At 35.5% G+C, this 71,493-nt stretch overlaps 6 protein-coding genes across 6 annotated transcripts; 1 reads left to right on the forward strand and 5 right to left on the reverse strand.

Annotated features, from left to right (window-relative positions):
* Window positions 1-9,187: 9,187 nt before the first annotated feature.
* On the reverse strand, window positions 9,188-12,150 carry LOC133857599 (cytokinin dehydrogenase 3-like). The gene is made up of 4 exons (XM_062292866.1): window positions 11,447-12,150; window positions 11,027-11,154; window positions 10,083-10,358; window positions 9,188-9,965 (listed from the first exon to the last, which is right to left on the reverse strand). The coding sequence occupies exons 1-4, from the start codon at window positions 12,072-12,074 to the stop codon at window positions 9,399-9,401; spliced, it is 1,599 nt and encodes a 532-aa protein (XP_062148850.1). The 5' UTR covers window positions 12,075-12,150; the 3' UTR covers window positions 9,188-9,398.
* A 14,263-nt stretch (window positions 12,151-26,413) lies between these two features.
* On the reverse strand, window positions 26,414-32,727 carry LOC133857465 (cytokinin dehydrogenase 3-like). The gene is made up of 7 exons (XM_062292740.1): window positions 32,551-32,727; window positions 32,419-32,452; window positions 29,022-29,609; window positions 28,031-28,158; window positions 27,359-27,625; window positions 26,848-27,116; window positions 26,414-26,705 (listed from the first exon to the last, which is right to left on the reverse strand). The coding sequence occupies exons 1-7, from the start codon at window positions 32,725-32,727 to the stop codon at window positions 26,414-26,416; spliced, it is 1,755 nt and encodes a 584-aa protein (XP_062148724.1).
* A 6,217-nt stretch (window positions 32,728-38,944) lies between these two features.
* On the reverse strand, window positions 38,945-42,856 carry LOC133858104 (cytokinin dehydrogenase 3-like). The gene is made up of 5 exons (XM_062293550.1): window positions 42,316-42,856; window positions 40,562-40,689; window positions 39,890-40,156; window positions 39,379-39,647; window positions 38,945-39,236 (listed from the first exon to the last, which is right to left on the reverse strand). Exons 1-5 carry the CDS (start codon window positions 42,854-42,856, stop codon window positions 38,945-38,947), a joined length of 1,497 nt encoding a protein of 498 aa, XP_062149534.1.
* A 6,669-nt stretch (window positions 42,857-49,525) lies between these two features.
* LOC133857984 (translation machinery-associated protein 22) lies at window positions 49,526-53,949 on the reverse strand. Its single transcript, XM_062293386.1, has 7 exons — window positions 53,626-53,949; window positions 53,434-53,514; window positions 51,772-51,821; window positions 51,555-51,636; window positions 51,409-51,476; window positions 51,235-51,318; window positions 49,526-49,833 (listed from the first exon to the last, which is right to left on the reverse strand). The coding sequence occupies exons 1-7, from the start codon at window positions 53,771-53,773 to the stop codon at window positions 49,777-49,779; spliced, it is 570 nt and encodes a 189-aa protein (XP_062149370.1). The 5' UTR covers window positions 53,774-53,949; the 3' UTR covers window positions 49,526-49,776.
* Window positions 53,950-55,866: 1,917 nt separating this feature from the next.
* On the forward strand, window positions 55,867-57,216 carry LOC133857466 (LOB domain-containing protein 22-like). Its single transcript, XM_062292741.1, has 3 exons — window positions 55,867-56,328; window positions 56,578-56,765; window positions 57,177-57,216. Exons 1-3 carry the CDS (start codon window positions 55,867-55,869, stop codon window positions 57,214-57,216), a joined length of 690 nt encoding a protein of 229 aa, XP_062148725.1.
* A 3,317-nt stretch (window positions 57,217-60,533) lies between these two features.
* Window positions 60,534-67,200, reverse strand: LOC133857315 (WD-40 repeat-containing protein MSI4-like). The gene is made up of 15 exons (XM_062292532.1): window positions 66,899-67,200; window positions 66,683-66,746; window positions 66,295-66,381; window positions 66,115-66,177; window positions 65,745-65,810; window positions 65,543-65,617; window positions 64,813-64,888; window positions 64,092-64,299; window positions 63,397-63,478; window positions 63,133-63,206; window positions 62,865-62,976; window positions 62,662-62,736; window positions 62,379-62,455; window positions 61,426-61,525; window positions 60,534-60,862 (listed from the first exon to the last, which is right to left on the reverse strand). Exons 1-15 carry the CDS (start codon window positions 67,105-67,107, stop codon window positions 60,752-60,754), a joined length of 1,479 nt encoding a protein of 492 aa, XP_062148516.1. The 5' UTR covers window positions 67,108-67,200; the 3' UTR covers window positions 60,534-60,751.
* Between the last annotated feature and the right edge of the window lie 4,293 nt (window positions 67,201-71,493).

A 71,493-nucleotide genomic window follows, 5' to 3' on the forward strand; every position in this document is an offset into this window, starting at 1 on the left:
CCTAAGCTAAAGGAGTCCATTGAAGACCTCTTCAAATAAGGGGTTTGGTTGGGAAGCGTTCATGTATAGGTACGTGTTAGAGTTAGAGGTACGATTACTGCATCGGATTATGTGAGTACTATTGCCTTGTAATTAGTTTTGTCTTCTAAATAGTGGATTTATTGGGTTTGGCTGCCCCGGAGTGATTTTTCTCTTGATAAAAGTTTTCACTTTGTCAACAAAATATTTGTCTTCTTTAAATTTCGCAGTAATATTTTGTTGCACTGTTGATCACACACACACGATAATTAGGAGTCTTTGTTTTTCAATTGGTATCAGAGCGGGTTCACTGTTATTGGATTAATTTCTTGAGTGCGATCTGTGACTTTTTATTTTATCATGTCTCAAACTCTTAATTCTGTTCCTGCCTTTGATGGCACGAATTACAGCTATTGAAAAGCTCGTATGCGTTTCTTTTTAAAATCCATTAATGTTTGGCAGATTGTAGAAATTGGTTTTGGACTAAACCAGAGACTACAACTACTGAACTCATAGTTGTTCAAACCAGTGCACGGCTTTCCAATGATAAAGCCTTTCATACACTTTGTCAAGCACTTTCATCGGTGGAATTCTCACGAATTTCACATTGTGATTCTGCTCAAGAAGCATGGACAATTTTGGAAACAACATATGAAGGCATGAAAATTGTAAAATCTGCCAAACTTCAAATATTGATTACAAAATTTGAAGAAATTAAGATGTTGGAAGACGAAACTTTTAATAAGTTTTATACCAAAATCAGCGACTTGATAAATTCCATGGTGAGTCTCGGGAAGAAGGTTTCGGATGCAAAACTCATTAAAAATATTCTAAGATCTTTGCCTAAGCGTTTCAGAATTAAAGTCACAACCATTAAAGAAAGCTATGATCTAGATTATATGAAGATTGAACAGTTGGTGGGATTCCTTCAAACTTATGAGTATTCTCTACCCCCAGTCAGAAAGGCGAAGGCAATTGCCCTCAAAGCATCTAAGAAGGAAAGCAGAGTCTCCTCTGATGAAGACTCCAACAATGAAGAAGAAGATGCAGTTGCTATGCACGCCAAGAACTTTAGTAGACTAATGAAGAATGACAAATTCAGGAATAAGTTTACTAAAAGACTAAGGAAAGTCCCCAAGGAAGCCGAGCCAGAGGAAGTTGAGAAGAAGGATCCTAGGGGTCCCCGATGCTTTAAGTGCTCCGGCTTTGGGCACGTGCGGGCAGATTGCGGGAATCTCAAGCAGGCCAAGGGGAAGGCCTACAACGCTATTCTCAGCGAATCTGAAGAAGGGGAGACCCCAGACAAGGATCAGAAGTTTCTGGCTTTCATAGCACCTCATGAAGAATTTGAGGGGTCACAGTCATACTACTTAGAAAGCAGCGATGAAGACAGGGAAGAACTAAAAGAGGCTTACAAAGTCCTCTATGTAAAGTTCTTGAAGCTGACGGAGACATGCCAACAGCATGTGCAAGAGCTGAACAGGTTGAGGAATGAGAGAAGCACAATGCTCATCAAGATCACAAATCTAGAAGAAAAGTTGTTAGAGGCACAATTGTAGATAGAGAGGATGACTGATGAGAAGCTGACCCACATGCTATCAGTCTAGAAGAGACCAACAGACAAAACAAGACTCGGGTATGTAACGTCTACTTTTGATATCCCTTCTACTTTCAAGACTGTGTTTGTCAAGCCCATAGTCCTCGAGCCTTCACCTACCTGTGTGGATAAGGGAAATACTGTTGTTGGTGGAGATGTTCCAGCTATTGTAGAGAACACTCAGAAGCCTCCTACCATGAGAGGGCCTCCCATATGCCTCCAATGTGGCTTGAGTGGTCACATTTGACCCAAGTGTTCACTTCTCAAAGCTCAGAGTTCGAAGGTCAAGAAGGAACCGCTAAGACAAGCTACATCCAGCATTAGACCTCGACGGGGCATCAGACTCCATAGCATCAGCAGCAACAACATCGATTTCTTCCTGCCAATCAGAGTGGCAAACTAAAGAAGAACAAATCAAGGCGCTACAAGAAGAAGCCGCAGAAGCCCGACAGAGACCAATCTTATGAGGGGTTGCCTATTTTGATGCAGAGCTTGTTGAGATGGATGGACAATCAGATGAAGGCCTATCAACAACCACCACGAATAAGGTAGGTGATGAGTCACAAATATTGTATATTTGGACTCCTTAATTTGAACTTGTTAGGCCTTTAACTTTGTTATTTTCTGATTTTTTTTGCTAGTTTTGGTGTTTTAGCATGTTGTAGGTTATTAAGTGAGAAATTGAGGTTTTGAGCCAAAATTGCACAAAAGCTAAAAATTTAGATTTCAAGCAGAGTGGGCTCGAGCGCAGCCCTGGTGAGCTCGAACGCACGTGCCCACGACAGCCCTTAGCCCGCCTTCAAGCCGAGTGGGCTCGAGCGCACACGTGTCACTTGCACGCAAAAACCCTAATTTTTGTCTATAAATACCATTCGTTTCTCTTATTTTCGGGAGAGGCCGCTTGGAAAGCGCCCTATGCGCCGTTTTCTCAGTTTTTTAGGGTTCTTAGGTGATTTTCACCTAGAACTTCTGTATTTTGTAACTTTATTTGATTTTTAATTGATTCTTTTGGTTTATTTATGCTTTCTTTAGTCATGTATAGCTAGAATCTCATCTAGGGTTGAGGATGAAGTCTCATCATTGAAGAGTAATAATGTTTTCATGGTAGTTTATGCTATTTGATTTTATGAGGTTTTGATTTTTAATTGTTCTACTTCTATTCGATTATTGAGATGATTTTAGGTATCTCTTGTGATTTTCTGAAACAAGTGATGATTGGAGGTTGTCTGATTTAATTGATTGCTTAGGTTTTATTTATCAAAACGTTGGATATTCATTGTGTTTCGTTCAATAGGTACATTTGATGATTTGGTGAAAAATTGGGTATCTATTGTGATTTGTTCTTTGAATGGGTACAATGGATGATTTGGTGAACATCGAGTATCTTTTGTGATTTATGCAAAGAACGGATTCATTAAATGGTTTAAACGATTTTTGAAGCAAAGTAGAGCATACATAAGATTTGTATGGTGAGAACTTCGAATTGGTGTAGATGAGCATGAGAATATGTTGTTATGATTTGGTGGGTGTGGATTCTTGAAACTTAAAACCCTATCTTTTGATTTATTGAGTTTATGTTTTTCTTTTGTTAAAAATCATTAAATTTGGAACTAGGTTAAAATATGATTAGTTTGAATAGAAATTAATTTTCACAACACAATTTCCTGTAGGATCAACCTCACACTTGCACAACATTATATGGCAAATGATTCGTACACTTACGAGTTAAATAAATTTGCACAATAGTAGGTATGGGTTAGAAAGAATGAGGCTATTCACCCCTTGAGGGGGAGTTGACTCACCTAGTTGGTGAGGACACACATGTCTAAGATTTTGGTTTCTAATCCTCACCATCGAGCTTAGAACAAAGTCCCTTAGTCGATCAGGATTAGCTTATTCTCCTCTCTGCATCGTCTTCTCACAAAAGATTGTGCAACACAATCTATGGCCTATGGCTTGACAGAGTGAGCTAGACCTCAAGAGAGCGAGATTCATGTATGCCTTGATTCGACGGATACCATTCTACCTCTACAAGTACATTGTGCATACCATGCTCGAGATGCGAGACGAGCATCAGACAGGTCTTTCGTTTGCGTGCTTAGTCCTGAAGATTTGCATACATTTTGTACTTGACATTACAGACATGGAGCCAAAGGAGAGAACCAAGGATACCCTTGGAAAGCATACGGTGATAAAGTCAAATGCACAATTGCGCTTTGAAGATCAACGGGAAGTAGAGTCTCCTCCATTTCAAGTTGATCTTGTTACAGCTTCCTCCTCCCAAACTGTTCCACCTTCTCTAGCCTCTGATGTTGTGTTATCCTGCATTCTAGACACTGTGCTTTCCATTCAGCGGGAGGTCAACACTATCAGTGTCTTAGTTGAGTAGAACTAGATTAAAATCAGACGATGCCTCAAACTCTTTGAGCTAGAGGATGATGATGATGATGATGATGGGCAAATTTGAATGCCATGGCCACTCATGTTTTATTTTCAGTTGTTTTGTTTAAAACTTCTGTTTATTTGGGCTACTGTTTGAGACACTTTACTTTTATTCATGTTTTTGTTGAATATTAGTACTATTTTTTCTGTGGTTTTTAATACTATGTTTACCCTTTGTCATTTTGAGACAAAAAGTTGGAGTATTTTTAATTTTGGACCGGTTTTTATATTTTTCACCGGTCAGGTAATTTTGTCCCAAAATGGTCAAAGAGAGAGTTTGTTAGTTTATTGGCTACATTCTGTTGACAAAATCACTACCATATTATGAGACTGCTGAAACAGGAACACCGTTATTCAGAGAATTTTTTAGAGATATTCAGAATATTTTCTCCAATATGGAAATGGCCAAATATGACAAGTTCAGTGTCACAAATATCAAGAAAGACAATTTCCAGAAGTTAAGAAAGATTCTGATGCACTTACAGCTCCGCAAAGACAGTTTCCATTGTGACTGTCCGGACGGCCAAAGAAAGCGTCCAGACTCCAACCACTGTTCGAAGAAGTGTCCGAACACCTCAGCAGACATCAATCACAGAGAACACATGTTCGCACAAATGTCCGGACAGCCTAGCGGACATCAACTCCCGAGAGCACCTGTTCTCACAGGTGTCCGAACAGCAAAATGAAGACTGCGAACAGTGAAGATAGCATGCAACCATTCGAATGTTAGGGAAAGGCCGTCCAAATGCGATGACTGAAGATTAATGAAGAAACACGTGAGACCGCGTGAAAAGAAGTTGGTTGCTACTTGCCGTCTGGACGCCCACTGTCTTGGTCCGGACGCCTCCCAGAGAACTTCAAATCAGAGTTATATTAGGTGTTCTAAAGCCTATATATAGAGGTCTCTAGGCATGTATTCTTAAGTGAATTCGGTATTGAATTTCATTGTGCTAAGAGAGGGTGTTTAGGTTACGATTGTGAGATTAGCTAGCTTTCTTATAGTTTTATTTGTGTGATTTGATCAACCCATTGAAGTCTAGTTTAGGGAGGAGCCCTAAGATAAAGAAGTTCATTGAAGACTCCTTCAGATAGAAGGTCTGATTGGAAAGTGTTCACGTATAGGTACGTGTCAGAGTTAGAAGTATGACTACTGCATCAAGTTATGTGAATACTATTGCCTTGTAATTAGCTTTGTCTTCTAAATAGTGTATTTCTTGGGTTTGGCTGCTCCGGAATGGTTTTTCTCTTGATAAGAGTTTCCATTTCGCCAACAAAATATTTGTTTTCTTTAAATTTCCCATTAATATTTTGTTGCACTGTTGATCACACACACATGATAATTAGGAGTCTTTATTTTTCAGAAATGTTTAAATTTTACTTGGGAGTGTTAAGATTAAACGTCTTGTTTATATGGAACGCAGGTGATCTTTGGATAATATTCACTTATGCTTGAAGATTATAGATGATCACCTTGTTAACATGTGGAAATTATTGTGATAGATTCATTTGAGAATATTAGAAATAAAAAGTATGTTTCTATACAGATATTTTGAATTGGGGTACTGTTACAGTCAACAACATGAATTAATTAATTAATGCTCGTTCATACTATTGAAATTTACATCATAAACGTTTTCTGTGTTTATATATGTATGATGTATGGATCATCCCGATCATGAAGATTCGTAGGAAACGATTGATGAAGGTGTTGGTGGTGTTTGTGGCATATACGTAGACTAGTAGTGGGGGAGGAGAGCAATTAATTATACACCACCTACTAATTAAATACATTAACTATTATTTGGCCGTTAACGAAGTTGCAGGGAAGGAGCTACGTAGGTAGGACGCAAGTCTTTGGCTTTTGCATACGAAATGACTTCGTCGTGTTCTGACGCATATATGTTTATTCAAAGATACGCGCGGTAGGACAAGATCTCGGTCTTGGATTCATTTTTCTTCTCTGTCTTCCCCGGCCAACGACCCGAATTAATGCTTCAGGATCGAAATTTACATGTTGAACGTTTTTTTGTATGTTTGTGTGTGCATCATCATGATCAAGAAGATTCGAAGCCACACACAGGAGATTAATTTTTCTCACTCAACGTCAAGAATTGCTTGTACGTGGTATGGGATTAAAATTTACACATTCTTCTAATTAATGTTTTTTTTTTTTTGTGTGTTTATGTATATCCGTCATCATGATCATGAAGATTCGAAGCCACCCACAGAAGTCTTTGTTCTTGGGTGTCTATCAAAGACCAACCCCTAAGATCTAGAAGATCGATCATGTTGCTTTTGAATAGAAATTAATGGTTGTTAATTTGCGTATCTAGCTAGGATATGTACTAGGAAATTCATCAAAAGGATCTTTATAGATTTCTTTTTTGATTTTGATCGGGAATTGTCACAAATCATCTGTGTGAAAATAAGAATTGGGGTAGACATCAAACCAGATTTTCTTCCTTGTACACGATCTTGTTTAATTGCCTGTACCTAGCTAAGGGGTACAAGTATTCGCTGGAAGTCAATTTGGATTCCCTTGATAATTATTACCCAGTCCGTGTTGTCTCACTCAAAATCTAATTTCTTTTTTTTCCATGGAGTAGTTAAGATATTTCCAAGAAAGAAAAAATAAAAAAATAAAAAAGAATCGGATAACGACATGCATTAAAATCACATACTCTAAAAACATAAAAAATAAAATAAAAAACATAATCGGTTTAAGGCAAAAAGGGAAAAAGGCAGTGGTATTTAACTGTTTGGTTCGAAATTTTTTAAATATTCTAATAGGGTTTTATTCAAAAACCCGGAAACCCACGTCCAACCCGGCCGAATAAAACTTGGATTTAAATATTCAAATGCCATGATTATTTCAATTATTACCAACATTAATTTTCATAACACTAATCATTATACACAATTTTTCATACAATCCAATCATTTCTTATCATTAAAAAATATTTTTTTTTCCAATTTCAAAAATATTGAAGGGATAATTACATCATTGATCCCTGGGGTATGCCATAATTACGAATTACTCCATATGGTTTAAAAAGTTTATGAAAAGTCATTGTAGTAAATTATAATTACAAATCGATCCTTGAAGTCAAATTTTGTTAAAAAATTTGACAAATTTTTTTAAATGCCACATTAGCGCCACATCAAACCAATAAGATGACGACACGTGTCCATCTGAATAAAAAAATAAATAAATTTATTAAAAAATAAATAAATAAACTTATTTTTTTAAAAAAAAATTCAAAAAATTCACAAAAAAAGAAAAGAAAAAAAAAAGGAAGGGGGGGCACGCGGCCATCCCCATTGGCCCAACCACCCCTTCCTTTTTTGTTTTTTTTTTTTTAAAAAATAAGTTTATTTATTTATTTATTTAATAAATTTAACACCAACCATTCTACACAACTTTTCATACAATCCAATCATTTCTAATCAATTCCTACCATTAAAAAACATTTTTTTTCAATCTCAAAAATTCAACATCCAAACACAAATTAAAAAAGAATCTGAATTCTTTCAACATTCAAACAAATTTTCATTGCCTCGAAATCAGTAAACAGTTTTAGAATATTATTCTTATTCAAAAAATTCAACCCCCAAACATTAAATGGTTGTGTTGTGGAATTTTTGTTTGAATAGTACATAATAATAAGTTATTGATGCGATATAAAGTATAAAAAAAGTTTGAAATTGTTTTATAGAAAAGTAAAAAAGTTTTGTTTTGTAGTTAATTTTTTTTATTTGAATAATAATAAAAATTGATTGATGTGATATAAAAAGTGAAAAAAATTTAAAATATTTTGAAGTTATCGGCTTTTTTTAAGAGAAGTGAAAAACAAAAAGAAAAAAAAAAGAGGTGGAAAGAAAATGATTGCCACATGGTGCCAGTAGTTTAAAAGTTAGAGGTTTGTTGTCTTATTGTCAAAGATCATGATAATTACGTTGTCATCCTGATGTTGGGATCCTGCCAAGGAATTTCAGTGATGATGAAGAAAAAGAAGGTATATTCTATTAAGCACTAGGAAAAGTTAAAGGATGATTTGGGTAGGAAAGGGAAGTGAAATTACTTATGATGTTTCCTGCTTGCCCGCGAGCTGCAATAAGAGTTGGGAACACGCTTTATGCAATATTTACAAATGTTTGAAAAGAAGGTTTGTCTGTAATTTAGCCCGCCTTCAGGCCGTAAAGCATGTGTTTCTTTTTTGCTAATTAATCATTATCAATTCAACCTTTCTGGAATCTTGCCCATTTTATATTTATTTATTATTATTTCTTTTATTTTCATGCTGGCAAGGATGCATGTGTTTCTAATTCCTTTAATTAATAGTACTAGTGTTTATTTTTGAAAAGAAAAAAAATAAAAGCGGTAATAAATTAATGGCAAGTGAACTACTGTCACCTAATTAGCTTATAAACTTTCATGTAATAGAAACAGCTAGTATATAAGAGTTGCATTCTCAACAAACAGGACCTATCTCTAAGATTTGAGGTTAAAAGCCCATCATGTAAATGTCACGTGGCTTTTGAAATTATCATTGAATTTGAGATATTCATTACTATATTTTGATTTAATCGTAATTTTAAAAGTCACGTGACATTTGAGATCGAATGTAATCTTTCTCGTAGAATTGCTCATTAAAAATAGGGCCTTTATCATATTTTTCTCGATAATCATCATCGCTATAACTTCTTATATATCCACAGCCAGCTAGCTAGCTATATATATGTAGGACTCTGTTTTAGATGAAATATGGGAATCTCAACCGGCCAGTCCAAGATGATCACACTTAACCAGCAATCAAGCTAATTGATAATTGTAAACTTTTATATATATTCCATATATATAAAGCCAACATTGTTTAAACATTACGTTATTACTACAGGATTCCCATCATTAAAAACAGATCCGTGTATCTCAAGTTAGGTAATGGCAACAACAGTTTGACCAAAACAATAGCATCAAGAAAATTTTCAATGGTCAGTGGGTACTCCAACTGGCCGGATTTCTGGACCATTAAGTTCTAACTACTGCATGAACAATCGATCATAATATTGTCCGAGAAAGAAATAATTCAGAAAAAAAAAAAGGCAAGAGAATTGAAGAACATGTCCAATACAAATAGCCCATTAATATATATAAATATGGACCCTTACAAAAAGATATATTATATCTCCTAAATTAAACTTCTGAAAACTACTTATCAACAATGATACAAAAACCCTCAACAAAATATAAATACAAAATACTACAAAAGAAAAAGGATAAGTACCCCTATTGTCCCTTCTAATTAATGCTAAACTCCAATCACTAGTAATATTTGATATGTTAATTGTTATTGAAAACTCTCTGTCCCGGCGATAGTATCATTTTCGGATCAAACTGGGATTTTCTCTCTTGAAAAGTTCTCCATTTCTTGCCAAAATGGTTTTTCCATTCTTCCTTTGTCTTGTAATACTTGGGAAGATATTGCTTAACCTCAATACCAGCATTATTACAAAACAACAGTATCTCTTTGTTTTGTGCATCAAGGGCTTCCCAGTCATCAAACCCACTTGAATGCAAAAACCCTATGGTGTAGAAAACATCTTCATCAGGTATAACCGCAGACATCCTATCGTCCCACTTGTTGCGGTTCATGGGGTAAACAAGGACAGGTCCTGTCGTAATGTTCCCGTTAAATACAATATCCTTGAAAACACCGGAATTGAAATCTGAGATTTGAGATTTTGGTACAAAGAGGTTCAAAAATGGATGAGGAATATCCCACAGTCCTTGTGACTGAAGCTTTAGCTCTCCACTTCGAACTCTATTAAGAAAATCTACATATGAGATATCTTTTTCAAATGAATATCCCGGGATAAAGCTCAAGCCTTCAAACAAAATTTGGAGTTCCTATTAAGAAAAAAAAAAATAATTATACATTATATTGGAAAAGACTTTAAATATATATAATTTGCTATAATTAAGGTAGAACGATGATGATCATTATGATGCATGTACTATACGTACCTTGTCCACATAATTAATACTGCGATCATCATAAAATTTGGCTACTTCTAGACAGTAGATGATTCCATATTTGGTTACAAGGGAAATAATTCTGGAGTGATCGGATAATGGAAAAAAGGATGATCTCCAATTATCCGGAGGACCCTGGTCCATGAGAAGCAAACCTTCCAAGTAATCGAGTGCATTTTTTTGCTTCCTTCCGTTGATTGAAACCAACCGCTCTTGGTCTCTAGCAAATGCAGAGAAGTCATTATAAAGCATTCGAACCCACTTGACCTAGAAAAAAATAAGTTCACAGACATCAATAAACAATGGCGTACATACATGCATATGGTTAAAATATTAATTTAAATAAATAATTTTATTTTTATTTTTATTTATTTAAGCTTTTGAAATAAATATTACTAATAATTTAACATGGGATAATAGTCAAGATCGATCTTAAGTTCAAATGTTAATTCTACCGTTTAAAAGAGATTATGACACTCCCCCTTAAAAGAATTTGCGAGATCAAAATTCCTCAACAATAACGACAATAATGGCAATTTACCCTCCCCCACCCACCCCCCCCCCAAAAAAAAAAAATGTACGGTGGTCCCTAGTTGGTTAGCATATGGAGTTAATTGGAGTACATGAAATTATTTTAATTTTTGAAGAGTAAATTAAAAGAGGGATTATGAGATGGTTCCAAATACTAATTATGTGATGTACAACCAGATATATATTAGATTTGCTTAATTAATCAATTTTATCGTTCTTGATAATGCAAATTCTTGTTGTGGAGTAGTTGGATGGATTTTTGTCAGTCTTTAGCATCATCATGACAGACGTTGTGATCATGATAACACATTACTGAGTTAAGAAAGCTTCAAAAATCGACATTAGACTGGACAGTGGGAACGACAAAAACAAATCTGAGTCAATTAATGGTGATCTGTACATACCCTCTTTGGTGCTGGCTCTAGTGCAATTCTCGCTCTGCCAATAATCCCAAATTGGCCCAAACCTCCAAGAACCGCATAAAAAAGCTTCGTATTTTTATCTGGGGAGCAAGTTACAAAATCTCCTTTCCCTGGATCAAGCAAGTGAAAACCACATCAGTTAACCCTAAACGAACTAAATATATATATATATAGCTGCATGGTGCATGCAGCAAAGTGAAAGTTCATAAAAACTAAATTATCAGAGAATAATTGAACCACAATAACAACTAGAAATTAAACAAAAAGACAATACATGCTCTGTCTAGGACCCCGTGTGAACTTATGTCCAAAACGTTTCAAACGTAGGCCCCAATGAAAAGACTCATAATATCATGCCAATACATATATCTTTAAAAACCAGTATAATAATATCGTATATACCGGTGATAACATCCATTTCGTACACATTGCTGATCTGAGGACCGTAACGGAAGGTTTGCCCACCAATCCCGGCATTAGAGAGCGTCCCCCCGACCGTCACATACAGATAGTCGGTCCAAGAGACGGGTGCAAGTCCATGTTCAAGCGTGGAATGCAAGACATCTACCCAAAGCTGCTCGCCCCCAACATCAGCATAAAAACCCATTGAAGGGCTCCAGGAGACAGTGATTCCGTAACCATTTCTGTGGTTTCTCAAGGATGTCATATCCACGACAATCCCATTGCGAGCCATTGCCTGTCCTCGAACAGAATGGCCCTGGCCTCTGGCAGCTATATTAAAAGGAGAAGAACTACTGTGCGCAAACTTTATTAAGCTTGCAATATCATTCAAGGAAGATGGATAAAGAACGGCAGCTGGGATCTCTCGAACAATATTGCCATAGTCACTAGAGGCTAATCTAATGGCATCAGGGTCATCACGGAGCCTATTTGCGATCTGGAGGGTTTGAAGTTTGGCTGGCAGCAAATTCGTCCATGGGTTTGGATTTCCAACGGTGGGCATCAAACGGCTTATATATATTAAAAAAAGGACTATGAAATTTGGTGTACTTGGAAAATTAGCAGCCATTTCTGAGAGAGAAAGAGAGGAAATGAGAGGAATTGGTGGTGTTTATGGCTGTGGTTCGCAGAGAGGGAAAGCACCTATGCCAGATTATATATTGAATAAGAAACATGCATGTTTATAATTGTGAATACATGTCATGCATATGTTTGCCCCATGCATGTCTATTCATACGTAACAACCCCTTGAAAACGAAATGCTAATAATTTATTGTCAAAAAAAAAAAAGTTACCTCTAAATGATAGCTTTTTTTTTTTTTTTTTTTGGTCTTGTAAGTGAGAGCTTGAGTTTTGATCATATATGCTTCTTCCGCATGCAAAGCAGAGAGAGAGAGAGAGGTGGCCGTGCAGAAAAATATGGATAAAGACTAGGGGTGCTCGTGGAGAAGGTTGGGGGGGTGGGACTATTCTAAGATACTGGAAATCTTTCTGGGGATCCAAGTTTGCCAGCCAACAAGATCACGTGGTCCAAAACAATAACTACGTACTATACCCACCGCCAAAACCATCCCAATTTGATTGCCCTCACGTACGTACTGCGAAAGTCATAAAGTACGAAGACACGGCACAATTGGAGACGCTGCGGTCTTGGTCGTCTTAATTAGAGATTTAATCTATTCTTGGGAGTTTAGTTGGGCCCTTTTCCTTTTTTATTTTATTTTTATACTTAGGCGTTTTAATCTATTATATAATTTGAAATGTCTTATAGGGTTTGTAATATTCACAATCGTATCGACGTTATATTTTTGCTAATTACATCGACACGGTTATTGTAGTTATTAAATATGATTATTATCCGTTATTTGCATATTAGATAGTAGGCTTATTTTAGTCTTTTAGCTAGGCCTTCTTTGAGTCTTCATTATGGCCTATTTTAAACGATTTTAAAAATAATTTAGTCTGATTTTTTGTGTTTTGAACTTGTTTTAATTTTTTTAAACCATAATCTTTTAAAAGTATATTAATTTCACATTACTTTTGTTTTTTTGCCCAAGTGTTGCACGAGAAAGCAACAAACAACCAAGCTAATGTAGACATAACTTATATTTTAATTCAAAACGACGTCATTTGGTATTAAACACCAAAACAATGTCGATATAAGAAATATATAAAATACATAGTATATCTAAAGGATGTGTACGCGAACCGCATCTTTTAAAACCGATATTCGCATCCGCATATGCAAATAATGATTTTTACTAACCGCATTCTGCATATGTGAATAGCGGATAGTTGCGGATAGCGGATGCGAACATATATTATCCACCCGCATGTACACACCTAAAAATCTTACTACTCTTCTAATTTGATTAATGTATCTTATTAATCTATCATTAATGTTGTAATGTCTTCTTCTTCTTCATCTTTTTCCTAAAAGATAAAAATACCATAAATTTTTATTATTATTATTTTATATTAAAAACAAAAAAGAGCATTAAAAGAAATTCAGAAAAAATAACCCATGCCGCGTCATGAGTCTGGTTAGTTGTTTTTTTCCTAAATTTTTTTAATGTGATTTTTCCCCTTTTTTTGTTTTTATTTTTTAGAGATTTTTTTTTTTTTTTTTTTTTGGGGGGGGGGGGGGGAGGCGGCAAAATGGGGACCTTGCAACCAGAATGGTAGATTATTAGTATACATTAACCAAATTGAAAGATTGAGGAGATATTGCAACAAATATAGTAGATTGAGAGTGGGGGATAAATGTAGTTCTCCCTCGAGATTTTAATGGATTTCTTGGTTTAGCAATCTCCTCGAGATTTTAAGGACACTGCAACTAAAAGTTAAGTTTAGCCCCTATTATAATTCGGAATTCTTGGTTTATTAATGTTTTGGTCAATGCTAGTAAACATTTCGGTTCCGTTCCTGGAGACAACAATTATAAACAATAATAGATTGCAGAAGTGTACATGATCTAAAACCCTAGGTATACTTATATTCCACGGGCATGGACGCTCCTGGTTTGGGCTTAGGTATGGAGGCTGCTACTTGTTCAATCGATAAAATGAGGAGGAAGGTACTCGTTGAGTTTGACAAAACAACCCCACTTGTCCCACTAGGATCATATTACTCTTAGAACTGTCGTGCTGTGATACTATCTACACTATGGGGTGTTTATTGAGAGATTTCATGAGTGATATGATGTAGATCAGGACGCGTGTAAATTAAGGAAGATAGGAGCATATGTAAGTGTTGTCTCGAATAATCTTTCTGGGAAGCGATCAAATAGTCTTTTAAAGAAGCAATCGGATGAGATGCGATTGGGCAAGGAGCGATCTGGGAATAAGAGATCGAGAATTCGACTAGTGCATTAAAGACAAAATCCAAAGATCAAGCGCATTAATGATAAAGCTTCCCATAATAAAGGATTTTTCTTTTAACGACGAATTTATTGAAGAATCTCATTAGTTGGCGATTTATTCCAATATAATTATGATTTGTTTTGATTGCCCTTTTCCTTTTTGGATTAATTTTTAGCTATCCCCAAGTAATCCTACTATTACAAATTCGTAGCTTGAGTTGTAATAGGAGATCGAGTTGAATTTTATTTGGATCGGTTTATTAATTAAGAACTACCCAAAGTTGAGTTTTTTTTTTTTTTTTTCTTTTTTGATGATGTTGCCTCAAACCTTAGATAGAATCTAGGTTTCAAGAAGATTTGTGAGTCTCTTGTTGTTTATCTTTGCGACCCACGACGTCATGTTGCATTAGCTGGTATCAAAGCCCAAGTTACTTTTCATGACGCCATGAGGAGGCGGAAGGGGTAGATGTTTTGTAGACCTAAATGATGTGCATGAACACGAAGAAGTAACACATGAGGAGCAACAAGCGATATGTTTGTAGCAGATCGTGGATGATCAATTAGATGAGCGATTTGAGCAAATTGGGGCCGGCATTCATAAATTATGTCTCTTTTCTCTCTCTAGTCTCTCTCCCTCATCAAAAGAAAAAAAGAATTTACGTGGTTCGGTCTATGACCTACGTTCACAATATAAAGCCCAAAGGGTTACATTGTGCTTAATAACTTGATTATTTACAATACATAGGTTCTTATTTATAGTTGAATAAATTGACATATACAAGTAAACATAAATCGACTTATACAAGGAAATACAAATCGACATAAACTAAAAAATATAAATTAATAATATTATATTCAAAATATTTAGTACTTAGCCATGTAAAACACTACCTAAGATTGTAACTTATTAAGAGCAGGGAGAGTGATTCCATTACAACCCCTCTCATACAACCCAAACATATTGGGTGGGACTCATGCATATGGGTCCCACGTGTGGGTTTCACCCGATATACATTATATGAAAATTGTAATGGAATCATTATTATAAGAGTAGTCCATAAATCTGGATCCAAAAGGCGTCCACTGAAAAGTCTATTTCTTCCTAACGAGGGTCCCAATTTTTAAGAAACAAGGGATGTCCTTTAATATTCTGCAGATAAGAAAATCTTTGGCTTTTGCATAGGAAACGACGGCGTTACCTACCGTGTATGTTTATTCAAAGCTACTGTAGGACAAGTTATGACGATCGACCTTGGATTAATTTGTCTTTCTCTCTCTCTCTTTCTTTCCCAACGCCACGAGTTGCTCGTGCCATAGGATTAAAATTTAATGTTTTATCTACCAGTCTATGCATCATAATGATCATGATCCAATCCACCAACCCAAGTCTTCATTCTGTGGACCCATCAATCAAGGACCAAGACAATAAGGATAGACCGTTGATCATATTCTCATGGTCAAGATTAATCCATTTTATTCATCCAAAAACAAAAAAGGTTAGTCCTTTGTTTTTTTGGTTGGATGAGTACGATAAGTCAAGTTTGGTCAATTGGCTCTGTACCAAATTGTATTTTTTCTTTTTCTTTTTTTTTTTAAATTAGAAATTAGTTAGTTGTTTCCAATCCGGCCACTGCCAGGATGAAAAGTGGTCAAAATTAGGTAATCGTCAAAAGGATCTTGCATGGAGATTTTCTTTTTGGCTTGGAGCAATTCTTACGAATCAAGGCGTTGTCTTCAACCTTGAGATTTAATACTGATGGAGAAAGATCAATTGGTGTGAACATCAAACTAGAATTTTCTTCATTGTAGATCTTGGTTGTGAGTATCTAACGCAACATGTAATTGGTGGAAGTCAATTTGGATTCTAATGATAATTAAACAGCCCATGTTGTCTCAGAAGTGATCACTCCAAATCTCAATTCTAGATCTTTTTTTTTTCCATGGGACAGGGAAATTAGATATTGTCTCAGAAAGAAAAAAGAAAAGAAAAGAAAAAGGATGTTTCCAATTCCATCTATATATCATGGGTAAACAACTATAATTTCAATTTTAAAAGGAAAAATATATATTTAATCATTGAGTAATATTTGTATCGGCCATTTCAATTAATTTCTTAATGTTTTTGAATTTTTTATTTCAATCATTCCGTCCAAATTAAATTGTTTAAAACTGCTGCATGTCAGCATTTTTTTTTCCTGATTATTAATTAGTATACGCTAGCTGTTTGCATACTTCAAAGCCAATTATAAGAAGTAGTATATAATCTTTGTCAATAAATTACTATGTTTGATATTCAGCATCTAGCATGCATTTATAAAAATATTGCTAGAAAACAAATATCATGCCATACACACGGGAGAATCTGCTGGATTAATTTGCAAGAAATAGTCCCTGCCAATGTTAAACATATAGTTATGGACATAGTTTTTATTTGTAGAATAATTAACAAATTAATTAAAGTACGTACTATCAATTATTTATATCTTATTGTTAATATCTTGCAAATATTGAAGGCACAGTATAGACAAAGATATCGTCAGGTCTGGAGGCAAAGATTTTGATTGGGAATTGAGATTAGACTAAACAAAATCGTCCCAAATATTCAACAGATGAATATCTTTGACCTAAAGATCTCATAGGTAGGAGTAGCTATCGGATAGCAAGACCCCCCACCATGCATGGTACCATGCTTCAATATTCTATAAACACCCTATAATTTGTTATTGGGAATACATGTCATGCATATGTTTTTCCATGCATGTCTATCCACATATACGTAACAACCCATGAAAACGAAATTAATGCTAATTAATTTATTGTCAAATACCAACAAAAAATAATAATAAAAAAATCCTTTAAAGTGATAGCTTGTATAGTTAACTTACCATGCATTGAATAATGTAAAATGAAGAAACTTTGTGAAACAACTAATTAAGCATGCCTTTCCACATGTCCAAATAGTGATAGTTAGGTCCTCTATGTAACCAAATGTATAAAAAGTTGGTCGTCGTGCTATATTTTCTTGGAATATATTACTTTAAAAACAAAACAAAACAAAAGATTGTCTGCAATCATGCTTTAAAAATCATTTGTACAGTTTCTAGAATAATTCAAACATTTGAAAAGACAAAACGCAGATGTTTCCTCCATAATCAAGCAAAATGTGGAAATCTTTGAAAATATCGAGTCATGATTATGTGTGGTACAATAGCATGTCTACATAAATTTCCTCAAATGCTGATGACAACTATTTCTCACGATTCTCATCCCTACAATATCTGATAAAATAGATTTGGTTGTCCATGCACCAAATACGAATTTGGACCAATTAGTTTTTCCAAGCGCATGCACCAGACTTTTAAGGGAAATTCAAAGGATTTTGTCTGGTAAGAGCATCACACTAGCTTGGATTAATTTTATAAAAATAAATAAAAAAATCTTCATTACGTTCTTTAATTTTTAAACCAAATGTATTTTGCATTTTATCTACGGTAGGAACCACCGTAGATGAATGTTTAAATTTTTTTTTTTTTTTTTATGATTTTCTCTCTCCAAATGATATAAAAAAATAGTAGATAACCAGATATAATTAAACTGTATTTAAAAAGACATTAGCTAGTTAAAATAAAAACAGTAGCTTTTAATTAACTATTTTATATTAACATATTGTATGTAAAGAATTTGATTGTGAATGCTCTAATTAGTTAATGTAATAGTTTTGTGATATCATCATTTCTAAAACGTGTTTCTACGTCTAGAAACCACGTACACCTTTAACCCATAAATTAATTAGCGCGCCATCAAGGTAATAGTTTAAGAGGGATGGAAACAAGCAGTACTCCAATTAAGTGTCATTTAGGCCAAGTATTCATGTAGGCTGCATGTCAGTTCAGGTGGAATTTTCTTTAGAAAATCAATCAATCAATCAAAATGGTTGGTTCGTGGGTGTATCAACGTACGTATATATATACTAACAGTCACAGTCTACGAGAGAGATATTTGGCCAATCAAACTGATGTACTTTGTAGATATATATATAGTTTCAGGCCAACGTAATATATATATATGTACGTACTTGAGTCGATCTGGTGAACCTCGGGTCACTGTTTCATGAATCACCTAAGATCGATCGATCGATCACTTGAGCCGGCCCTAGAGCACGTACCTCTAGAGATACCAAAATCTCCCTATTCATGAATCACCTAAGATCGATCACTTGAGCCGGCCCTAGAGATACCAAAATCTCCCTATTCATGAATCACCTAAGATCGATCACTTGAGCCGGCCCTAGAGATACCAAAATCTCCATATTCATGAATCACCTAAGATCGATCACTTGAGCCGGCCCTAGAGCACGTACCTCTATAGATACCAAAATCTCCCTCCGCAAGCTGTCGCTGATCAGCACAATAATAGCTAACGAATCGAGTCTGGTCCACACTGTCTTATTAGAGATATGACCCGACAATTATATTCGATCTCTTAGATGAATTGTGTACCTGCTTACCATGACACATTCACACAAAGCCTAACATATTTTGCAGACGTGAACAAACAAAGGAGCAAATGAAAAATCTACTCGATCATCCACAGAATAAACATTCTCTTATCTTTGTGTTTGTTAGAGTCTATCATATGGAAATAGCTGTTATTTGTCTTTTGAAAGTATTACTTCTTTTAAGATTCTAGTAGTAGATAATAATAGAAAAAATAGATAGTATGTTATCTCTAAGAAGTTGTGTATTATCTTTATTAATTAATAGTTGGTAGTGAAAGGACTATCATAGAATACATTTTTATGAAGTGTTAATGATATGATGCATCTTTACAAGAGTAGTTTATGTTTATCACATTTCTTTGTAACTCTATATAGAACTATTGGGTTGATGAATAAAGTATGTAAAGATTATTAATATTCAGTTCTTGAATTGATTTAGAAGGTATTAAGGTTTCTCAAACTACCCTTATCTATCCGTTACGACGTTAATTTTGCCATGGACAACTATCGTTTGGAACGATTAAAGAAGTAGTTGAAATTCATGAAATCTATTCAACAAAAGATGTTGACCAACATGCATTTGGAACAAGAGAGCATGATGAAGCGAATGGAGGAGATATGTGTTGAAATGAACAAATGTTTGAAGCACACTATCACAAGACGACCATTACTCCATCAAACCTAATAACCCAACCATTGAAGCCTCACCATCACCGCAACCAGTCACGTTACCATACCCTTCCCTATCAGAATCTTCCATTGATTCTAGTTACCAACTAGTCAATCCGACAACTTCACCACCTTCACCACCTTGCTTGGCCATAATCACACAGACCCATTCATTCAACCAAACCACTGTTGCCCCACCACCAATAATACCAAGTTTTCCCAAAAAATCCTACCACCAAGGTTACGTAGAAGTTGCCACGAGCCAAGTCTGGACCATAGCAACACCTCAATCATGTCATAGTACTGAAGGAGAAGCTAGGAGTTGCAACCAAAATTCAGATCCACTTGCTCAACCCCCATCGTGTACCACAAAGCACATTGAAGCCCAACGATAAGAGGCACTAGGAGCGACGGCTCGAGCGACCGCCACGGCAACGTTTGAAACACCAACAACTTATAAGCCCATAATCCATATGTTTCCTAGGACTTTGGGGACAAAGTCCAATTTAAGAGGAATAGAATGGTAGGAGCCTACAGTTATATAAAAATAGATATTATCTTTATTAATAGCTGTTAGTGATAGGATAATCATAAGATACATCTCTATGTAGTATTAATGATAAGATACGTATATCTTTAATTATAAAAGTAATTTATGTTTATCACATTTTTTTGTAACTCTATATAAATCTATTGGGTTGATGAATAAAGTAAACAAATATTATTAATATTCAGCTCTTAAGTTGATTTGGAAGGTATTACAGTATTATAAGTGCTTTTAAAAGACGTGATATATAGGAGGAGGAATAATGGGGGGAAGCATGCTCATGACAAGAGTGCCACAAGCTTAAGGAAGCTGCAAACATGTTGGAATATTTAAGTAAAATGTAGGACTGAGAGTTTAGAAAGAAATGATTTTTTGGAGAATTGAAAAGAATCAGAAGTCGTATAGTTGCAATATGCTGAATCAATAAATTAATCAAAGATGATTTACCTAATTTGGTGGATATGACAGCAATTAGAGTGAAACTTAGATAAAACCTAACGAATGAGAGCATCAACATAGTCTCTAGAGATCAAGCCAGGGAGAGTGTTACGATCTTAAGCAATGTCTTACATGATTAATTTAAGTACAATCTTATACGGACGCTTCTCATTGCGAGCTAGTTTTTAAGAATGTGTTCTATGGTGCAAAAAAAATGGTTTTCCTACTGTGCAAAAATAAAAAGAAGAGATGGAAGAAATATAGAATAACAATTTTACTACTTTAGTCATTTACCAAATTAATACTTCCATCAATTTTTCATGGAAAAACAACGGTCATATTGCCAAGTCATCTCCATATTTATTACTTTCCTTTTTCGTTTTTTTTTTTTTTTACTTTAATTTGAATTCATTAATTAGATTCAGTAGTAGGTTCATTCACATTTCACATAATATCTCCAATGAGAAGAAAAAGAGTTTTGAACTATTAGATCCTGCAAAACTAGAGGTTATACATTTTGTAAATCCAATTGGAAACAAATCAGATGAGTCGTGTATTTTTTTTTTTTAGAAACTAAACAAGGTCGTCCCTAGAATTTTCAAAAGGTTTTTTCCATAGTAACCTACTAATAGAGGGAGACCAACCTGCAGGAAATTAGGGGAAGCTACCTACCCTTAAGAGCTAGGAGCACTCTTAGGCAATCCTGCTTATTCACGTGAGCAAACTGGTACCGCCAAAATATGGTCAAAGAATCATTAATTCTTAGGTCTCGGAGTCTCTCGGTTATATAGAATCGGAGTAGGCACCATCAAAGAATCATTTGTTTTCTTTAGTGATATATATATATATATATATATATATATATATATATATATATATATATATATATATGCACACAAAGGATTGTGTCTTGTATACACCAGAAGGTCTGAGACTTAACATGCATGTTAGATCAGTATTTAACATATTAATTAAGTGTAATAAATTAAAATACACCCTCATGATAAATTTTTTTTTTTTTAAAAGGCATGTCATGAGTCTCCAGCTCCCATGCCCGGCCGGCCATATAGATATTTCGATATAGTATTAGCATTGATGTGAGGACGCTAATACTCATTAGTACTGTCAACTTTAAAACTTTTAGCGTTCACTAAGTGTGGACGCTAACGAGCAATCTTTTTGTTGTGATCTATCCCTCATATATAGAGGAAAGAGGAAAAAGAAAAACACTCTAATCCTTCTCTTTTTCTTACTTGTATTCCAGTTTTTTTATTTTTTTAATAACGAAGGGAATCTCGTGCGCATGACCTATGCACCAATTAGACGTGATATAATTTTCCTTTTCTTTTTTCCATAACAAGGAGAATCTTGTATACGCACAACCCACCAATTAAATGCGGTACATGCTAACACACATGTAAACCTTGGACACTTGGATTAGTGCCTCGACCTCAATAATCAAGTAATTAGCCGCGAGCTTTTTTTGGTAAATGGTAGATGACTTCTTTTTTGTCTAGCTAAACGGTAGATGCCAATTAACACAGTAGTTATTTGGAGTATGAATTCTTTGCTGGTCGGAGAGGTATGATACATTTACAACTTTTGTATAATTATTATACAATTCTAACCAAAAAAAATTTTAAGATCAATCATTAGATATTTAGGATCTCACATATAGAAAAACAGATTCAATGATTAATTTAAAAAAAATTATTAAAATTATATAAAAATTATGTCAAAAATTGTTCAACAATCATTTTTCATGTTATATTTTTATGCTGCAAAAATCCAAATCAAAATCATTTCATAAGATCCTTAAGACGATCCAAGAAAATCTTGAAGTGCCATAATAAAGACAAAATGAAGAAAGTACGTATATAAATATATAGCATATTGATTATTGTGCGTGTTGACAGACAATAATTATACTACAAACTAATTGAGTACTCGCTAGCTGATTTACCCTTTTGACAATCATTTTCTTCTGAAAGCAGCTTTAATTTGTTGTCAAGCACTTTTAGATGTGAACGTACACCAAGTTAGTCCAGGCGTCCCCCAAACAAGCATGATGGAAGCATGCACTTGCAAATTTCAAAAGAAGGGAAGTGTTCACATTGAGGAAATTCAAGATAAAATGTCGAAACAACAGTAGGGTCTGGTCTGGACCAGGCTGTTGCATGAGTGTCGGATGGATGACAGTGCAAAATGCTGGCCAACATATATATCGGCTTTAATTCAAGACACGGGGAAACTTGACTTGAAAGCCCTCCAAATCATGAGTTTGTTGATATCGATGCTTATATATATATATATATGTTTAATTCCTTGCTCATAATTAGTTGTCCAACTCTATAGATCCTCATGAAAGACTTCTTTCACCTATTGGGATCTGTATGAAAGAGATCCCAAATGATACACCACAGATGGCCTGCGTGTCTGAACAAGACACAAAAGGTTTTGAGCTACAACTTTGGCCCCCCTTGCCCTCTCCAACAAAATGATTGCAAGTAATTCATATACCACTTTTATTCTCCCACGTAGGGCGGCTCAAGCCTTAGGGCATTTGGGTGGTCGCTTAAGGCTTTAATTAATAATTATAAAATAAACGTTTTTTTTTCTCTTTCTAAAAAATATTGTTTACGACTTTTTTTAAAAAAAAGAATAATTGATTGCATTGTGCAACATATATTAAACACTCAAAGAGTCTTCAACATCTAGCTTTATTCGCATCATATTCAATTACGTACAAATTAGTCAGTACTGGTACTCTTTATTATAACTATTCATTTGTCGATCTCTTTATTTTCCTTCGAGTCTTATTTAAAATTGAATTCTTATGTTCTTCTCTAGTTTCGTGATTTTTCAACAATTCACAATTCAGATATTTGACATTTATAGTTTGCAACAAATTTGTCTTAATCTTGAAGGGTCTTCTAAAACATGATATTTATTATTATAATGATGGTTTAGATATATTTTCATAAATAAATTTTTTAAAAGAATTTTTTTGAAAAAAAAAAGAAAAAGAAAATGCTCTAATTGACATATTAAATTATATAAAAAGACTTGATTCTTTTGTATCACTTATAAAATTTTATTAACAATACTTGTTAGTTGTTGCAGTTGCTTTTACATAAAGAAGTTTTAAAATCCTACTTAAAATTAACAATGTGAAATTAAACAAAAATCAAATTGATTACGCATATTATCAATTGAAAATGAGATTCTAAAAGGTGAAATTAAAGAGTAATTTTTAAATAAGAAATATAATACCAATATCAAAATAGATATTGTTTAAATATATAAAAAAAAAAAATGCTTTATTTAACTTTATCGTCTTAGACCTTTAGGCTGTACGTCGTTAACATTAAAAAAGCAATGCTTCATTTTAATTCAAATTCATCGAGCCGGCCCTGATACCATGCACCCATATATGTATGTGTCTTAAGGGTACAATGAAAGCTAGGGCAAACCATCCAAATATAGGACAGACCATAAAGTGGTTGTCCTTAAAGTAATAGTTGATAAATATCAGTTTGGATCATTGTTTTGCAACTTTTTGTTCCCCCGGTGGCGGTTTTTTCGTATCGTGCTAAACAGAAGGTGACGGGCTTTATAAGAGAGCTGTTCATCTTTTATTTAATAAATAAATTTACGTTGCCAGCTGGAATCCTAGCTAGTAATAGGTTTAAGAAGAAGAAGAAGAAAAAAAACGATTCATTCTACTATATATTACTCATTAATTTAGGCATATAATAGCGATAATTAAATTAAAGCTCTTATTTTGTCTAGAATAAAATTAAGAAAACATTTTGCGCATGACCTCCCTATATAAACTTACACCTCTATTGCTTTGAATCAGATATATATATATATATATATATATATATATATATATATATATATATATATATATATATATATATATATATATATATATATATAAACTTACACAAATATTTATGGAATATATAACTGAAGAAATTAATCTTTTGTTGACATAAAATATTAATTGAAATACAGTTAAAATATATGTAAAATAGTACTATTTCTAGCTGTAGCAATTATTGCATTAACAATTTGAGCTTAAATTACTCCTCACAAATTCATTGGTCCTTTTTTTTTTTTTCTTTTTTTGTTGAAAATTAAAATCTCATTTTTCTAAGTAAGCTTCTTGTGAAGACATTAATTGGTTTTCAGCTCTGAGGATGGCTGATGTATGTATATATGCTGCCTTTTCATTAAAAAAAGTTAATATCTAGTTCAAAATAAGGAAGCTAGGAATACAACCTAACTTCAGAAATCTTCAATGGGGAAGTCAATAATTTTGACTAAAACTAATGCTATTAAACTATAGGTACGTAGAACTAAACTTTTTTTTTTTTTATATGAATTAAAGTTTTATAAACCAACCAAAACAGAAAACAACCCTCCAGTGAAAAAAAACTGGAACACTTCCAACCAAAAAGGATACACAAAGACTCAAAGACTTCTACCAAACTAACTAAACACTAAACATTTTTTGGCGTTGCATATGCTGAGCTTGGGCCAAAACCTAGCCCAACATGTAACCTAATTAAGTTTACAAGTTTGGTTGAGTAAAGAAAACCAAGTTTTGAAACTATTAGCTGGTGCATTATGGGCATTGCATGCAAATGACGGGTTTAAACGATTTGTAGCATGATGTTTAATCAAAACGATTTAAACTGACAATACCTAATACAAAAACCTAGCGGCCCTCTCAAAACCTCTCTTCTCTATCCTGGTATCCTCCTTCTTCGTGCAGTCGGTGAGAGAGGAGGGAAGGGTCTTTTCTCTTCCCTCCTCTCATATCTCCTTTCCTTTATGCTTTTACCTATTTTATTTGCTTTGCATTGGTTTACCCCCTAGCGCTTCTAGGGTTAGGAAGGTTTTTTTGTTCCTTCCTGGTGAGATCCAATTGAGGTTAGGTGCTACCACAGTCATTAGGGTTGTGGAGTTTTGTTTCCTTCCAAGCTAGATTCGGTGGAGGCTAATTTTATCCTAATCCTTCCAAGGCTACGAAGCTTTGTGTTTGGATTTTTTTCATGTGGTTTTCAGGTAAGAAGGCTCTCTCGAGATGTCCCGTAGGGGGAGCGGTTGCTCCGTTAGTGTCGCCCGCATTTTGCTTGGCCGAGCTTTAGTCTTTAACATCTATTTTTTGAAGCTTGATCTGTGCATTTCCACCGACTTTTGCAAGACACGCACCCCTCAAAAGTATTCCCCATCTTCCTCCAACGAAGGCAATCCCTCCTAACACAGCTTTGGGTTGGGTTTTTTTGTAATTGTTTTTTAGTGTAGTTTTTTTTTCGAAAGTCTGTCTGTCGAATTTGCAAATACTAATGGACTTTTTATGGCTTGTGTACCTAGATCAACCATCTTTTCTTTGTTAGGAGTTCTTTATTGTCAAAAAGTGGCTCAAACGTTTGTTCATGTAATATTTGTTTATTTGTAGACCGCACCCAAGTCAAAATCTTTGATTATGGCTTATGGTATCACATGTAACTTGTTCAAAAAAAAAAAAAAAATGATTTAAACTAACATGTATCTTTAGAGTATGCTATTCTTATATAAAATTTTAAAAATACATGTAAAAATCACATACTTCTAATAAAAATGCATCAGGGCAACACGCTATTGCCAAGGAAGAAAAAACAAAATCAGCAACGACTTGCCATATGTTGAGGGGTTTCTTTCTCTAATTAATCAGGGCAAAGTGCTTCATGCACGTTCAAATCCTCAAAAGACAACAAAATATCCACAAAAAAGTTCCATTTTCCATTTGCCTCATCTATTAATAGTAATTATGTTAATGCATAATAAGGTATTTATTAAAAATTAAACCAGAATTAATGTATCACAAGAATATGTGGCTGACTATTTATTGAAAATTCTCTGTCCTGGAGCTAATATCATTTTCGGATCGAACTGAGCTTTTCTCTCTCGAAAAGATACCCATTTTGAGCCAAAATGGTTTATCCAAGATTCTTGTGTCTCGTAATGTGGAAGATACATCTTAACCTTGATGCCAACATTATCACAAAACTGTAATATTTCTCCATTTTGTCGATCAAATTCCTCCCAATTATTGAAGCCACTTGAACGCAGCAAACTTACAACGTAGAAAACATCTTCTTCCGGTATAATCACAGACATATTATCATCCCACCTGCAATGAAGCATTTAACGTACATTTATATTTTCAAATTATACGAAATGATCAAAACCATGCATATATATATATAGTATTTTAATAATTTTAAGCAAGATATATATGTACGTAGTTTAACTTGGCCGGCCGGAAACTTTACTTGTCTCGGTTCATGGGGTAAACGATGACGAGTCCAGCGGGAATGTTTTGTTTAAGAAAGATGTCCTTAAAAACACCCGAATCGAAATCCAAGATACGAGATTTTGGTACAAAAAGATTCAACCATGGATGAGGAATATCCCATAGTCCTTTTGATCTAAGTATTTGCTCTTCACTTCCGACTCTATTCAGAAAATCTACGTACGACACATTTTTCTCAAACACAAACCCCGGAAGAAAGCTTAACCCTTTGAGCAAAACTTGCAGTTCCTATATATACAAGAAAGAGAAACAAAGTGAATAAATTAAAACATGGTAAATTTGTTGTATTACTATGAACAAATTAAAGCTTCTGTTAAAAAAATGCACGTAAAAGTCGTATATATTAATAGACTGAATTAGAAGGATTTTCTTTGAAAGAAAACCTTAAACTATTACTATTTATAGCATATAGTTTAAGGGTGTCTAGCTAATTAATGAACAAATCATGATGACGATTATGATAAATGTACCTCGTCCACCTTATTTTGTGTGTGATCATCATAATATATGGCTGCTTCTAGGCAGTAGATGATGCTGTGTTTGGTTACTAGGGAAATTATTCTGGAGTGATCGGGTACTGGGAAAAAGGAAACCTCTGGAGGGCCTTGGTCCAGTAGAAGCAAACCTTCTAAATAATCAAATGCATTGCTTTGCTTCCTTCCATTTGTTGAGATCAAATGTTCTTGGTCTCTTGAAAATGCAGAGAAGTCGTTGTAAAGCATTCGTAACCACTTAACCTACAAAGAAAATTAACAAGGTTAATTATCGCAATTAAAAGCGAGCGTACGTTGGCATATGTTATTCGTAAAAGACATGCTGAAATGGAAAATATATATGCATGAAATGGTAATAAATAGATTCTACATTTATGTGACAATAGATTTTTTGTTTGGGATCGGAGGTTTCCTAACATATATGAGTGATGTCAGGGGTATTACTATACGTATAGCTTTTATTAAGTTTCTTACCAGTTTTAATGTGACGTTTATCACGTCAACTATTAAAATATATATTTTTGATCACGTGACACTTGTTTCTTTAAAATATAAGATATCATGTAAATTTGTAAGGAATTATAGTAAATACAATATAAAACAAGCTTAAGAGACAACTTCCGAGGATATGGTGCATGTAAATTGTACCCTTTTTGGAGCTGGCTCTAGGGCAATCCTTGCTCTGGTTATAATCCCAAATTGGCCTAAACCTCCAAGCACCGCATAATATAGCTCGGAGTTCTCCTTGCTGGAGCAAGTCACGAGATCCCCTTTTCCTGCACAAAACAAATTAGAAAACCTCATAACTCGTAAGTAAGCCCAAAACAGCTAAATTCATGAAAACTAGTACTATTTATGTACTCTCGAAATCAATTACTAAATTGAAGTCGTTGTCGATGGGCAGTAATTAGTTTAAACCCACAACATTTTAGCTAATAAAATCCACGGTACGTACTTTAATTTGTCTTCCCTTTTGCAAGAGTCCTATCATATATGCACCATGAATAGGAAAATAAAAAAAATCATGGTTTTATCTATTTTGAAATTACTGAGATTATCAAAATTTGGAATGAAGAGATTGGAGTGATTGTTTATATTTGTTGACCAAATATACTGAGAGGAGGTCAACATATTTTAGTTTTCTGTCCATAAATTTGAACATGACCAATTCATTTAATCTCTCGAAAAGCCCAAAAAACAAATTCTTGGCTAAAGATCCCCAGAAGTCTTCGAGTATTATATAAAATAGATTTATTCAAATCTCTATCATTTTTTTGAAATTAAATGATTTAGGTATTTTTCATATCAATATTTATTACGATATTTGCTTTCTAATAACCAAGCTAAAATATGAAAAATAAATATAGGATTGTTTGAATACTCTAAGATTAATTCTAGGGGATCTTGATCGATCCCAATATCTCCTGATTCACACATTATAAACTGCCACAATGTACTTGAATTTCTCGTGTCAAAATTGGTCATTATTTATAATGGAAAACATTAATTAGCACATGTCTTGCACCTGTGCCTGAATTGCCAAACTATTTTTTGTAAGGAATAACGGGGTCTCTTGGCATATGATTAACGTCATACTCCTTATAAAAAATGTGAAAATACATAGAGATTGTATGCATACCAGTGATAACATCCAATTCATGAACATTGCTGATCTGAGGACCGAACCGGAAAGTTTGGCCGCTAATCCCTGCGTTGGAGAGCGTCCCACCGACGGTCAGGTACAAGTAATCGGTCCACGAAACCGGCGCAAGTCCATGTTCTAGCGTTGCATGCAGCACGTCGATCCAAAGCTGCTCGCCGCCGGCATCGGCATAGTAGCCCAACGAAGGGCTGGTCAAGACTGATATTCCAGACCCATTTATACGATTTTCCAAAGATGTCATATTGACCACAACCCCATTACGAGCCATAGCCTGTCCACGAACCGAATGGCCTCGACCTCTGGCAGCTATGGTTATAGGAACACTAGAATTATTGTACGCGAATTTGATCAAGCTTGCGGTATCATTTATGGAGGTTGGATGAAAAACTTTTGCTGGGATTTCTTGAACTATATGGCCGTAATCGGTTGAGGCTAGTTTGATAGTTTCGCCATCATTACGAAATCTATCTGCAATATCATTGGGTGGGAGCCAGGTTGTGATCCCTGGTTGGAATATTTCTGCCATTTTTTTCTTTTCTTTGGAGAGAAAAAATGAGCATAGAACTTAGAAGAAGTTGGTGGTGTTGCTGTGATGGTGGAGGAAGAGTCGAGACATGAGAAATATATATAAGTAATGTTATATATCGCCCTTGTGTCCCCCCAAAATTGATGTGGCTTTTAAAATCACCATTGAATTTATGATAGACCACTGTTGAATTTTGATCCAATGGTAATTTTAAGAACCACATCAATTTTGGGGAGAGACAAGAGTGATATGTAGCATTATTCAATATACATATAGAAGACAGTTGCATGTGTATATGGAAGGAAATCTTTGGAATCCTCGGCGTTTGACTTGGAAATGAGGTCGGATCAAGTCACTACAAAAATCGCTACAACTGGACGCGTGTCTACAGTACCGGTTACTATAGACACGCGTCCAATTAGACACGTGTCTTCTGAAAAACGTGTCTAATTGTACCATCTTCACAATTGGACGCGTGTATTTAATACACGTGTCCATTTGGACACGCGTATTAAATACACGCGTCCAATTCGACACGTGTATTTAATACGCGTGTCCAATTAGACACGTGTATTAAATACACGTATCAAACTGTTATTTTTTTCCAAATATAATTTTTTTTTAATTAAATAGAATTTCAACAATTGGACACGCGTATTTAATACGCGTGTCCAATTGGACACGTGTATTAAATACACGTGTCAAACTGTTATTTTTTTCCAAATATAATTTTTTTTAATTAAATAGAATTTCAACAATTGGACACGCGTATTTAATACGCGTGTCCAATTGGACACGTGTATTAAATACACGTGTCAAACTGTTATTTTTTTCCAAATATAATTTTTTTTTTAATTAAATAGAATTTCAACAATTGGACACGCGTATTTAATACGCGTGTCCAATTGGACACGTGTATTAAATACACGTGTCAAACTGTTATTTTTTCCCAAATATAATTTTTTTTTAATTAAATAGAATTTCAACAATTGGACACGCGTATTAAATACGCATGTCAAACTGTTATTTTTTCTCAAATATAATTTTTTTTAATTAAATAGAATTTCAACAATTGGGGACGTGTATTTAAATACACGACCCGGATTGGGCACGTGTACTCAGTACACGTGCCCAATTGTTTGGCCAGGACAGCTGCGCGGGAGAAATGCCGGCTTATATATGTGTATATATATATATAATTTTTAAAATTCAAATAATATAATAATATAATAATAGATTATATATATATATATATATATATATATATCAGAAATGGGTAGCTTCCTGCTACCCATTTCTGATCTGAATTCTCTCTCTCTCTCTCTCTCTCCGTCACAGCCGCACCGGCCAGCTTCCGGCCACCGCGCATCAGCCCTTCCCGCCGGTGAGACGCCCTCTCTCCATCTCTCTCTGCTCAGTTCTCGGTCTCTCTCTCTCTCCCTCTCTCTCTCCCTCTCCGTCACAGCCGCACCGGCCAGCTTCCGGTCACCGCGCATCCGCCCTTCCCGCCGGTGAGACGCCCTCTCTCCACCTCTCTCTACTCGGTTCTCGGTCTCTCTCTCTCTCCCTCTCCGTCACAGCCGCATCGGCCAGCTTCCGGCCACCGCGCATCCGCCCTTCCCGCCAGTGAGACGCCCTCTTCACCTCTCTCTGCTCGGTTATCGGTCTCTCTCTCTCTACCTTTCTCTCTCTATCTCTCTCTTCCTCTCTATCTTTTTCTCTCTCTCTCTCTCTCTCTCGCTCTCTCCCTATCTCTCTCTGCCGCTCTCTGTATCTCTATGTCTCTCTCTCTACTCTCTCTCTCTACTCTCTCTATGTCTTTCTTTATTAACCCAAATAAATTTAAATAAACAATAACAAAATTAAATTGAAAAAAAAATTCTAAATTGAAGTTTTTATTTAATTAGATTTTTTATTTAATTTAAAAATACAATTAAATAATTAAATAAAAAATTTATTTAAATGAAAAATTCAATTTGGAATTTTTTTTTTTTAAAAAAAATTGGTTTGACACGTGTATCTCAATACATGTGTCAAACTGTGCAGTTAATGACTTGCACGTCTGACACACGTCTCACGCGTGTCAAAATGCACGTGTCAAACTGTTTGACACGTGTACGACACTGTACACGTGTCAAAATGAACGTGGCAATTTGTAATTTTTTTTGTAGTGAGTTGTCGCTTTTATGGATACATGCAAGAGAGAAGACCTTGGATGATTGGATGATTGGCTCATTTGGCAAATCGATTTTTATTTTTGCTTTTTAGATAAAAAATATAAAATAATTTTTTATTATTTTTTTGCTAAAGAAGCTTTTGGTAAACTGTTTCCAAAAATAGTTTCCAAAATAGTTTCCGAGTTAGCAAGGCCCAACACAAGCACGTCCTGGGAACCTAAAAAGCATATTGCAATGCTTTGTGCAAATTAAGCGCTGGTGATGATGCAGAAGGATGTAGGCGCCATAATGCCTTGTACAGAGTACCAAGAATATCTTGCCACATGCAGAGCATCGGAAATGTCACTTGCAAGTGCGCTCAGTACAATGATAAGGTACTAAAGATGCCTTCCTTAGCAGGGAAGGAAGGTCAGAAATGATGAGTCATCCCCGGACGTGAATCCCAAGGGATGACTCATTGCTAAACAAAGTCAGGACTATAAATACATCCCATGCTCCAGGTATGAAATGGGGGATTGAATTTTTCAATTAAGAAGTACATACTACTTTTCCCTCAGACACTAACTTAAGTATCGGAGTGAGACCCCTGGAATGGTCTCCTAACTCTACTTGTCTCATAGGATCTTTGAGAAAAGCTTGAAGAACACTCAAAGGACGTGCTGATTCACACCATACCGGAAACTATCCCAATAGTTTTGCGCCGTCTGTAGGAACAATTATTCGTTTCTCATGAAAAAGAAATCTATCATGGTGGTGAACACGCGTTTTGGAAGCCAAGCCAGCCGGCAAAGGAGGTCCCTACCAGAGCATATTGTTCAGCACAACCCGAATCCAGGAGTTCGGAACAATCGACAGCCTCCACCGTTCCCTCCCCTGGGGGGTGGAGACCGAGATCCCCGGGAAGGCGAGCCCCCAGAGTGACGTTACAAATGGGATAATCGAAGGAGGGGCCTGGGAGGAGCTGCCATTTCCTGTGCATGGCTGCTTGACAACTTCGACAGGAAGGTAGTCGAGTTGGAAAGGAGGTGTGTCAACATGGCTCGGGAGATGGAAAAGAAGGACAAGGGCAAAGCTGTTGCGGTGGACAGACTCCTGATGGGTACTAGTACTCCGTTCACCCAACGAGTGACCGAGTACCTCTTGCCCGAAAAATTCAAAGTCCCCCAAAGCCAGAGCTATGCTGGGACTGGGGATCCCGTGGAACATCTGGAAAACTTTTGGGTCCATCTGGACTTCCACAAAACCCCAGACGAGGTTGCTTGCTAGGCTTTCCCGTTAACTCTGACTAGGAATGCCCGGAATTGATCCAGAAGGCTACCTCCGGGATCAGTCGACTCATTTGAGGAACTGGACAAAGAATTCTTGGGGCAATTCATGGCGGCACGAGTGCGCAAGAAACCTTCAGGGTACCTGCTTACATTGCAACAGGGAAGCGGTGAGACTCTCAAGGACTTCATGGCCTGCTTCAATTAAGAGAGAATGACTGTAGAGGATCCGACCGACGATATGGCCTACGCAGCCCTTTATCAGGGGCTGATGGGCTGTCACCGGAAGGGCCACTAATGAAGAAGTTGGCTAGGAAAGAACCGAGCACCCTGCAAGGCCTGATGGACAAAGTGGAGGAATTTATCAATCAAGAGGAGACGCTAAAGGCGATGGCCAGTTCAAGGCCATACCGGGAGGGATCCCCAGAAAGACTCTTATCTATTTTGAGTTATGTTTCAAAGAACGAGGTTATTGTTTTAATTATAATAACGACAAAGAAAAAATTCCCTAGATTTTGGGAATAAGTATTTTTCGGAATAACAGAAAAAAGCCGACTTAAGCATCGGAGTATTCCCGGTCTCGGGGCCTGGAACCTGTTGATGTCATTTCTCTTACAAGAAGGCAAAGTCTCTCGGTTAGTCTTACATCGGGAGCAAGAAGAAAAGTCTCCCGATTAGTCTTACTCCGAGAGCAAGAAGAAAAGTCTCCCGGTAGTCTTACACCGGGAGCAAGAAAAAAAGTCTCCCAGTTATTCTTACACTAGAAGCAAGAAGAAAAGTCTCACAGTTAGTCTTACACCAGGAGTAAGAAGAAAAATCTCCTGGTTAGTCTTACACCGAGAGCAAGAAGAAAAGTCTCCTAGTTAGGCCTACACCGGGAGCAAGAAGACGAGTCTCCCGGATTAGTCCTCATCGGGAGCCAAGGAGACAACCTTGAAAGAAAGAAAAAAAAAAAAAAAAAAAAAAAAAAAAAAAAAAAAAAAAAAAAACTCTTACAGGGAGACAACCTCTATAAAAACCTTACGGGAAAACAACCTTATAAAAAAACCTTACGAGAAGACAACCTCTATAAAAAACTGAATAGAGCGAAAACCTTAAAGCAAATCCAATGAGACAACCCTACAAAGAAAACAAGGTAAAGTCTTCTGATTAGTCCTACACCGGGAGCAAGAAGCTAGTCTCTCAGGTAGTCTAACCTCGGTAGCTAGGGAGACAACCCTGCAAAGAAAACAAGGTAAAGTCTCCCGGTTAGTCTTACACTGGGAGCAAGAAGCTAGTCTCTCAGGTAGTCCAACTCTGGGAGCCAGGGAGAAAACCTTGTAGATAAAACAAGGTAAAGTCTCCCGGTTAGTCCTACACCGGGAGCAAGAAGCTAGTCTCTCGGGTAGTCCAACCCCAGGACCCTAGGAGACAACCCTGCAGAGGAAATAAGGTAAAGTCTCCTTGTTAGTCCTACACTGGGAGCAAGAAGCTAGTCTCTCGGGTAGTCCAACCCCAGGAGGGAAGGAGACAACCTTGCAGAGAAAACAAGGTAAAGTCTCTCGATTAGTCCTACACCGGGAGCAAGAAGCAAAGACTCCCGGGTAGTCCGACCCCGGGAGCTAGGAAGACAACCCTGTAGAGAAAACAATGTAAAGTCTCGCAGTTAGTCCTACACCGGGAGCATGAAGCTAGTCTCTCGGGTAGTCAAACCCTGGGAGTCAGGGAGACAACACTGCAGATAAAACAAGTTAACGTCTCCCGAGTAGTCCTACACCGGGAGCAAGAAGCTAGTCTCCCAGGTAGTTTGACGCCGGGAGCAAGGAAGACAACCCTACAGAGAAAACAAGAAGAAATGAGGGGTTGGGTTTAATCCTTGGTTTTGTAGGGCTGACAATTTTAACACGACCAGACAACCTGACACGAACATGATACGAAATTAGCAGGTTTGAGTTTACCTTAAACAGGTTTAGGTCATAAACAGATCGACCCGTTTATTTCGGTCTGGCGGGTCGTGTCACAGGTCACCCACCAGACACAGTTATTTTTTTATTTATTTTTTTTTTAAAAAAAAAAAAAAAAAAAAAAAAAAAAAAAAAAAGGAAATGGGATTAGGTAAGAGTTTAGGACTAAAAAAGTACCGCATCTTTGGACATGAAATCCTGTAGAATTTCAAACCAGATTAAGAAATCAACCACCAAATGTAATTAGACTCCAATGTAAGGAACATAACTTACTTCCCACACAATCATGGTATCCTAGTTTATACCCTTGCGGCCTTGTTGCGTGAATATATATGCAAGAAGTACGGCTCTTTCCATTCATAAAGATCCGATTCGGTATGGATGGTAAATGTTGCAGGCTAACAACATGATCAGAGAACGTTCTCCTAGCTCTTTTTTGCCCACAAAAACAAGAGGGAGATACTATATCTCCATTGCTCCTGTTACTACAAGTACTCTGACTGCTAGTTGACACACAAGCCTCCATTTGCTCAATTCCAGAAAGATGGCATTACATCATATGTGAATAAGGGGAAATATCTCCTTGGCAAGAACATATTTTACATGAAATTATGAGATTACTAGAGTGGTCAACCAAGGATAAAGACCATCCAAACACCAAAGATTCTCCAAGCATCAAACCATGAGCCATTTTACGCCTCCACGTAGAAAACTGGCCTCATTTTATCACTTTTAAGCTAAATGGGTCAAACGGATTTCACGGGCCGTGTCAGGTGACCCGTGAAAATTACCATGTCGTGTCGTGTCTAGGGCTTCGACCTGTTAACATAAACGGGTCGTGTTTGGGTCTACCTTAAACGGGTCGACCCGTAGACCCATTTTGCCAGCCCTACGGTTTTGCAGGTTTTAGCAAGCAAGACTCCAGGTAGTCCAACCCCAAGAGCCAGGGAGACAGTCCTGCAGAGAAAACAAGAAGAAGTGGGGGGTTACAGCTGACCGGTCCCCGGGTTTGCGGTTTTCAAGTTTCAGGAACCACAAGGAGATGCAATTTCAAAAGGAGCCAAGGCTCGGGTTTTCCAGAATACATAATTTTCATTGTCCGAATAAGTCTCGGACAAGGGAATTGAGGGGTAACTGTTGGGAATAATCCCAATAGAACTGGCCCATCCAGAGAGCCATGGGCCTTTGGGTCATAATCAGCTCAAGAATAGTTGGCAATTGTAAAGCCAAGACAGCAGTACTCCCAGGAAGTTCTGTTCCGAAAGATAGGTGCCGAGTTAGCAAGGCCCAGGACAAGCACGTCCTGGGAACTCGAAAAGCATATTGCAATGCTTTGTGCAGAGTGTCAGTGATGGTGCAGAAAGGATGTAGGAGTCGTAATGCCTCGTGTAGAGCGCCAAAAATATCTCGCCTCATGCAGAGCGCCGAAAATATCACCTGCGGGTGCAGTAAAATGACAAGGCACTAAAGATGCCTTCCTTAGTAGGGAATGAAGGTAAAAAATGATGAGTCATTCCTGGGCATGAAGCCCAAGGGATGACTCATTGCTAAGCAAAGTCAGGACTATAAATACATCCCATGCCCCAGGTATGAAAGGGACGAATGAATTTTTCAATTAAGAAGTATATACTACTTTTCCCTCATACACTAACTTAAACATCAGAATGATCGAGACCCCTGAAAGGGTCTATTAACTCTACTTGTCTTGTAGGATCTTTGAGGAACTTGTCTTATGGGATCTTTGAGGAAAGCTTGAAGAACACTTGAAGGACGTGCTGATTCACACTATACCGGAAACTGTTCCAACAATTTGCATCATATTCAATTACAAATCACTGCAGGTACTCTTTATTATAACTTTCCATTTGTCTCTTTCTTTTCCTTCGAGTCATATTTAAAAATCGAATTCTTTTATTCTTCTCTAGTTTTGTGATTTTCCAACAATTGACAATTCAAACCTTTGACATTGATAGTTTGCAACAAAATTGTCTTAATCTTGAAGGTCTTCTAAAACATGATATTTATTATTATATTGATGGTTTAAATTTATTTTCATAAATAATAGTTTAAAAAAAATTTAAAAATAAAATAGGGCTTTAATTGACATATTAAATTATATAAAAAGACTTGATTCTTTTACATATGCATGTATCACTTATAAAATTTTATTGACAATACCTATTGCAATTGCTTCTACAGAAAGAAGTTTTACAAAATTAAAATTGATAAAATCCTATCTAAGATCGACAATGTGACAACAAAAATCAAATTGATTATGCATATTATCAATTGAAAATGAGATGTTAAAAAAATTTAATTAGTAATTTTGCATTCTAAAAGGTGAAAAGAATAATTTTTAAATAAAAAATATAATATTAAAATCAAAATAGATATTGTTTATATATATATATATATATATATATATATATATATATATATATATATATATATATATATATATATATATATATATATATATATATATATATATATATATATATATATATATATATATATATATATATATATATTCTTCATTTAACTTTATTGTCTTAGACCTTTAGGTGTACGTTAACATTAAAAAAAAAATGTTTCATTTTAATTATATGTATGCCCTAAGGCTACAATGAAAGCGAGGGCAAAACATCCATATATAGGACACACTATAAAGTGGTTGTCCCCAAAGTACTAGCTAGTTGATAAATATCAGTTTCGATCATTGTTTTGCAACTTTTTGTTCTCCTGGTGGCATGGTATTTTTGTATGGTGCTAAAACAGAAGGTGACAGGCTTTATAAGAGAACTGTTCATATTTAATTTAATAAATAAATGTTGCCTGGAATCCTAGTAATAGGTTTAAGAAAAAGAAAAAAAACGATTCATTCTACTATTGCTCATTAATTTAGGCATAATAGCGATAAATTAAAGTTCTTATTTTGTCTAGAATAAAATTAAGAAAACATTTTGCTTATAATCTCCCTTGAGGTTTTATAAAATTACACCATAATTCTCTATTGCTTTTTTTTTTTTTTTTTTTTTTTGTGATAATGTGATCTTTAATTTATTCAAAATCAAGAAGGTGAATCATGTTCAGCAAGTACAATGCTATGGAGGGAGGAAGGACATTCCTCCGACCTGCAGACTTTATCTACGATCGAGTTGGAAAGAGGCAAACTTCTAGTACAATGCTCTGGATGGCTGATGTATGTATGCTGCTTTCTCATTAAAAAAAGTTAATATCTAGTTCAAAATAAGGAAAGGACGGAATACAACCTAACTTCAGAAATCTTCAATGGAAGTCAATAATTTTGACCAAATTAAAGTACTAATGCTATTCAACTATAGGTACGTAGAAGTTAGAACTAAATATTTTTTTTTGCGTTGCATATGCTGAGCTTGGGCCAAAACCTAGCCTGGCCAACATGCATGTTAACTAATTAAGTTTACAAGTTTGGTTGACTAATAAAGAAAACCAAATTTTGAAACTATTAGCTGGTGCATTATGGGCATTACACTTTCTCAATAAACAAGGTAGATATAGTACTGGCCCAAATTAAATCAAATGACGGGTTCAAACTTTAAACGATTTGTAGCATGACGTTTAATCAAAACAATTTGTACTTAAACTGACACGTATTTTTAGATTACGTGATTCTCACTTATTATTTTAAAAATACATGTAAAAATCACGGAATTTATTAATAATGCATCAGGGCAACACTCTACTGCCGAGGAAGAAAAAACAAAATTAGCAACTTACCATATATTATTAATATATGGTAAGTTGCTGATTTTGAGGGGTTTCTTTCTCTAATTAATCAGGGCAAAGTGCTTCATGCACGTTCAAATCCTCAAAAGACAACAAAATATCCACAAAAAAGTTCCATTTTCCATTTGCCTCATCTATTAATAGTAATTATCTTAATGCATATTAAGGGATTTATTGAAATTAAAACCAGAATTAATGTATCACAAGAATATGTGGCTGACTATTTATTGAAAATTCTCTGTCCTGGAGCTAATATCATTTTCGGATCGAACTGAGCTTTTCTCTCTCGAAAAGATACCCATTTTGAGCCAAAATGGTTTATCCAAGATTCTTGTGTCTCGTAATGTGGAAGATACATCTTAACCTTGATGCCAACATTATCACAAAACTGTAATATTTCTCCATTTTGTCGATCAAATGCCTCCCAATTATTGAAGCCACTTGAACGGAGCAAACTTACAACGTAGAAAACATCTTCTTCCGGTATAATCACAGACATATTATCATCCCACCTGCAATGAAACATTTAACGTACATTTATATTTTCAAATTATACGAAATGATCAAAACCATGCATATATATATATATATAGTATTTTAATAATTTTAAGCAAGACATATATGTACGTAGTTTAACTTGGCCGGAAACCTTACTTGTCTCGGTTCATGGGGTAAACGATGACGAGTCCAGAGGGAATGTTTTGTTTAAGAAAGATGTCCTTAAAAACACCCGAATCAAAATCCAAGATACGAGATTTTGGTACAAAAAGATTCAACCATGGATGAGGAATATCCCATAGTCCTTTTGATCTAAGTATTTGCTCTTCACTTCCGACTCTATTCAGAAAATCTACGTACGACACATTTTTCTCAAACACAAACCCCGGAAGAAAGCTTAACCCTTTGAGCAAAACTTGCAGTTCCTATATATACAAGAAAGAGAAACAAAGTGAATAAATTAAAACATGGTAAATTTGTTGTATTACTATGAACAAATTAAAGCTTCTGTTAAAAAAATGCACGTAAAAGTCGTATATATTAATAGACTGAATTAGAAGGATTTTCTTTGAAAGAAAACCTTAAACTATTACTATTTATAGCATATAGTTTAAGGGTGTCTAGCTAATTAAAGTACAATCCATGATGACGATTATGATAAATGTACCTCGTCCACCTTATTTTGTGTGTGATCATCATAATATATGGCTGCTTCTAGGCAGTAGATGATGCTGTGTTTGGTTACTAGGGAAATTATTCTGGAGTGATCGGGTACTGGGAAAAAGGAAACCTCTGGAGGGCCTTGGTCCAGTAGAAGCAAACCTTCTAAATAATCAAATGCATTGCTTTGCTTCCTTCCATTTGTTGAGATCAAATGTTCTTGGTCTCTTGAAAATGCAGAGAAGTCGTTGTAAAGCATTCGTAACCACTTAACCTACAAAGAAAATTAACAAGGTTAATTATCGCAATTAAAAGCGAGCGTACGTTGGCATATGTTATTCGTAAAAGACATGCTGAAATGGAAAATATATATGCATGAAATGGTAATAAATAGATTCTACATTTATGTGACAATAGATTTTTTGTTTAGGATCGAAGGTTTCCTAACATATATGAGTGATGTCAGGGGTATTACTATACGTATAGCTTTTATTAAGTTTCTTACCAGTTTTAACGTGACGTTTATCACATCAACTATTAAAATGTATATTGTTGATCACGTGACACTTGTTTCTTTAAAATATAAGATATCATGTAAATTTGTAAGGAATTATATTAAATACAATATAAAACAAGCTTAAGAGACAAATTCCGTCGATATGGTGCATGTAAATTGTACCCTTTTTGGAGCTGGCTCTAGGGCAATCCTTGCTCTGGTTATAATCCCAAATTGGCCTAAACCTCCAAGCACCGCATAATATAGCTCGGAGTTCTCCTTGGTGGAGCAAGTCACGAGATCCCCTTTTCCTGCACAAAACAAATTAGAAAACCTCATAACTCGTAAGTAAGCCCAAAACAGCTAAATTCATGAAAACTAGTACTATTTATGTACTCTCGAAATCAATTACTAAATTGAAGTCGTTGTCGATGGGCAGTAATTAGTTGAAACCCACAAAATTTTAGCTAATAAAATCCACGGTACTTTTGTCTTCCCTTTTGCAAGAGTCCTATCACCATGAATAGGAAAAAAAAAAAATCATGGTTTTATCTATTTTAAAATTGCTGAGACTATCAAAATATGGAATGAAGAGATTGAAATGATTGTTTATATTCGTTGACCAAATACACTGAGAGGAGGTCAACATATATATTTTAGCTAGTTTTCTATACATAAATTTGAACATAACCAATTCATTTAATCTCTTGGCCATTTCCCACTCTTCAGAAGCGGATTCTTTTAGGCAGCCCACAAAAATTAATTGGGATGCTGCTTTTAACTTGTCAAACAAGAGAATGGGTATAGGGGTGGTTGCAAGCTAGGGACAACTTGGGGCGGGTAGTTGCTGTGAAGGCCAAGGTTTTTCCTTATATTGCCAATCCTGCTACAGGAGAAGCTTTGGGTGCATGGCTGGTTGTTTCGTTGGGCTGTGAATTGGGCTTTACAGATGTGATTTTGGAGGGGGACTCACTTGCTGTTATCGGTGCTTTGAAGAAGCATGATGTGTTTAAGCAGTTATGGGCACTTGATCGACGACGCTAAACAGGGCCTCCTTCGGATGCAACCTGTTTTGATTAATCATGTTCGACGGAAAGCAAATCGGGCGGCTCATTGTTTAGCTAAATTAGCCATTTCCCAACTGTTAGACGCTATGTGGGTTGCAGAATGTCCTTCTATCATTCATCATGTAATTTCTGCTGACCATTAGTTATATGCTAGTTTTTAATGAAAGTTACAACCAATTCAAAAAAAAAAATCCCGATTGGATTGCCCAAAAAAATTCTATGATAAAGATCCCCAGAATTCCTAGAGTATTATATAATTAATACAGATTTATCCAAATCTCAATCATTTTTTGAAATTAAATGATTTATATATTTTCATATCAATATTTATTACCATATTTGCTTTCTAATAACCAAGCTAAAATATGAAAAATAAATATAGGATTGTTTGAATACTCTAAGATTAATTCTAGGAGATCTTAATTGATCCCAATATCTCCTGATCATTCACACATTTTATTTTATTTTTTTGATAATATATCTCATTAATTTGAGCATATCATCCTATTGTTTTCTCTCTATATATATATATATGGAACTTAATTTCTTACAACATTTGTTTAGTTTAAGGGGTAGACTGTATTTTGAACCCCCGCCCAAAATTATGACCATATTCTCGATCAAATTGACCTCTAAATTAACTATACAATTCAAACCTATAAACTGCCACAATGTTTTTGAATTTCCCGTGTCAAAATTGGTCATTATTTATAATAATGGAAAACATTGATTAGCACATGTCTTGCACATGTGCCTGAATTACCAAACTATTTTTTGTAAGGTATAAGGGGGTCTAGGCATATCATTAATTAACGTCATACTCCTTAAAAAAAATGTGAAAATCAAAATACATTGAGATTGTATGCATACCAGTGATAACATCCAATTCATGAACATTGCTGATCTGAGGACCGAACCGGAAAGTTTGACCGCTAATCCCTGCGTTGGAGAGCGTCCCACCGACGGTCAGGTACAAGTAATCGGTCCATGAAACCGGCGCAAGTCCATGTTCAAGCGTTGCATGCAGCACGTCGATCCAAAGCTGCTCGCCGCCGGCATCGGCATAGTAGCCCAACGAAGGGCTGGTCGAGACTGATATTCCAGACCCATTTATACGATTTTCCAAAGATGTCATATTGACCACAACCCCATTACGAGCCATAGCCTGTCCACGAACCGAATGGCCTCGACCTCTGGCGGCTATGGTTATAGGAACACTAGAATTATTGTACGCGAATTTGATCAAGCTTGCAGTATCATTTATGGAGGTTGGATGAAAAACTTTTGCTGGGATTTCTTGAACTATATGGCCGTAATCGGTTGAGGCTAGTTTGATAGTTTCGCCATCATTACGAAATCTATCTGCAATATCGTTGGGTGGGAGCCAGGTTGTGATCCCTGGTTGGGACATCGACATTCCCATGGTGGACAGTATCAGAAAGCTTACAGTACATATCTTCACCAAGTATTTTGGAATAATTTCGAATATTTCTGCCATTTTTTTTTCCTTTCTTTGGAGAGAAAAAATGAGCATAGAACTTAGAAGAAGTTGGGTGGTGTTGCAGTGATGGTGGAGGAAGAGCCGGGACGGACAAATATATATATAGAAGAAGGTTGCGTGTGTATGTGGAAGGAAATCTTTGGAATCCTTGGCGTTTGACTTGGAAACGAGGTGGCCGGGATCGATCAAGGTGTTGCTTTTATGGATACACGCAAGAGAGAAGACCTTGGATGATTGGCTCACTTGACAAATTGGTTTCTGATTTTATTTTTTAAAACATAAGTACAAAACAATTTTCTATTTTTTTTATTTTTTTTGGAAAGAAGCTTTTGGTAAACTGTTTCGAAAATAGTTTCAGAAAACAAATAGCTGGTATCATTTTGGTTCGAGAAATTGTTTGCTCTAATTCTCACACATACATTGATTTAATTATTAGAAAATTTGCAACAAACCCATTTCACCAATACCAAAAATAATCTGACTTTGAGACGAAAAACCAAATCGACCGGATTATCAAACGGGATGTTTGTGAACATGAAACTAGGCTTAATAATTAAATGATATATACTAGTATGAACTTGACTCGTTTGTAATTAGGATCGACTCGTGTGTGTTATAAATTATAAGTATATTCTATAATGCTATATGTTATAATTTAATAGTATATTAAAAAAATGAATGTTATATGTTATAAGTATATGCTATAATTAATGCTACAAGTTATAATTTATAAGAATATTGAATAATTTATGATATATACGGTATATGTTGTATAATATTATCATTATGTCATAAGTATACTAATATTTACGTTAGTATGTAAATAATTAAATATATTATTTCTCTCGAAAGACGAAGAAAAAAAAAAAGATTAAATGAAAACACCGAAAACTATTTTCGAAAACATGTATTAGTTGTTTCTATATTTTTGATTTTTGGTGTTTTTGTTTTCAATTATTTTGGTTTTTAAAACGGTTTGCCAAATGTACATCAACAGTATAGAAACACATTTTGCTACCAAACATGCATGCCTAACCTCTATGCTTTCTCAAGAATAAGGGAGAAGACATCGAATATCCACAGCGTTTTTGTCCTTGATTGATTGTTTTCTTTTTAATTTAGTCTATTAAATTTATTAAATTGACGAAAGTTGCTACACATCATTTTTCGGTCCATTTGTTGTGTATCCTACGTGTAAGTCCAACAAATTTAATAATTAATTTGCAAATCCGTTGTATAGAAATGGACAATTAATGGATAGACAAGAGAATCATTTCTATATTTTTCCTAAATTAATAGGTATATATTCACAATCTACTGGAGTTAATAGAGCATATAATTCTCCCATGCATTTTAAAAAATGTTTTAAAATGCAAGTGATTCTTGGGATACATGTTAATTTAAAAAACTAAATTAGAAAAAATTTTCTATATATATATATATATGAATAATGATTCAATGCCACCTAAATATACAACTTTTCACCACCTTGCCTATGTGGCAAGGCGGTCCCCCACTATTTTTGAGTTTTTTTATTTTTTAAAAATAAATTAAAGTGGGGGACCACCTTGCCATATAGACAAGGTGGTGGAAAGTTGTATATTTTAGGTGGTAGTGAATCATTACTCTATATATATATATGCTAGAAGATATTAACTTTTTGCATCTGCTATCTACAATTATCTTAGCCTCTATCCGCACACGCGAAGTCAGATAGCGATTTTAGGGCATGCTGATGTGCTTACTAATCGCATATGCATGCCCTTTACATATAATATAATTTTATATATATTCTATCTAATAAATTCACCAAAATGATGTCATCTTGGTGTTAAATACGAAAATGACGTCGTTTTGAATTAGGTATAGGTTTTGTTTACATTGGTTTGATTAGTTGTGTTGCTTTCTCGTGTAATACTTGGGTAAAAATGAGTAATGTGAAATCAATATATTTTTAAAAAATTAAGGATTAAATAATAATAATAAAAACAAGCCCAAAAAACTTTAAGAAAAAAAAGTCATAAATTATTTTTAAAATCATTTAAAATAGACTCTAATAGATATTCAAATATGGCCCAAAAGACTAAAATATGCCCAAAATGTTCATTACATAATATACAAATAACAGATAAAAACTACAATAACCGCACGGTTGCGCGTGGTTAGTAAAAATATGATACGGATACAGATACAGATATCTAAAAGTGGTATCCGCATTTTGCAAATACGGTTACAAATATTATAAATAACTGCATCCGCATCGGTATGTACACCCCTACTCTTTCTTTCTCAATTCTCATTTTGTTCATCAATTTTTTCATCCTGAAATGTTTAATAAAGTTGACCACTCTTCAAAATTAGTGCACATAATTAACAATGACTTTCTTGACCATGATCCTCTCCATTTCACTAATTCCTACTTTCATATACCAAATTTTTTAAACTCATTTGGCTTAATTACATTCAATTATAAAATAATTGGACATCTCCAGTTAAAGATGTGAACGGTCAAGATTTAATAATAGCATTTTTATACAAACAACGTAGTCAGTGACCAAAAGCAAAAACATATTTCAGTTAAAATTTTAGATCTTTCTTAAGCAATTAAAATTTTATGGTCATTTGGATTGACCTTTCTTGAACGGTTTGTTTTAGAAAAAAGTGGGATTAGGATCTTTTCCATTAACTCTACTTAAAAGGAAGAAAAGTCCTTTCATGATTCAGATTTTATTTTATTACATTTGATAGTGTACATGGTACGACGTCAATTAAATTTTTTTAACGACTATGCATGGCAACATATATACCATTAAATGTGTGAAATATAATCTTGACCAAAAAATTACTATTCTCCTTTCAACTTGAAATGGGAGAGGATTTAGATTTCACCCCTCAAGAAACTGATTTGAGATGAAGAGGGAGCAGATCTGCTCTCTGGCCTCCTCCTCTCATTTTCCCTTTCTACTCCCCGCTCCTACCCTCCCCCTCCTATTCTGGTTTTTTCTTTTGTTTGTAGGTGTTCTCCGATCAGATCAGTAATTTTGGCATCTCCTCTATGCATCCATCCATCTACCTCCGTATTGTGCCGTTCATCTCCTTTGCCACTACTACTATTTATTGGTTGTGTTTTTGCTTTGACTAAGAGTTTTATTCTCTTTAGATTTGCCATCATGAGCTATTTATGGGATGAAATTTAGTCAGGTATGAGGGGTTATCTCTCACAGCATGAATAGTTCAGTGTGAGATGTTATGTCTCCGACTGGTTTAAATTAATTTTTCTAGGATATTTGGTTACCCTTGTCTTAGATCTAGTTTGTTTGGAGTATATCTGCTCTTTAACTATTTTTGTACATGGGTAATTAACGGAAGATGTAAGTATAAATAACACTTTATTGTAAGAATTTTGTTTATATCTATAACTATGTAAGTTCGATCATAGCACGTGACTATAATTTTGCAAAGCTTTATGTTTCGTAATCTTTATCAATAAAATACTAAAATCTTTCATTTAAAAAAAGAAATGGAAGAAGATTTGATTGAGTAGATAATTTCCAAATTAGCATTTACTAACTTGTCTTTTTTTTTTTCTTGTGAAAAAATTTACTAACTTCTCTTAACGGGCATATAACACCGACATTATCATAATAACGTTTATTGGAAGACACTAATTAATATCATTAAAAAATAAATAAAATCAATGATTTTGATAATACGGGTTTCCTGAATTACGGAGCATTTAATTTACTCACAAATTAACATAAATAATTTCACATGCAGCGCCGACATTACCGTGATAACTTTTGTTGGAAGATACATACTTCCATGTCTGACATTGATTTTATAATGAGAGTTCTAAAATATTGATGCAGTTTAAACTTTAAGAGTACTTCCAAATTCCAATTCACTGAATCAGCTTCGATTCTCTTTTTCTATTCCATCTTTCCTTTGACTTCCAAAACCACCTCCATGTATCTTGAGAGTGATTCGACCACCCTCACAAGGCTCCCCCCAAAAAAGTAATTAGGGTTTAACCCTCAGCCACCCCTAGATAACCCTCTATTTTTTTTTTCTTATAAAAATTTTAATGTTTTTAATATTTTTAGTTTTTTAATTGTTTTATTGTTTAATTTATTTTTAATGGAGCATAGAACATGTGTCAGTTTCTTAAGAGTAATGACGTGAACTTCTATCAATTTTTTACAAAAGTACCATCTTCATGTTTAGCCATAAACAAGAGGTATCATATGTGATACGAAATAAAGCACAGGAAACAAAAAAAAAAAAAATGAAGTTTTTAAACCGAATGGGACAAAAATGTATTTAACCCTAAATTTTGAGGTCTAAAACATCAAATTTAAGTGAAGCCTTTTTTATATTTAAATATTAATTAAATACTATTTATTTAATTTTATAATTTATTTTTTTATTAAAATTACACTAGAATTGTTGTTCATCTTTTTCATTTGTTTGTCTTGAAAAGCAATGTATGTTAAAGTTTGACTTTATGAGGTTATTAATGTTGTTTTTATCATTAATTAAAAAATTGCTATTTTTAGGGGATTTTTATTTCTCAGGGGCCTTTTAATACTATCTTTTCAAAAGATAATTTTTTTTTTTTTTTAAGGAGGCCTTATATTTTTGGGAGCCAGCCGCCTTTGCTACCTAGCTTGAGTAATACATGAACAAGAAATTCAAGAATAAGAGAATAAGAAGAGAAAAGAGAAAATTAAAGAGGCTGATTTTTCCCGCTCTCCAATCAGGCAGGGGCAGAACTAGAGGACTGTGGGGTCATGACCCCTTACCCCTCTCCTGGTTTTGAATATATATATATATATATATTTGAAAAATACTATATTTACATTTTATTTTATTTTTTTTGAAGGGAAGATGTAATCATTTTATTAAACACCCAAAGGGTAACATAGTTACAGTCATAAACAAACTCAAACCAATAAGGGACTCATAATAATACAAATGTCCCCTTACAGTTACCCTAAAACTCAGATTATACCGATAATTGCTACAAATAAACCTAATCAATAGAAATGTGCCTCTGCATTGACATTTGAAAATCTACTTGCACTATGGAGTCAGTCACAAATCATCAAAGACTAGGCTAAATCTAACACAAAGCAAACTATCAAATACAATCTGCAATCAAGAACAGGAAATCACCCAAAGAAAGAGCTGTCGTCGGAATAAAGCACCGCCGGAGATGGCGCGTGTTCCACACGCGCCGCCGCCGGCAACTCCCCTGCAGCAACCGAACACCAGATCCACCGAACGCCACCAAGCACGGCAACAGAGGTGGAAACGTGGTCATCACGCGCGGCCCAAGGAGTGACTAACCCCCTGGCGCGTGTCGACCACGCGCCGGTCAACGGTGAGTATATCGGCCGTAGCTAGCAACGGCAGAGCCAGAGGACGACGGCGAGCAAGGCTGGGGGGCGCGTGTCGACTAGAGAGTGGCAGAACAGAGCAGATCTGGAACTAAAAAATGATAAAAATTGAGACTCCCCAAATCGTTCCGCCGGCGACACGTACGACGGAAGCTACCCCCTCCGGCTCCTCTCTGAAGTGTTTTCCTGCCAAGAAACAAAGAAACCTAAAAAACTAAAAAACAAACACACTCCATAGTCCAAAAAGACTAGGAGGACTAAAACCACCACTGGAACAAGTCCAGGGGGACTCAAAACTCCACAACCCTAGTGGTTGGGAGACTCTAGCCTCCACTAGGCTAACCCAAGGAGGAACAAAATCCGGGAGGAGGGAGGGACCTCCCTCCTCCGGCAACCCAAACTCAGAAATTCTTCTCCCTCTTTTCGACGAAGTCCTGCGAGAGAGAGAGACTGTTATTACTGGCTGCTATCGTCAATACTATATTTACTTAAATTTTTACAAAAAGAATCTTACCAGCTAGGATTTAAGATTTGGAGGGGTCAAATTGAAAAATAAAATAAATAAATAAATAAATAATAGGAGTAAAATTAATCTTTTTTCTTTTTTTTTTTATGAATTTTTTTTTTTTTAGGGGGAACCCCATGCCTGGCCCCCTAAGGTTAGAAGTAGCTCTGCCCTTACTAAGATGATACATAACTTATTCATTGGTACTCGTAACATTTTTTTTTATTAATTATTTTTATTATCTCCAATGAGTAAGTTTCACGTCAGTTTTTTTTTTTTTTTTTTTTTATAGATGGACAAAATAATTTCCACTTCTATGAACCTTTCTTATCCTCCAACAAGTAAATGCAAGAATGGTAAATATATATATCCGAGATGAAAGGAAAAAATCTTCCAATCAACACTAGGATGTCTGCGTTGGAGAGCTACAGTAACTGACAGGCAGTCACCCTACAATCGGATAAACAGTTATCTTTCTTATGATAACATCATGTACACAGTATCAATGGAAGGATTTTCCCTTAAGATGGGCACTCCTCTTTTAGCTTCATGCACTCACAATGAGAAGAGTGGTAGAAGCCGGATATAGAAATGCTAATCTTAATTCTACCAATTTAACTTAGCAGCTTTTCTATTACTTCTCCGTAAGATATTAACAAGAATACACAACAAAAGTAGATGGCAAAGCACATCCATTAATATAAAACACAGTTCAAACTGCAAAAGCATTTACTATTCTCGACACAAAGATATAACAAGAGATCGTAGAGAGGGCCGAAAACTCTCACTGGGAGTAGATCCTTGTAACATTAACAAGTAATTCTGGCGCCCATCTACTCTCAGATACAGGAAATCAGATTAGGAGTCACAAAAGGCAGGATGAAAGGTACCACACTCCATTTTATTTATGTGCCATGATTTCAAAATCAAGCAGCCGGCACCTTTCTTCCGTCTTCAATAAAGAAAATTGCCGTTTCTGGGACCTGAGAAGAGAAAGAAAATGTATAGCTAAACACACCCTGAACACATGTTTAACTTCTTTCACAATAAAATATGGAATTGTTCATGAATAGAATACACAATATGAGAAGATAATCGTACGGAAAAAAAAATCAAGGGTCAAGCCCAAATAGTAACTAAGATAACATCACCCAAAACAACCAGATAAAGAACCTGCAAAATTATCTGAACCATTCGTCCACTGTTACAAATTCAACTCATTACACCCCGTTGAAAAAATACATCCCTAAAGGCTACAGCCAATATCATATTCAGTTTTAAAATAATCACAATTCATTTCTGATAACAAAACAAAACAAAACTCCCAAAATTATAATGCCTTCAATGTACTAGAGCTATAAATTGAATACTGTATTCCTAGTATTCCACCATTAATCCAAATTCAGAAGTGGCCAAAGTCAACTTAAAATTTTGGATTATAGCTCTAGTACATCAGAAGTGACCAAAGTCAACATAAAAATTTTCAAGTTGGGTAGAAACTTAGCTCTCTATAGAAAAAGAATTGAGCAGCATTGGTTTAAAACAGGGAATCAACCTTTCAATGAGTATTAAGATACATGTACGAATTCAAAAGTAGAACAGAACAGGTGAAAACAATTATACCCAGATGCCCTCACCACAAACTAGGATCGCTATTAGCAAATCCCCAATCATGATTAGCCAATGCAAAAACCCAATTGAGGCTTTGGAGAACATGAAATCCATGCCTCTGACTGCCAAATCAAAGAAGCTAAGCCACTATATATGTGTGTCTCTAATACCAGCGAAATAGTTGATTCAAATCAATGTCAACAGAAATTAGCAAACTCATTTGCAAATGAACATGCAACAAGAACAGCAAGTATTCAAAGTGCATGGTCCCTTTGCCTAAAACCTAAACTTTGGACAGAGTTTGTTTAGGTTTAGGTTGAAGGACACATTATTCATATTCTTATGTTGATAAGCTATGTTGGGATGAGAATATATTAGTCAATACAGGCAGCCCCATCTGCTTAGTTTCTTGTGACTCTAGTTTCAGCTGAAGTTCTCTATATACAAAAGGCATGACCTTTCTTATGAAAAAAAAAAAAAATGATAAGTAATTGCAATTTATTAAAAAGCGCAAAGGGGCGCAACCCTTATACACGGGAAGTATACAAGAGAATCCCTAAAAGGGACGAACAGAGAATAAATTTAAAAAGTCTACATAATTAAAAACACTCAAACTATGATGGGGCGCTATCCAAAAATATAATGTATTGACCTTTCTTATGGCAATGACCAAGTAGAAAGTTTCTGCTGTTTAAATACAACAATATGAGAAAATAAACAAGCACATGTCTAGCCAACACATAACATTTGAAGAAAGAAATAAGGTATCTTACATCAGGCCAGGTCTCTGTAATGAACTCCACAATGTCATAAGATATGTCCCCTTGAACATCAATCTGCTCCTTCTCAGTAGGCCCCTGAAAACGCCATTCCAAAAATATTATAAAAGATCAGAACCATTTTTCACCAGAACAGATATTCGTACTTACTGCCAAAACCTATCATACCTTAACAACAGAAGCTCCTGTAGCAAACTTTTTCCCAAGCTTCTTTGAAGCATCACTAAGTTTGACACCTGAATGTAATCATAGGAACTGTGTTAATGACGACGATGAGACAACAAATTTACAATTTAAACCAGCATAGTGCTCACCAAAAAGCTCCAGCCCTTTTACAGTGGTGATGCATTTTCGCTTGTTACGTACAACCTTTTCAATAACTACTTCTTGCTTCTCCTACAGAAAAATCAAACAGCAATTTCAATCATATTGAACTCGATTTTTCCTATCATCTTATATTAAATTACTGGTTTCATGCAAACCAGGTTGTTTTTCAGAATCCAATGGAACAAATAATTTCAGAGCTCTTACTTTTTTCTTTATCTTCCCACCAGGAAGACGTTTTACTTCTTCCTTTGGCGCTGAAGTAACCCCAACAACCCAGAGAGAGAGAGAGATAGAGAGAGGTAAAGAAAGTCAGCATAGTTTGAACTTGCAAGTCGAAGCCAAACTTTATGAAAGAAATAGAACTGATTAACACCATGAAACATATATATTATCCAAAATTCAACCAACAGCTGCCAGAGGACATCACAATTACAAAAATAAACCAGGTAATGTCATGTCTAAGTACAGAGAAAAGTATCCAACTCTACGAACCCTATAAAAGTAATCTTTTATAGTGTCAACATAAAAAAATAAATAAATAAATAAAAGAATTATCAACTTAAAAAAAAGGCATAATGATCTTCTTTCAAAACTAGGAAGACAATGATTTTGACATTTTAGTAGCACAAAGTGCATTCAGCTAAACTAATAATATAACATTATAACCTTTTTTGCGTATGTGGTTTTTCAAAAGAGATATGGCCTCATCCTAGTGGTTGGTACCACGTCCAACAACACAAATTGATGCGCAGAAACACTTGCAATGATGCCTCATGTGAATGCTATGAGTACTATAAATTCTTTTGCTATGTAAAACCCAGATAAACAAAATACGTTGTCAAGTTAACCCAACACAGCTATTAAGTTCATTAGTCATTATTTGAAAATCGGTTGCCCCTCCAAGAAGGGTTTTGGCCAATTAACACGTATGAGTCTCTAACTAAATGACAGGTATCGTTCAGGAATCCGGAAGCATCATTATAAGGTTAAGGGCAAATCATTGTCTCCTGACTCTTTTGCTGATCAAACTTCCCTCAGTTTCCAACCATGAGTTGTAAACCACAAAGGTGTCTGCATATTGCACGTTATCACAAATTGAATGATGCTACACGCACAAAAACCTTTACACAATAATAAACATTACAAAATGTCCATAGATGCCCATATTGGCAGTGTCATGCCATTCGTTTTAAATATGTGGCAGCCTACACATCATGTATGTTACAAAATGACTACCTGCTCAGCATGCAAAATGCATGTAATTGCAGTGCAATACACTAGGCATGATAATCTAAGGCTCTGTTTGCTTCGACATACAAACATATTTTCAAGGAAAATGATTTGTTTTCTATTATTTGGTTCGGACCCTGAAAATAATTCTCTAGTAATGGATGCATCGAAAATCTCTAATTTAAAACCAACAAGAACCACAAAAAATCTGTAGCCAATGTTAGCTGTGATGGCGGTGAGGGGGCACAGGCTTGGTCTAGAAAATGACTGAAGGTCAAGCCGTTTTCCGCCTATTTGAGTATACGTTTCCTTTGGGTAACAAACTCCAGTTGTACCAATTAAATTAGAATACAGATCGCATTTTCTAGAAATATTTAATGCGGAAACGATAGGAGCCTAAGTGCCAAGTCAGTTTGTAAAAAATATTTCTTTTTGGTTTTATAATTTCACAAAGAGCATTTTTTTTTCTTTTGTAATAATTCCACAGATCAGGAGAGCAACTATGATGGGCATCCCTAAAGCCTGTGCTTAGGATATCAAATCACATAGCTATTGTTTCTTCTTCTTCTTTCAGTATAAAGCATTCAATCAAACTTTCTCCAAATGAAAATATCAAAACCAGTAACAAAGGCATACCTGAAGGAGTAGCTCCATCCGAAGACATACCAGTGGACTGTAACTGCTCGGTAACTTTATCAGCTTCCTTCGCATTCGCCTCTGCGAACAAAAAGCACATATAATTACTTTAACAAAATTTAAACAAAAATTCAAAAGAATAAAAATAAAAAATAAAAAATTTGCGAAGAATTAGGTTAGGGTTTGCCACACCTTTGATGAGATCCGGGTAAAGGTTCGGGGCGTTTCGGATCAACCAGGGCTTGCATTTTTCGAAATCGGGTCCGAACTCGCAGTACTCCGCCGGCAAACTGCATGCCGGACAATACAACACGCGAATCGGTTGGGGCTTCTCCGACATGATTAATCTCTCTCTCTCTCTCTCTCTCTCTCTCTCTCTCCCCCTAAAAGTGATGGTTAAGGATCAAAACGGTGCGTTTTTGCGACGCAATTTGTTTTGTGTTGGTGCTGTGCCTGTGCCGCCTCTTTTAGGCCTCGGCGAGGCGTTAACGCAAAAAGGTTGCGTTTCTATGGTGAAGCATCTGAGGAAAAGACTCGACGTCGTTTTGGGCATGGACATATTTCCGGGTTTTGTAGACGTTTTGGATCCTCCTTTACCAGCCCATGAACATGTATTTGGGCAATTGGGCCTATCGAACCTTTTTCCAGTGGTTTGTTCCAATATTTTTGTTTTGGGAAAAGTACATATAACCCCCTCAAACTACCACTTAATTGTCAATGTACCCTCTAAACTACCAATTGTGTCAATCTCCCCCCTTAAACTACCAGAAAATGTCAATGTCTCCCCTAAGACCAACAAAAAGACAAAAATGACCCTAATTTTTTTTTAATAAGACAAAAATGTCCTCATAAATTCAAAAAAATTAAAACTAAAACTAAAAAACTTAAAAAAATTAAAAATTAAAAATTAAATTAAATTAAATAAAAAACGAAAAAAAAATTTTAAAAAAAAGAACAAATTTTTTATTTTTTTTTTTTAAAAAAAAGTAAACAAAAAATAACTGATTTTTTTTTTAAAAAAAAAAAAACAAATGAAAAAAAAAAAAAAAACCAATTTTTATTAAATTAAAAAACGAAAAAGAACAAATTTTTTTAAACAAAAAAACAAAAAATAACTGAAATTTATTTATTTAAAAAAAAATAAAACAAATGAAAAAAAAAAAACAGTTTTTATTAAATTAAAAAACGAAAAAGAACAATTTTTTTTTAAAGAAAAAAAAACGAAAAAACAAAAAATAACTGAAATTTATTTATTTATTTTAAAAAAATAAAACAAATGAAAAAAAAAAAAACCAGTTTTTATTTAATTAAAAAAAACGAAAAAGAACAATTTTTTTAAAAAAAAAAAAAAAAAACTGAAAATTATTATTTAAAAATAATAATAAAAAACAGTTTTAATTTTTAATTTTTTTGTTGGAATAATTTTTTGTTATTTTATTTTTTTTAATAATTTTTTTTTTAGTTTTTATTTTATTTTAATAATTTTATGAAGGGCATTTTTGTCATTAGGGGGACATTGACATTTTCTGGTAGTTTAAGGGAGGAGATTGACACAATTGGAAATTTGGGGGGTACATTGACAGTTATGTGGTAGTTTGAGGGGGTTATGCGTACTTTTTCCTTTTGTTTTTTTTGGAAGTAAGTCCCAATTCTTGGCAGCTTTAGAGCCGGCGACCATTATGGCATATATAATTTTTCTTGCAATTAATATATATAAGCTCTTGTAAGTAAACAATTAATGATACTTTTCACAATTATTTTAATAATTTTGCATCGATGGATGTAATGTGTTTTAAGTGATTTTTTTATATCACTTAATTTTTTATTATTTTTTAAAAAAATACGTTACGTCAATCAATACAAAATTAATATAATAAATAAACTAGTGTGAAGAGTAGCATATATTACTTATTTAATAGAAACGATCGGATTGTTTTCCTTGCTAAGATTTGAATTTTCTTCAAAAGTGTAGGATAGTTTCCAGGGTACTACATCTTTTACTATAAGTCTCTTATAAATTGACGAAGCAATTTATATCATACTTACTATGTTAGCCACTAAAATATAGACTGTCACATGATAATTCACACTGTACTTACCTCATTTACAAATTAATTTGACAGCCCACTTTGCTAATACTCCGTCGGTTTTTAAAATTTGAACTGTCACGTGAATTTGTAACGAAGCCGTAATAAAAGCTAGGTTTTGTCAGGTAATTGCAATATCTGACTCCATTTAATTCTGGATACCAAAATCTGACGCCATGCATTTCACTCATTTAAACCACTTCTAAATCCATCCGTCTCTTAATATAATTTCCATTGCTTCGATCTGCATGCGTTGCTCTCTGTTTGGTTAGGAAGAAAAACAGTACTAGTTTAATTTCCCACATTTTCTCGATCTTCTACTGTGAGTGCTTTTAGAAGACGTAGAATGAACAGGGAGGGTGGAAATCCTCAGGCATGCGCGTCGTGTAAACATCAAAGGAAAAAATGTGACGAAAGCTGTGAGTTGGCTCCATACTTTCCGGCTAACCGGTATCGGGAATTCCAAAATGCTCACAGGCTCTTTGGTGTGAGCAACATAGTAAGGATCATGAGCGCAGTAGTTGAGCCACACCAAAGACAAGCAGCTGCTGAATCAATACTGATGGAGGGCAATGCATGGAGAAATGATCCGGTGCATGGCTGTCTTGGGATTGCCCGCATCCTCAAGTCCCAGATTGATTTTTATCAAAACCAACTTGATATTGCCAATCAACACCTTGCCTTTTTCCGGGAGACAGAAAAGCAGAAAGTGGAAGGCTTTCTAAATGCTCCAACTCCAACCCCACTACTGCAGCATCATCACCTTGATGGCTTTAAGTATCTCACTCCAATCCTGCCTGATCACCTAGTAAGAATTTTTGGAAAATATATACAATACTTCTGCGGCATCTTCACCAATTGACTTAACGTGTTTTAAGTGACTTTCTACTAATCACTTAAAACACGTCACGTCAAAAGGGTGTGAAGAATAGCATTTCTCTTTGTTAAAATGCATGTTGCATGAAGGAAAGTTTCGTCCTTTTAGCATTTATAAGTGAATTAAGCAACTGATAATACTTTCTCTGACTAGTTTCTTATGGTTTCTATATGGTTCTAGCCTAACGACTATACATGTGACATGAAAAACTCAGAGGAGGATGGATATTATAACTATAAGCTGCCAACCTTGGAAGAAGGTGCAGATGTGAAACCCTTTGACATCCAGCCTGTAGATCAAATGTTGGAATGTTATGATCAGCATGAGAACATTGTTATTACAAGTTTCAGTGGACCAGGAGAATCCAGGTATTGATGATCAATTTGGTGTTCTTTTAATCATCAATGAGTGATTGCTTGGCCACGTCCTTAATTAATTATATTTGTAGGATGTTCGATTAAGATTATTTGATGACATTACGTAGTACTCTTACCAGATTAAGATTCCTTAAACTTGGCTATCCAAATTATACGTAATTCGGACAATTCCATGTAGATGGAGCTGCCTAGAGCCGATGGGCCTCACAGTTGAGCGACCTCCTCTCTTTGGGGTTGCCCGAATTGCAAAGATCAAATACTTATTCTTCTCTTACAATAAGTTCAAATCATCTCATATATATATATATATATATATATATATATATATATATATATATAAAAAATTGTCTTTAAGTTATTTTGGTTCAATTGATATGATAAGTTTGATTACTGTGCATGCAGCAGTATTGTTTCCAAAGCCCATGGTAAGCAGCCTATGTAGTGTGTTGATGAGGAAGATGCAGAAAACGAGGCAGGATCATCTACAAAAGCGTAGGAAGATAGAGACATCTAGGATGCATGAAGAAGTTTTCCTTAATTGTTCTCTCTCTTTTGCAAGAATGATCATAAATGAAATTATGGGAACAAAAAAAAATAATGCTAATATATTTGTGTGCAAGAAGAGAATCATCTAAATTTCAAGTAAAATGGAAATGATCTATTTTAAAATTTATATTAAATTTTACAAATTTAATAATGTATATATTGTCACGTCATTTAAAATTAAATGTAATAAAACAAAATTTAGACCATAAAAGTAAGGGGTTAGACCAAAGCTAAACTATAATGTGGGTTAGACCTCTTTTCGACTTCACGTAGATTTGTGTTTTGCAAATCTAGGTGCTTAAAGTAAGCTTAAAATGATTGCATCTTTCATACATGGAGCTCGTGTTAAACTTGTCGATATTATCTATAATAATTATATAGTATTAAAGCAAACTGGCCAAAAGATGGGGGACTCTTGAAAAACAATGGAGAAAGTCACCGAAAATCACCGGGAACCAAGAGCCTCCTATGTTTAAGTTAACAGAATATTTGAGAGAAAAATGGAATGAAGAGAGAGTTAGGAAGGAGGGAAATACCTCTTTCCTAAAGAGGGTGACTCTTCACTATATGTGATTGAGTGCCTAATTGTTTGCCGCGTAGCAAGCTGCAATGATGCACTAGTTATATATAGGCATGAGGCTCCTAGGCTTTTTCAACCTTTCTATTGAGTGTGCCCTTTATATAAGATTGACCTTAGGGTTTGGACCTAAACTCATTTGTTTTCATATCAGTTGCCGTCATTCCCATGACCGACATGTTCAGTTGGTTGGGTGTTGCGAATCTTGCCTTCACTTGCAATTGGGGTTGCCTCTAGCCTTCAATATTTATTTATTTATTTTTATTTTTTTTTTGAACATCACCTTCATTACTTGAGAAAAGCCCTAAAAGAGATTACACGAGATTACAAGAGACCAAAAGGTCTACACAAATACAACAGTACAACAGAAGGTGTTAACACCGCCCTAAAGGCGGAAGCACTGGCCGAAGGCCATGGTAGTGAGTAGAGATAAAGAATCTCTACCCACAAAGTCAGGGAAAACCCGACTTAAAGCAGCTATCAAGTACAACAGTCTAATATTATATGAACATACAAATTGGACCTCTCAATACAATGAAGCACAACCCAACTAAAGATAAGAGGCCTGGTCTAGCTTAAAGCCACCTAAAAGCCCATACAATATTAGCCCATTGCAAAGATACACTGTGAAAAGACAAAGAATATACAATCCAAACAAAAAACTCCACTGCCATCGCCGGAAAGGGCCAGTCACTACCTGAGTCAGCGCGTGCGACACACGCGCCATATCCCGAGACTCCAGCAACACCCAACCACCACGGACCACCACCAAACAGCCACAAGGAAGGTCGGAGAAACAAAGCACAGCCCTCACGCGCCAATCCAGGAACCAAGTTCCCAGTGCGTGCAGGCCACGCGCCGGTCAGGGAATAACGACGCGACCTCCGTTTGTGACAATCGGACCGGAGGACGACGGCGGAAGCGGCTGCGAAGCGCGTGACAGGATAACACCGGTGGAAACGCACAGATCTGGCACTCAAAATAAAACAGAAAACACACAGCCAGAGAAAACGAAAACCACCGAGGACTCAAGAAAACAACCGGATCCAAACCAACAACACACTGGAAGTTTCCTACCGGAAAACAGAAAAGAAAAAAAAAATAAATAAAAATAAATAAAAATAAAAATAAAAATTCCCAACCCCGAAGAGTCGAAAGAACAAAAACCACACCGAAAACAAGTTCGGGGGAACTAAACTCCCTACCCTAATGGTAGGAAGAAAAATCAACCTCCACTGGTGAAACCATGGAGGGACAAAAAACTCCAAAGCTTGAGCTTGGAGGACAAAAGACCTGGAGGAGGGGGCGTAAAGCCTCCCTCCCCCGGCGAACACGACTCTAACAGTAACTCTCTCTCTCTAGCCTTCAATATTAAAGGCAAAGCATCGACAGTCAGGTGCTTAGTTGGGATCGTCATTGGAGTGCCCAACACGTGGTGTGGATCTCTGCACCCGAGCTCGTAGCTCAGTCCTTGTCAAATCATTTTCAGGTCATCTTCAAAACTTAACTTGTCAAATCATTATTCTTTATCAGGTCGTGCCCTGCGACAAAGTCTTTATGCCTTTAAAACATTTGTAGTGAAGTCATCAAACAGACGAAATCACCAAAATCAAACGATTTTACTCAAAATTTCATCCGCAACAGGCTCTTTACTGCGACAGCAGATTTGCGGATTGTCTAAATCCCTCGTTTGATGAGACGAGAGCAAATCGATCGTCTCTTATTATTTTACAATTTTTTATTTCATTTTCGCGGGCGAAGGTCGTTGATAGTCATCCTCCACCGGTCATCGATCTTTCATTTTCGCTGGTCGTCGAGGAAAAGTCAGCCTTCATGGAAAGCCAGTCCTAGTGGATCTAGAAGCAGAGAAGCGGGCCGTCGCGCGTCCACCGGTGGATCTAGAAGCCGGTCGTCGAGCCTCCACCAGTCGTCAAAGGTTGGGTCCGGTGGAAGTCTGGATCTAGAAGGGTCTTCGGTTGGGTTTTTTTTTTTTTTATTTATTTAGTTTTTTTTATGGTTGGTTAAAAGGGTAATAAAAAATAGTATTTGTTTCGAAGTAGAAAATATTTGGAGAGTATAGTATTTAGAGCTTTTAAAAATTGGGTAACTAAAATAACAAAAGTGATATTCAAATTTTAACGAGTTCGTTACAAATGCTCTTAGGTAGGCAGGGCAAGGCCGCTTCTTTATAGTCCCGCGTCTGTAGGGTAACATCCACCTGGTAGAAATTCCAAAATCGTAAAAGTCAAAGCCCATCACATGATGTTCTCCAAATAAAAACATTTCAATGATAAAGATTAGAACCTACAAAATGATTGTCACCAAATAAAAGTATCACGTTGGTGTCGTTTTTATTTATTTATTTTTTTTTTAATAAAAATAAAGTATTGTAACTCTCACTTAACCCAAAAGTAAATTATTCGTGCAATTTTTACTTTTTACCCTAGGAGAATGCAACAGTGGGGTTTCGAACCAGTGTCTTCCGAATGAAAGAGATATATAAATGTCGGTGAAATGCATCCCAGCCAGCAATGACAATCCTAGCAAGTCGGGACATCTAGCTTCCCGAGTGGCGTTTTATCTTGGTAATCGAGGAGAGCTTCATCTGTTCACTTATTTTCTACAGAAGCTCAAAATAGACAAGAAATGTGTAGCAACTATGCTGCTTTTGATTTGCTCAAATGTGGCTAGAGCTTAGTTCAAGTTAGTGATCATCCTGGAACTTGAGAAAGGGTTGTAGACTTGTCTTCAACAATTACTACTACAAAAGACATTGTTAGCAATTTCTCCGCCTAAATACAAAAACAGAAGCTACAATCAATTTCCTGAAATTTTGCTGGGGTCGTAAAAGTCCTTAGGATTCTCGAGGCTTTGAAGCACAAGCAACCACATGCGACTTGAACTTATCCAGCTCTGCAAGAACCTCCTCTTCAGGCCTGTAGATCAAATCACTCATGCGCCATATCTGCAGAGATTAATGTCAGTTTTGTGAATCAACTCAAGTCACTGAAAACAAACTTAGGGAGAAATTCTATATGACAATAAAAATATTGAAAAAAAGGATGAGAAAGGGAAAGTAGTGGTTTTTCTTCTTTTTTAGTTTTTTGGCAAGGAGAGAGGCGGGGTTGTTCAAGTTGCTATTTAAAGCTTTTCCATCCCATAGAGGACAAATTCAATTAGTGGATGATTATTTCTGGGGAAGGGCTAAAATTAACACTTTCATCACTCTAATGCTATTCAAATATTATTTTTTTTGTTGTAAGAACACTATAGAACCATCTTGTGTAAATGCTGCACATTGATATTACAACAAATTACGGGACATCTATCCAAGCTTATAGCTTCTTCATCTGTGTCAATCTCAACACTATCTCTCATAAGTTTCCCTCATCTTTCCCAGTGCGCATGTTTCAAAGACTTAAATGGCAATAATTCCTTGAACTAATTTCCCATCTGATCACCCTATATGTTCACATATTATAAAACTTATGCAAGCAAATAATAAAATGAAAACCAAAAGCATCATACCTGTAATGTCCCTCCTCCACCAGTAGTATCACAATCATCAGAGACGCTAACAATAGTCCATGGATCAGATGCATTCCAATGGAAATCAACAACTTTGTCCCTGCATAAAAGCGAAGACTTTATGAGTAAATCAGTCAAAACACTTTAAAAACACCTTGAAGAAATGCATAATTATCCAATCAAACCATATAAGCCAGGACTGAAAAGGAGTGCAATATTATATGCTGGGCATCTCATAACAAGGTCAGTACCCAGTACAGGTCCCACTTGAGTGGGATCAGGAAAGAGGTGGCTTGGATATGGTCCAATCCTTCAACCTTTTTTTTTCTTGGGCATAAACCGACCACTCTTAAGGCTCAAACTTGCACACTTGCGTTTGACAGCCCAAGACGTTTGCCATTACACATAAAATGGCCCCTATGCTAGGCATCTCATAACAAGAGTTGAAAATTTCCGAATGTAAAATCAAGCAAGGGCAAACTTTTGAAATTGGAACATAAGAACCATTAGAGATAAAATATGTCAAGCAAAAGGACTTTTGACCACTACCATTTCACGAAAAATTTTGACAGCTAAGTGTTTGCAAAGGTTTCTGAGTGCTATCAACATGGAGATCACACCAGATCAGCAATAGTCAAGTCAGCAAAGTTCTCATGGACGGGGTGTGTATACACGGGTAGCATGGTGAAAATCATAAAACAAATATACAAATGGACATGAAGATGAGATGGAAAATACAGGATAAGAAAGAAAACCAATAATTGAAGGGATATGAAACAAAAACCAAGTTCAAATGAGGAGCATTTTGAGTCAGGTCAATGATGGCCTGGTTCAGAATAAGATATGGTCCAAGATACAACAGAATGTTAAAAATAATCCTGTAGCTGAGACCCTATATAGCTGGAGATTCTTTCTCAGGGTAAGTCAATGGAGTGAAAAAGGCAGATTCAAACCTGTGCCCAGCATGCTGAAAAAACAAGCCTGGAGGAGAACTTGGACTTCTTGTTGCTCGCTCTACCTTTTTACCAACCTGCAACATGAAATAAAAGATTGTCAAAGACAAGGAAATAGCATGCATGTTAGCGAACATACCCAATATCAACAGTGGCAAAATGACGACTCCGACACAAAAAAGACAAACATGTTCATATTTGACTGCTTGAAAGGAAGGACCTATGTAATCCCAGAGACATAACAGCAATTAAACTCAGATAAGTACAGTTCAAAAGTTTCCACCTTCTCGTAATCCCAGATGTTCAAGAGACCATCCTCTGCAGAACTTCCAAAGACAGATGACTTGTCCGGAGACCACTGGAACAGGAAACATACTTCAGTAATAAAAAAAGTTACAAACTACCAGTTTGGACAACAGATATGCCTCATAAAAAGTAGACAGTATGAGACTTAAGAAAGAAGAAAACAAGAAGATTCATTAATACCTGAACACAAAGAACAGCAGCTTTGTGACCCTCAAATTTATATATAGGTGACCCAACTCCATTTGAAGTGAGATTTCGGCGATCAAACATACGAACAGAATTATCTGCTGACCTGTAAAGAGATTACAACAATTTGAATGTATCTACTAATTTTCGGTATCTCCCCCACCCCAGTGCAAAATTAAGCACCATCAAACCCAGAAGAGTATCACATACCCAAAATACAGTGAGACGATAAAATTGAAAGAAACATGAGATTACAACATACCCAGTTAGAATAAGGTTATCATCGTGGGGATTCCAATCAACACAGTGAAGATCAGCATTATGTGCCTTTTCAACCTGTCAAACAGAAACAAAAACAGACAAATATAATCAACAGAAGCCGAGAATTTATCTTACAGAAAATGTCACCGATTCAAGAAATAAGTATTGCTGCTAGTGCATAGCCAAAGTCATAAATGGAAAACCCAAAATAACAAAAAAAGCATTAAGGAGACCAAAAATTTAAAAAGAAAATTGGGCACATAACCTTAACAGCGGGGCTAGAGCCAACTCGTGCATCCCATAATATGAGGCAAGAATCATCTCCTACACTACAAAACTCCTGTGCACTTCAGCAGAGATATAAAAGCGTTAGAAATAGGACATTTCATAAACCATAATAGCTAGTAAGCTCACTGCTATTAAAGTCAAAATAACAGTAGAAGTTACAATGAAACATTTTAGGTCGTGCTCATTAAGAGGGAATTTAAGGTGGGAAGTGTCAATTCCCAGAGACTGACAGAAATTAAGTTTATTGTTTGACAAGATTCATGATAACCACAATCAGGTGAGCATCCCCATTCCCATAAAATGCAAGAATCCAAACTGCTACCTCCAAAAGAAGAAATACCAGTCCCACATTCAATATGGTGTATCGAGAATACTTTCATTTCCAAGCAATAACAATGTCAACACTCAGGAAATCCAACTCATATACAAAGTATAATGAATTAGAAACCATCAGAATTTAAAATTTCGCAGCAACTAAAAAGGCTTTTTACAGCCAGCAACAGATAGATAACATAATAGACAAATTTAAAGATGACGCTTGATAATTAGAAAGCATGAATGAAATCCTATAACTCCATGTGTGACATGAAAAGTGAAACTTAAAATGGCAAATTATGAGCAAGAATAACAAACCACTCCTATATAAATTCAACAAAGATCATGCAAATTTACCTGGATGGACAGAACGTCACATCTTCAACTGTTTCTTCATGCCCAAGGTAGATACCCCGTGGTCCAACAGAAGGGCCATCAGCAGCTTTATCATTGCCTTCCCCAGGTTTAGTGTTTTGTTTAACGATTGATCCACTAGATCCTGGAGATGTGGCCGCTGTCGATATATGGTCCTGAATACTCCACAAAACCACCGACTTGTCCTTCCCTGTAATAAGAATCTTATTCTTCAGATGAAAACCTTTTTTTCTTTTTCTTCTTTTTTCTTTTTTCTTTTTTTTTTTTTTTTTTGTTTTTTTGATAAGTAAGAAAATCTTAATGAAGACAAAACTCATTTCTATTAAGCATAATAATAAAAGGACATAGCATGCAGGAACTCCAACAAATTTATAGGAGGCGACATTCAACAGGATTCATGAAGGGACACATCCATACTATAAAACGTGATATAACAAAGATTACACTTCCTGAACAAGATAACTAGACACATCTTGCTAAAAATGCCAACAAAGATAAAGGATAATTCATGCATCATATGATATCCTACACTTGGAAGGCACCATTAGCTCACTCAAATTACCTCCACATTCCATCATTGATATTGAAAAGTGTTAATTCATAACATCTCAAGCAGTGGAAATAAAGAGAGAAAGATTTTAGCAATAGTTTCTACACTTCATTGAAATAGTAGAAATAACTTTTAAAATATATAAACAGTCACCTCCAGAGAGCACATAGGGTTCAGTACGACACATTGCAAGAGCAAATTCTGCATTATCTTGATGTCCAGTCAAAATCTGCAGGAAGCAAAATTCAATGTTAATATCATGAAAGAAAGAAGCATAATCAGTACAGGCCATACAAAAGAGACAGGTTTTTTTTTTTGACAAGTTGGTCCAGAAGATTAACTAAAAATTCGTGCCACTGATATTTCATTTTCTCTGTACAGATTTCTGATTTCACCTCTCTCAGCTATTCGTGTATTTTGAGGGATACCCATCCCCCCCCCCCCCCCCCCCCAAAAAAAAAAAAATGCAAGAACTTATGAGAACATCATAACAATATAGATTTAATTTCTTAAGCTTTTGGAGTACACTTCCACATACCGCTGTTAAATTTTTTAATAACATATTTTCTTGCTTACAGATATATAAACAATAGCTTCTTCTAATGGAAAATAACTCATGCATCCATAAGGACCTGAACCCATGACTTCACCCACCATCCCATTCCAAGGACGATGAAGGTGCCATTTAGTCCAAAAAGAAAGTATTAATCGTAGCATTCCAAAAGCTAAGGAATCTCACATCACAATACTGATCCAAAGTGAAGCTTTTCCCTCAGATAATAATGAGTGAATTTGCCATAACGGTAAGTTAAAAAGGATTTAAATAAAGGAAATGGGCGTTTAACAATGAGGGAAAAAAAACATTCTGACAATAAAAATGTACCAAATCTGGACGAGAATTGGTAGCTCCAAGGACAGCATGGCGGTTAGGTTGAGCTTCGACATCCCAAATAAGAACCTGAGTTTTAGTATATCCAATAATTAGCAACATTAAAATTTTCAGGTTAATGAAACGTAGAAATCAAAGACAACTAAAATATACTCGATCCAAAGTATATACATGACAAACTTCATAAAAGACTTACATCAGGACTGTCAGTATGAGTAGCCACTATCTTAGAGTTCTGTGGGAGTTCCCTGATTCTGTTGACCTGCAAAATGGTATTAACTAATTAATACAATAAGCATCAAGGGTTCCAATAATAAACAGGTACCTCCATCATTTGCAACAATGGAGACAAAAAAAAATAAAATTGAACAAGACTCAAAGCAACGAGCCTTTTCACTGGAAAAATTACAACTGTAGGATAGCTATTTCCTTCCATTTTGCACAATAACAGTAACATGCTTTTAAATAGGATTTATAAAAAGTACCCAGGAAAAAAAAAATCCAGTTCATGTTTTAGTAGATGGGTTATTTTATACGCATGAATTTGGTGAATGGACGGCTCATACCTCTCCAGGATGTATGATGGTTTTGTACTTCTTTACAAATGGCGAGCGCGCTTCTTCATTGAACTGAAAAATAAAGCAATTGATGGTAAACAAAGAATTTAGTTGCATGCATAACCTCGTTGGAGTTAAAGTAGTGCCCGAGAAGGAGAAAGCAAAAAACATCACAAAACAATGAGTTACCTGGGATATGTGCTCTGCGGCTGCAACCCTAGGTTTGACAACTTCACAATTCGCAATGACCAGAGTATTTGGAACACTACCGTCAGTCTGAAAACAAAAGAAGAAAAAAAAAACAATAATAAAGTGAAGAAGACCAATAAACTTGCTTTGTACAAGACAATCTAATATCAAACAGCGGCATTAGCATCAGAACAGAACAAAATAATGCGAGGGATTCACTAAGGACAAACGAGCAGTGAGAAAAACACTTTCCCTACGCAATGGAGCGGGGGAAAAGGAAAAGAGTGGAATGGGAAAAGTGAAGCCGCATATCACGCTCCATTGCCATGGTATTAAGCTCTTTGCTTCACAGAGCAGTGGCAAACATACAGACACCTAGCAAACTTGCCTGTTCAGAGAGATAGAGACGCTGGCGATTCTTGTAGGTAGCTTGCTCAAGCTGCGGACCCCACCTGCTCATAGCAACAACAAAACGATTAGGCCCTTAACAACAAACAAGCAAACAGAACACAAGCATAAACCCTGAGAACTAGAAGACAAGCTCAAAACCCTAGAAATGACTCTCAGAGACAGAGAGAGATATTGTTTGTGGGCGGGGGGCTACCGGCAAGAGAGAGAGGGCCAGACGAGGTTGTGGTTGGCGAGCCAGTCGTAGAGGACGGGGACGAGCGACTTCCACTGGGTGTACTTGTCGTCCACGCTGGGCTGCTGGGCCTTCTTGGCCTTCACTGCCTCCTCTTTCTTCTCCTCCTTGGGTTTGGGCTTCCGGCCCCTCGTCTCCTTCTTCTTCACGATCTGCGGCTGCGACTCCATCGCTGCTTCACCTCCTGCTCCTCCCAACTACGACACTGTCCAACTGGATCTCTCTCTCTCTCTCTCTCTCTCTCTCTCTCTGTTTCTACCTCTGCGTCACGCATTTTAAAACACTCTGCTAAACACGCCATAACTGGGACTGTCATGGGCCGGGCCCTGGTCCATTAATTAAGTCCGATTCCGTCGTCCACTCGCCCAGTCAAATGTGAGAGAGACGGAAACCATGTTAGTTGAAGGAATTAAATTAAACACTTGTCAGCTCGTAGTGTTTTATAAAAAAGACAGTTAGTTGAAGGGGGTTAAATATTATTTTTACTCTTTTTTTAAAAAATTTATGGTTAAATACATATTTGTCCCATGTGCTTTACGAACTTTTTTTTTTGCCCCTTCAGTTTTGTTTTATAACAAAATTGGTACTTGTGGTATGGCAAAAGACAGAAATGGTACTTCCGTCCAAAACTAACGTCCAGCCACATCGTCTTACAGGAGTCGACGTACATGCGCGACACCTGTCCTCATGACACACCTCAGCGCTGACGTAGCTACCATTTTTTTTTATTATTATTTTAATGATTTCTTATATATATATATATATATATTTGGCCAAGGGGGTGGCTCAAGGTATCATTTCTGATACTTATTCAAACCACAGGGGGCATATCATGAAATTTATAAAACCACAGGGGTATATATGGGAAAAAAATTGTATTTAAGTAACAAATATTTAGTCATTTTTTGGGTTATATCAATTGGCCACGCATATAATTTTGTGTTTCCAATTGTTACACATGACTGATTGTGTTTTGTTTTGTTTCTTTTTTTTTTTTAAGGGTTCAATTCTTGTCAACATGTTATTTTGATACACCACAGGCATACATGTTACTTTTTGTTCAAAACAAGCATACCAAATATACCAAATATTATTTGTGCATAAAGTACCTTTTATGATATAATTACAAAACTAAAGTACCATTTTTGATACTTATTAAAACCACATGAGACAAATCATGAAATGTATAAAACTAAAGGGGTATATATTGGGAAAAAAAAAATTGTGGATTTTAATTTTAAGGTCTTTTTTGTTTTTTTTTTTTAAAAAAAAAAATTATAACAGTGGCTCAGCCACCCCTTTAGGCCACATGGGGTGGCCGAATCACCCTATTGGCCAAAATGTGGGTGCCCGGCCACTCCCAAGGGCCAAAGTGTAAAAAAAAAAAAAAAAAAGGTTTTTGGCCGGCCACATTTGGCCTGGGGGTCTGGGGGTGGTCATGGCCCATGGGGCAAGGACCAAAACCTAATTTTTTATTTTATTTTATTTTTTTTCACTTTGGCCCTTGGGGGTGGCCGGCCACCCACATTTTGGCTAAGGGGTGATTCGGCCACCCCATGTGGCACAAAGGGGTGGCTAAGCCACCGCTCTAATTTTTTATTTTTTTTTTAAAAAAAAAAACCTTAAAATTAAAAATTACAATTTTTTTTTTCCAATATATACCCCTGTAGTTTTATACATTTCATGAAGTGTCCCTTGTGGTTTTAATAAGTACCAGAAATTGTACTTTAGTTTTGTAATTATATCATAAATGGTACTCTATACACAAATAATATTTGGTATATTTGGTATGTCTGTTTTGAACTAAAAGTAACATGTATGCCTGTCGTATATCAAAATAACATGTTGACAAGAATTGAACCTTTTTTTTTAAACAAAACACAATCAATCATGTGTAACAATTTGAAACACAAAATTATATGCGTGGCCAATTGATATAACCCAAAAAATGACTAAATGTTTGTTACTTAAACACAATTTTTTTTTCCATATATATCCCTGTGGTTTTATAAATTTCATGATGTGTTTCCTGTGATTTGAATAAGTATCAGAAATTGTACCTTGATGGTGGCTCAGCCATCCCCTTTGCCAAAATGAGGGTGGCAGCCACCCCAGATTTTTTTTTTTTTTTTATATATATTATTATTATTATTATATATAAGAAATCATTAAAATAATTAAAAAAAAATGGTAGCCACGTCAACGCTGAGGTGTGCTACGGGGACAGGTGTCGTGCATGTATGCCGACACCTGTAGGATGACATGGCTGGACGTTAGTTTTGGACAAAGGTACCATTTTCGTCTTTTTCCATACCACATGTACCAATTTTGATACAAAATAAAACCGAGGGGGCAAAAAATAAAGTTCGTAAAGCACATGGGTGTCTAGCCTATTTAACCCAAAAAATTATCACTTATCATGTACCATAAATACCGTAAAAATAAAATGTTTGATTTGAAATAATAATTAGGATTTAAGTTATCTAAAAGCTCTAGAAAACTCTATAACTAATTTTTTTTTTTTTTAAAAAAAAACGATAATTCACTGCAACGACGAGAAATTTGATGCCCTCGTAGAGCTTTTTGGCAAAGCACTTCACCCATATAATCACCTAATAGCTAAGCAACTTTACAGTTGTAAAACATTTTGGCAAAGGCGGGATTCCACGATTACTTTTATGTTTGACCTCATGTTAGGGTGGCAATTCATGTTCGCTTTTAAAGAAATGAGTATAAAGGCCTTAGGCTTTGGACCCCATGTTTATTTATATCCATATCATACTATTATCTATTATGTATAGTTCATTCATTAAATGTTGAAATAATTAAGTATAAATAATTAGTCAATAGTATACTTCAAGAAAGACAAGCAAATAATAAAAATGAAAGCACATTTTAAGTGAAGTGGAAATGATATATTTCATGGTCCAAATTATATTTTACAAATCTAATGGTGTATATGTTACTACATCATTTAAAATTTTAAAATGGTCAGCACCATATATACCATTGGTTGCAACAAAACAAAATTTAAACCATAAAATAATTACTCTCCATTTCCTATCCCTGATCACATAGAATCTATCAAGACTCTAGACCAGAATTGATTATTCTAACCACAAATTAAAAGAGCTAGAGTTGTATAATACACTAATGACCCATGTCCTTTGATGCAATTTTATTGATACCCTATTAATATTACTAATTTTTCTAATCACAACTCTAGTGATATACAATTATTCTAAATTAGCACTTCCATCTACATCCTGTTAAACTTACTAACAAAAACGAGCCACGTGAAAATTATTGGATATTACATTAGTGAGTGAGTGGAGACACATGTATCTCAAGGGACAAATTTGTGTAATTGTTTAGTACAGAATGGAAGTAAATAATTAAAACAATCAAAGTCTAGAGGAGGTTGATATATATAATTAAAGTTATAAGTTTTAATTTAAAATTAAAATCAACTATTTGCACTAGGGAAACTTTAACAGCCAGCCACTTTGGCTATGGTGGCGCGTAAGATGGTGGAGCTATAATGAGTGAAAGGCACTACAAAAAAACAATAAAAAAATAGTGAATTTTCCGGCGTTTTAAGTAGTAGCGGCCAACTAAAAACACTGCAACAGATATTATGTTGTAGCGTTTTGTTTGGACGCCGATAATGGTGAGTTTTCTTGACATTTGGTGAGAAAACGTCAGGATAGATAGCATATATACCAGCATTTGGAGCAAAATGGTGTTTAGAAGTGCTGTGATCGACATTCTAAGTTGATAAATCTTAGCTAAACGTGTCCACCTTCGTGCCTACCTTCATGAAATTTTGAACTACTATCCCTTGATATCCTCTTCCATCATTATTTGTGGTTGGTTGAATGTTTGCAGGTTTTTGAGTTGAAGAGTGTTGCTGACTTGGCTGACTTGGATTAACAAAAAAAATATTTCTATATAATATACGTCGGTCACAAGCCAAGATTTATTTCCTAATCAGTCGTCTCGCGTAGCCTCCACCTCAATCTCATTCTTGAGATTTCAAACTAAAAGCAGCTGCCAACGTCAGCTTAAGAAGACAAACTGTAAGCAAATTTCTTCACAGTTTCTTACTCATGATTTATGTCTTTTCCCCTTGATTTTATCTTTCTAGATGAAATAAGAGTGGGTCAAGGTGTAGATACAGATAGAGCTCTTTCTCGAGTTTCTTCCCTTTGATTTAGTGAAAGGAGATGACTAGGAGAAGGCTCTTGTGAATTCCCTTCAAAACGGGGCCTTGTTTCTTTTTCTTTTTTTTTAATTGAATATGACAAAGTCAACCAGTCTTTCTTGAATAGTTTAGCTTGTCATAGGCTGATAGCTTAGCTAGCCCTATGACACCGTAGTGTACTCCTCTAGCTCTCTATCTCTATCTCTCTCTCTCTCTCTGCGTGCGTGTGATTAAAGGACTTGTAGACATGCAGACACAGCGCATGCTCCTGACGTGCATCAATTTTTAAGCAAAAACGCGTCAAAAAGTTATCAATTCATGCTGCTGGATTGGTTCAGCTTGGGGAAATAAA

Source organism: Alnus glutinosa, chromosome 14, assembly GCF_958979055.1.
Source record: "Alnus glutinosa chromosome 14, dhAlnGlut1.1, whole genome shotgun sequence".
Taxonomy (NCBI): Eukaryota; Viridiplantae; Streptophyta; class Magnoliopsida; order Fagales; family Betulaceae; genus Alnus; species Alnus glutinosa.

What these genes read in the sequence shown, in the direction of transcription:
- LOC133857315 (XM_062292532.1), bottom strand. Translation starts at nt 67,107, where the DNA reads ATGGAGTCGCAGCCGCAGATCGTGAAGAAGAAGGAGACGAGGGGCCGG. An exon ending in CCATCATACATCCTGGAGAG is followed by an intron (nt 65,811 to 66,114) that starts GTATGAGCCGTC and finishes ACCATTTTGCAG; the next exon opens with GTCAACAGAATCAGGGAACT. An exon ending in GTGGAGGAGGGACATTACAG is followed by an intron (nt 60,863 to 61,425) that starts GTATGATGCTTT and finishes TAATCTCTGCAG; the next exon opens with ATATGGCGCATGAGTGATTT.
- LOC133857984 (XM_062293386.1), bottom strand. Translation starts at nt 53,773, where the DNA reads ATGTCGGAGAAGCCCCAACCGATTCGCGTGTTGTATTGTCCGGCATGC. An exon ending in TTACCCGGATCTCATCAAAG is followed by an intron (nt 53,515 to 53,625) that starts GTGTGGCAAACC and finishes TTTTGTTCGCAG; the next exon opens with AGGCGAATGCGAAGGAAGCT. An exon ending in GGATGGAGCTACTCCTTCAG is followed by an intron (nt 51,822 to 53,433) that starts GTATGCCTTTGT and finishes GGGTTACTTCAG; the next exon opens with CGCCAAAGGAAGAAGTAAAA.
- LOC133857599 (XM_062292866.1), bottom strand. Translation starts at nt 12,074, where the DNA reads ATGGCTGCTAATTTTCCAAGTACACCAAATTTCATAGTCCTTTTTTTA. An exon ending in TAGAGCCAGCACCAAAGAGG is followed by an intron (nt 10,359 to 11,026) that starts GTATGTACAGAT and finishes ATTTTTTTCTAG; the next exon opens with GTCAAGTGGGTTCGAATGCT. An exon ending in GTATTAATTATGTGGACAAG is followed by an intron (nt 9,966 to 10,082) that starts GTACGTATAGTA and finishes TTTTCTTAATAG; the next exon opens with GAACTCCAAATTTTGTTTGA.
- LOC133857465 (XM_062292740.1), bottom strand. Translation starts at nt 32,727, where the DNA reads ATGCACAGGAAATGGCAGCTCCTCCCAGGCCCCTCCTTCGATTATCCC. An exon ending in TTGGGATAGTTTCCGGTATG is followed by an intron (nt 29,610 to 32,418) that starts GTGTGAATCAGC and finishes ACTTCTTCTAAG; the next exon opens with TTCTATGCTCATTTTTTCTC. An exon ending in TAGAGCCAGCTCCAAAAAGG is followed by an intron (nt 27,626 to 28,030) that starts GTACAATTTACA and finishes TTTTCTTTGTAG; the next exon opens with GTTAAGTGGTTACGAATGCT.
- LOC133857466 (XM_062292741.1), top strand. Translation starts at nt 55,867, where the DNA reads ATGAACAGGGAGGGTGGAAATCCTCAGGCATGCGCGTCGTGTAAACAT. An exon ending in CAATCCTGCCTGATCACCTA is followed by an intron (nt 56,329 to 56,577) that starts GTAAGAATTTTT and finishes ATATGGTTCTAG; the next exon opens with CCTAACGACTATACATGTGA. An exon ending in AGTGGACCAGGAGAATCCAG is followed by an intron (nt 56,766 to 57,176) that starts GTATTGATGATC and finishes CTGTGCATGCAG; the next exon opens with CAGTATTGTTTCCAAAGCCC.
- LOC133858104 (XM_062293550.1), bottom strand. Translation starts at nt 42,856, where the DNA reads ATGTCCCAACCAGGGATCACAACCTGGCTCCCACCCAACGATATTGCA. An exon ending in TGAATTGGATGTTATCACTG is followed by an intron (nt 40,690 to 42,315) that starts GTATGCATACAA and finishes TGTTTTGTGCAG; the next exon opens with GAAAAGGGGATCTCGTGACT. An exon ending in TAGAGCCAGCTCCAAAAAGG is followed by an intron (nt 40,157 to 40,561) that starts GTACAATTTACA and finishes TTTTCTTTGTAG; the next exon opens with GTTAAGTGGTTACGAATGCT.